The following is a 72,089-nucleotide window of genomic DNA, read 5'->3' on the forward strand; positions in this document are numbered from 1 at the left end:
TAATGCGGTTAATCTTTGAATGAGATATTGGTAATTTATGTACGTCGATTTAGCTACTACTTGTCTGTTATAGGGAAATAATAGTAGATGGGAAAAATGATTTTCTAACGAAGGGCCATCTTATGACCCTCTATAAATTAGACGGGCTTGTTATAGATTCGGTGAGCATTATTGAACACCTTCCTTATAATGTGGTGGTTGATCCTTGACTTATGATAGCCGATTTTCTGTGTAGGTCATTGATGTTTATGGTGAGCACCGTAATCGAATGGATGAAAGAGGAGCACATGATAAGGGTCAGTGCATTACCCTTCGGTGCCGCCTTGTGGTAGGTGAAAGCCACCATTGATTGCCTTCTAACCAGTTTTATAATTATCCATTCCATGGTTATTATATTTACTACCTTGTAAATGCAGGCAAAGCTAAATCACACCAACTCGCCAACCATGCCTTCTCTAGCACCATACCTCAGGGACTTAAACCGCATTCCCATTAATGACATCAAACGAATACTTCTTCCGATATGCACCGGAGTCCATTGGGTTCTTCTTATGGTAGATATGGAATGCAATGCATTCGTAATGTTCGACTCGTTGGGCGTAGAAGGCACCCAACCTGTGGAGAGTGCTGTAAGTATTCCCTATGATTAATCATATATTCCTTCCCATTTTAGTTGGAAAAAACCATACTAACATTATATATAATCAATGTCGCCACAAGTTAAATTTTTTAAGATATACTTAACAACCCGCGAAAAAAGTCCCGAAGAGTGGCCAATTATGATTGCAACAAACCAACCATTGCAGAACAACAAGTGAGTGTAATTAAAAGGATTCTCTCTATGATCTCCCCTACTAAAAATTAATCATGCGTACCACATCTATGCGTGCAGATTTGATTTTGGGGTATTTGTGATGAAGTACATGGAGTGCCTACTGAGGGACTGTGACTTTTCCTTCACGGCCGACGACATGCTCCATATAAGATGCACCCTATGCAATCAATTTTGGTTGTGGTTTATAGAAAATGTAGGGTATAGGATGATGAATCAAGGGTATCTGTATGTATTCTGTTAGGGCAGGGATTTTCCCGCCCCCTATTGTAATTTAGAGAAACGAATCATTAAACATTGTTAATGTACATGCCTATTTCTACAAAATCGTCATTCATTATACATTGTCATTCCTAGTCAATATTTTGATATTACATGAAGGGAGTTCATTAACCGGTATCAAATCATTAGCGAACACCCATGTATACCATAAAAGTAACTCTACTCCATCTTCTTTACCCAGCATGTCAAGAGTTAATATAATAAAAACAATAAAAAGCACAACAATAACTCTACCCGTCTTCTTAACCCTTATTTTAACGCCAACGTAAATAATTCAAAATTGAGCGTTTTGTTTGCTGGCCAACTTTATCAACTAATACGCCAGCGTTTTTAATTTCTAACGTTGGCATTCCATTAGAAACGTCGGCGTTTTCCAACTGATAATTATTTTGTAATATTGTAAACAGTCATTTCTGATGTAATTTACCCAGACATTTTCTGTAATACTAACACTCATGGAATAATTTACCCAGACATTTTCTATCATACAAACACTCATTTCTGATGTAACAAAAATTCATATATTATACTAAAAGTTAAAACAAACAATCGGTACAATACAGCTACGCCACCATTACAACATAGGTACGCAAATGGTACAACACCTATTTGCCACCGATACAATAAAGATACGCCACCGGTATAATACAGATACGCCACCAGTACAATACAGATACAACAAGGAACCTGCAAACAGAATGATGCAAGTACCATGACCAACATACGGGGATGATTGATATCATGCCAGGAGGACCAACATACGAGGACTCTATCTTGGTCCTGATGGTGTTAGAAGGGTATTGGGGTCTTTTTCGCACCCAATTTTGAAGAATCGCCCGTGTTTCATTCTTGTTTTAAAAAGTACCCGAAATCCGTAATTTCTCGGAACTTTGCCCCCATTCCGTACTTTTCTCTTTGGAAAAGGAAAGGATTGGCAATTAAGGTTGCCAAAACCGGCAAACCGAAAATATAGGAATACTAATCGAGATAAAGAGGGAGTGCGACTTGAGGAATGACTTTTAATGCATTGGAAATCCCAAAAATAAGGGAATACTGACTTAAAATCCGGAATTTAGGAATGATGTTTTTAACAAAATTCCACAAAAGAAATTAAATGACACGTAGATTTAAGGGAAGAAAGAGAGGGATGCCACATTAGCGGTGAACAATAAACCTCGGTTCCTCTTTATTATATACAAGAGTGACAACCCGTGCGATGTACGGGCGACAAAAAAGTAGGCTTTAAAATTATTTTAAATAAAAAAAAAGAGTGATAGTTATAATAAAGTAAAAATTAAAAAATGGACAAAAAAAATCAAACTATCAAGATAGGCATTTCGAATAAAAAGTATTTCATTCCGTTTCAAGTTGACAGCTAATCACTGTATTTAAGAAAACCACATTCATATTCTTTGATGAGAATGGTAAATTCATATTTTGTGTAAAGCCAAAATTTATCAATAAATGAATATAGGTATTAGCTATATAATCATAGATTTTACAATGAAACAAAGTGTCAATTAGTGTATCTTCCTACTCAATCTGCATAGAGTAATGACAGGACGCATTGCAATGGAAACTATTACTTGATCTATACGCCAAAAACTATTGAAGCGTTGGTTTTTGTGGACCATAATCTTATGGATGTGGAGTATTTTCATGATGGTCCACTGGATCAACGGTCTTGATTATACATCCCTTGGCTAAATAAAAAATACCTAAGAAAAATGAAAAATTAAAGTGAGGCTTTGTCGGTTGAACATGGGTCACTGACTTCGCCATTTCCAACTTGATCTTGCAACCATTAAATAAATAGTGGCGATGGGCAATTAACCCCAAATGAATTTTATCACAACTGATCCAAGACCATGATATGGCAAAAATTATAAGTAAATATGCCTGCAATGTACATCAACGATATTATATTTCCATTACTAAGGTGATAGATTAGCTGGTAGGTACACAGTCCAGAGGTAGGAGCCTTCATTTAAATACAACGAGAGATCATAAGCTTGTTTCCAAAACAGGTGGGAATGATGCGTCTAGAGGTAAACCGAAACTGTAATTTGGGTGCAACATCGCCTAATTAGTTTGGCTACTTCACATGTATTACAATCTAACCAGGCTCAGGGCATTCCCATTAAAAAGAAAATAAAATCAAACGGATGGCAATCGCATGGCACCAATGTGACACAAAACCCACCTGCTGCCTCCTCCTTCCTCTCCACTCTCCCATTTCCATCAAACAAAACCAACAACTAAAAAATAGAAATCCATATTGAACCAAATCGAAAGGAATTTTACTGCAAAGAATGGCAACAGAAGAAAATATAAAGAATTTTGTTGATAGAGAGGCATACATGTGAATCTTTTAGATGGCGCAAAAATAACCGAGATAGAGGGGTTCGAAGAGGGAGAGAGAACTGTAAAAGTCCTACCCCAACCAAGTTCCTGTGTGAGGATCTATCGGAAAAGGAGTGATCTGGCTCATCTGGTGAGGAGAGAGAGAGAGAAAGGCTTTCTATAAACAGGCATTTTCACTTTTGGCGAAATTTAGGCATGGCTTTCTATAACAGGCGTTTTCACGTTTGGAAAAATTTAGGCATGTCATATGTTTATGCCAATAAATATGCCGTTAAAAAAAGAAACTACTGAATTTTTTACCGAGTGTTTAGGTTGGAGAAGGATTAAGGGGGAGAGATTTGGGCAGAGTTTTAAGGAGTCTTTTTTCAATTTTTTTCTAAACTGTTTAATAGCCACGTGGGATTGAGGCCTGATGAGGGACTGTCCACAAAATGTCCTAGGCGATGGACCCTAGCAAAATCCCTCATTATCTATATGGGATTCCAACCACAAACCACAATTGGATAGTTTCAAAAGGAAAGTGATATATCCACCCAGCCCCATCCCTCCTTTTAACTTGCGACAGCCCCCCTCTACTGTAAAGTAAAGGAAAGGGGTGAATGTATCATTCCGCTTTTAAAAATAAGTGTTTTTTTAATGGCTTCAAAATGACTGCTTTTGAAAATAGTTTTTAAAAATAAAAGGTTATTTGGAAAGTGAGTGTTTTCAAGGTGGTGTAGAAAGTAGGGGTGCAACTCGGGTCGGGTTGGGAGGCCAACCCAACCCGACCCAACCCGGATTTGTTTTTCCCCAACCCGAACCCGAACCCAACCCGATTTCCTAAGTCGGGTTGGATTGGGTTGGGTTGACCTGCTAAGCAAATGCTTGTTACCTAGAAAAGCAAAGCAACCTATCATCGTTCCACTCTACTGGCACCATACATCATTCATTTTCAAAGTCTATATTTGTTTTGTCTCTTCTTTTTTTTACATAATACAATGATCAAATCTGAATATGCAATACAAAATGAATTAGTGAATCAATTATAGATTGCGGTTTCCAACCCAGCAACATTCGAAAAATCCCCCAAACGGCAAAACTCATAAAAAACGTGAAATATCAATACAAATTACTATATTAGTCGGGTTACGGGTCGGGTCAGGTTGCCCGATACCCCAACCCAACCAAACCCAATTTTCGGTCGGGTTGACAATTCCCAACCCGGACCCGAATCCAACCCAGAAAAGTTCAACTCAACCCGCCCAAAAAATCGGGTTGAACCCGTCGGGTTCGGGTTGACCCGACCCAAGTTGCACCCCTAGTAGAAAGGGGCGTATATATGAGGCATGATGTGAAATCTGGACCATAGATTATGTTAAACCTCATGAGGCGATCCGCATGGTCCCGGTCCCATCCCAAATGCTCGTCCCCTGTCTATGATAAAAAGAATACAAAATCAACAACTTAGGGTGTGTTCAGCAAGGCTTCTCATTCTCTCCCTTAAAATTGGGGCAGATTAATGAGAATCTATGGAAGCAACTCCGACTCGCTCCACTGAATCCCATCCTTTACTCACATAGAAAACTTAAACAGTGGGAAATGGGCTTGGCGGGTCATGTTTGCTGAACTAGCTTTTCGGCATTTATTTATTTTTGCTTTTCACATTCTCTGCAGAGAAACCCTTTTAATGACGGTTGCCTAGCACACCCTTAACTTGTTTTGGCTGAACCCTCAACAAGGCTTGATAGATCAAGGGCCTTGGATAATAGATCAAGGAACCCTCAACAGGGCTTGATAGATCACGGACCTTGGATGATAGATCAAGGAACCCTCAACAAGGCTTGATAGATCAAGGAACTTGGATAATCGATCAAGGCATTCTCCGCATTCACCTCGACTTTTGATTGTTGTTTGGATCAACGGACCTGATCACACGGAAGGAAATGCTAAAAAGAAAGTCATTTTTATGTTTCATTTCTAGTCATCAAAGTTCCATGTTTCATTTCTGAACCAAACAGGAAATATAAGTTCATGTGCAGGCTCATAAGCAAATCTTCCCAAACTAATAGAAAGGTATAATTTTACAAAAAACAGACAGAGTGTTTAATAGAAAGGATCACCATCACCATCACCATCACCACCTCCCCCACGATCAGCATTACCATCACCATCCCAACACCAAACATATACAAAAACCAAAAAGGTTCTACGACAGTAAGATGAGGAAGTGTAATACAATGGATCAAAAAAACTAATTAAGTGCAAGCGAAGCCAAATGAAATGCAAAAGTATTGACAAAAATTAGTATACTTGTCAATAAAAATATCATCAACCACCAATAAATTCATGCCTTGTATATCATTTACTTACTAGGTGGGATGGCCAAGCGATTGGTGCTCCTACCGCATCTCCCATACATGTGAAGAATTCAGACAGTCTTACAAGATGCTCGTTCAGAACCACTGCGACCGAGATTTGGACCTCGGTAAAAAACTCCCCTAATGGCTCGTCATCAACTACATGTCATGGATCGACGCTCATACGAACACCACGTGCAACTCTGACACCCCCCCCCCCCCCCCCCCCCCCCCGCGTCGAATGCTCATTAATGTAACCTTAGGAAAAGCCAAATAATCAGAAATAAAATCATATATTATTTAATTCGGACGAATTTTGCCATATGATATAGATTAAAAGTCACTAAATTTATTCCGGTCTTACTAGAATCTCATCTCCCTGGCTGCTAGTGGGGGGTACATGCTGCTGTGGAGGAGTAAGATCGCTAGATGCCTAAGTAAAAAAACAACATAGTAGATATGTGAAGGAACGACTGAACAAGTAGATCTATTAAATGCAAAATAAATTATATACATACATTGCTACTTTGAACGCCCTGAAAATGAGAAAGCAGCGTCGTTATCTGTCGCTCCATTTCGGACTGCCTCACACTCATACGCGCCACCTCATCGTTCAGTTGTCCATTGGCCCGCTCAAGTGATGCAGCCTTCTCCTGCCACATCCCACCACCTGATGAAGAGCCAAACAACCTAGATGGGGTAGGTCTAGGTCCCAGCATGCGCACCCTGCCCCGTTTCTCTGCCCCAAAGACCCGCCCTAAGTCATCATCTGGGGCAACTGAGGACCTAGACTCAGGATGCTGAGTCTGGATGTCCTCTATCTGTGCCTGCAATAAAGAGAAGGTGAAATAGTCAAATTTTATATAAATTGTAATATCAAGAGTAATATAGTAGATTAACTACGAATGTTAGGAAACTTACTATAATGGCTTTGCAGGTATCATCATAAGGCGTTTTGTCTTTCTTTCGGTGGGGACGTATGAAGATATCTCCACGGCTTTGAGGCTTACCATTCTTGACGGTCTGTCATCATAGAAAAATATCATTGTTTGTCAGTATCGAAGAGTTGACAAGTAAATCAATTGAAGTCATTATTGAAATTACCTCCTCTTTCCAATACACTGCGTTGCTTTTTGTCCCACCGGTGTGTTTTATCATTTGTAAGGCGCGGTTCGCTTTGTTTTGAATGCAAAGGTCCTAAATCATGACATCCAAAAAATATTCAATTTCATTCTTTTGTACTTAGAAGAACCCAAAATTTATTTAACATTAAATCGTACCTTCGATGCTCGTGTACTCCAGTGGTCACACAGAAATCGGTAGTGCGACTCAGTAATTCTATCTAGTGGCGGCGGAAGATCCTCGTCAAAATAGCTTGTCTTCAGGGTACACCTCCATTCCCGCCACTTCCTTCCGATGTTTGCAATAACCCAACCCATATGGCTATCACCAAAAGCCCATTTTTCCTACATTACATGTAAAAAAAGACCGGAATATACTATAATTGGCAATTTGATGATGAAGAAACAAAGACAAATGTTTGCATTTCAGTATACCATAACAATATTCCATGCGTCATCTTTATTTTGCTTTGGCATCTTCCTCCAGTCAAGATAAGTAAGCGGCAACTTATCGCCCATTCTCGCTACAGTCCCGAGGAAATTCGCCAATTTGCAAGCTTTTGGACAGTCAGGCTGCCCAAGCTCATTAAATTCCACAATTTTTTTCTCTTTAGAACCCCACGTATCTTTGCAATGTGTGGCCCCTCGAGTCCTCTTCGATGAGGAGGGGACGAAATGGGAAGACGAATGGAGATCCTGTGAAGGTGGGATAAGCTCATGTGCATCTGAATGTGGGCTCATCTCCTGCGTCTCTGAATGTGTGAGCGGCTCTTGCCACTCTGAAAGTGGGAGTGTCTCATCTGCCATGTAAGATGTGAGCGTCCCAACTGCCATGCAAGGTGCGTGAGGCTCTATCCTCTGGGCGGAGGAGTGTATATGTCTCCTCATAGAGGGTGGCTGTGAGTCATGGGAGGTGGGGATATTCTTCCACTTTGCCATGACTGAATGATAAAGATATGACCTGTAATATAAAAAAGGGAGATCTACATCAGTGATTAATAAAACATATGCACTTAGCTGCATGTTTAAAAAGTGGTAAAAGTTCAACCCAAATTCCCAAAAATCGACCCAATCTGCACCCCTAGGTAGAACAATTGATTTGGTGTTCCAACAAAATTATTATGTTGTTTTGTTATAATTTGGGCCGTATGAACTATTACAAGAATTGTAATTAAATGACAACCAACTAAGTTGAGGTTGTAGGTTCAATCCCATCTTGCTAACAAAAAAGAAACACACAAAAATCATCAGCTTAAAGGCATCTTAAAGGGCATTTTTCATCATGCCTCATCAAAAGAGTCTAACCCTTCTACCAAAATAAAACCAAGTTCAAAGCATGCCGTAAGATGATTATTTCCCTTGGTGGTTTTCGCAAAAGAAGTCTTCAACTCAGCTTTATTTGATCTATTTACAATGTAGTTTTCATCAATTTCAAATATATATAAACATTCAAAAATTGGATCTCATTCTCCCACCGAACAGTTCAGAAACACCACATTCCCCCTAACTGAGCTTACTATTCTAGAGAATTCAGAACTTAAAATAAAAAATTAAACTTTGAAAACTCCAAATCAAAGTAGTAGAACCCTAGAGAAAGACAGAGTTCAGAAGCAGAACATAATGAAAAAAAAGGGAGCATTTCATCATAATAAATTGAAATTTTCAAGTCAATCTCGCATAAAGCCCTAAAAACCTAGAAAACTCACCACCGCAAAATGGAAACCTTCAGTTCTTGTCAAGGATCCCATCAAATGTTGAACTGCCGCGGAAACTATGAATGAAGATAGTCCTTTTCTCTTAACGAAGAAGAAAGAGAGAAATCAATAGCATGGAAAAAAAATAGAAAAAAGGATGGGAAATATCAAACCCAATAAAGATAAAATGAGTGCATGGGAAAAATATTCAGTTGCTAGTTATGAATTAAGGCCATGTTTGGATTGCGGGGATTTTATGGAAAAAATTGGAAAGGAAAATATTTCTAAAATTTCTTACTTACGAAAAAGATAACTTGAACCAACCCTAATCAATTTTACTTAGAGGAACATTAAATTTAAGATAATATTTCTCTAAATTAACCATAATCATATCATTTCCCCCTAAATTGGAAAGATGATAGAGACTTGAGTTGTGATAGAATTGCAAATGGTTTACTTTTAGGCCCTATTTGGATTGCAAGAAAAACATCTCCGAAGAAAAAATAAAATAAAATATTCAATTAAAATGCAATAAACTTTCCAGATTTTTTCTGCTGAATTATTGTGAATCATTCAAAACAGAAAGGAAAAGCAAATAACAGAGACAACTTCAAAATCTATAAGGTCATGTTTTGCACGTTGACTGAATTCCTTCTCTTCAGAGACTCAAAAAGAGGGGAAAATCCCAAAACATATCTTCCTATCATAGCTTGAATTTCTTCTTCCATGACAATGATAAAAAACAGCAAGAAAAAAAAAGAGATTTCAAAAAAATAATATAAAACATAGAAGAAGAAAAACACAAAGGAGGAAAACCCTAGGCAATCTAAGAGGACGAAAATGGCGTTGATCTGTTCAGAGAGGAAACACGAGAATGAAATTGAAAGATTAAAGGGGGAAAAAGAGCTGAATGGAGTTAAGAAAAACCCTAAATGGCACAGAGAAAGGAAGAGATGCATTTACCTGAGCGAAAATCTGGACGAAACAAAACCAAACCCTAACCCAAACTCAAAGCCAGACCCAAATCCCCACCGAACAAAGCTGAAGAGAAATCTCAAAACCCAAAAACCCAAACCAAAGTAAATCAAAGAAAAAAGAGAGAGGAGAGAGAGAGGGAAAGAGGCGGGAAGCAGAAAAGGGTAGCGGGAAGTGGATGTTTTTCACGTTTCAAGTCTTTTGACCCATATATGTATCACCCACGGTCCCAAAATAATGTTGCTGGTTATTTTAATCTGCCATGCTCATGACCGTGGGTGAATCCCATCCACTTATTACCAACGTCTAACTTAACAAACGTCGGTGTATGTATAATATTAGTGGCACTCTTCTTGAACGCAGCTAGTTGAATGTCGGTGAAGGATGTTTTTCTTGTAGTGTTGATAGATCAAGGGCCTTGGATAATAGATCAAGGAACCCTCAACAGGGCTTGATAGATGACGGACCTTGGATGATAGATCAAGGAACCCTCAACAAGACTTGATAGATCAAGGAACTTGGATAATCGATCAAGGCATTCTCCGCATTCACCTCGACTTATGATTGTTGTTTGGATCAACGGACCTGATCTCACGGAAGGAAATGCTAAAAAGAAAGTCATTTTTATGCTTCTTCATAGAAGACATTTATTGGAGCCCACTTCTACCTAGTCTTTATGATTAGATTCATTGATGTAATGGACCGAAACCGAAATTTTCGGCAGAAATCCCGAAATTCAGGGAGAAATCCACGAAACCAAATAAAATAATATTTTATTTCATAGAAAATTTCGGCCCTGTGATTTCGGCTGAAATTTCAGGAAAGTATTAATAATTAAAAAAATCTAGATTTGTGGGTGAAATTCCTTAAATTTCTCGGGGGAAACGAAATTACGATCAAAATTTCAAAATTTTGAACGAAATTTCGGATTTCGGTCAAAATTTAAAACCTTGTTGGTAACCATAAGTCCGAATAAATTTCAGTGACAACAACTTGACCAGTCCTAGGCTCTTGATTCATCAAGCCTCATTTAGGGTTTCACCAAGATGGTTGATCTTGTACAACATCATGAGGCGATCCATATGGCCCTGGTCCCATGGCAATAATAGACATTTCATGTGTAAGACAAAGACCAAAAGAAATCAATGGTTTGATTTTCCTGTCAGAACCCTAATTGAAGGGTTAGGATCATCCTATGGAGATGATTTTTGATGCACGGCCTATCTAGATCTTGATTTCTAGATATATTTAACGATCTTTTTCTTCTTTCCATCCTTGACATATCATGAATCAAATAAGAAAGCAAAATTATATGTATCCAAACGTGCCCTAAGCTAAGTGAGGCATGACTTATCTGGGGTGTTTCAGATATTGATTTCTATAAAGATTTAACAATGCTTTTTTTATTGGATCGTCCTTCAGATCGTGAATCACAGAAGAATGCAAAACTACATGTACCCATTATAAAATTAGTCATGATTTTGATTCCTCATGTGCTTCTTTAAATCTGTGGCAAAAGATGTACCACTTTAGCTTTTATGGTGGGAGGCTTTTTAAACACGTATAATCTACTATGTAACTTTAATTCATTACTTGGGAAAGAGTTGAATGGTTTAGATCATCCAAATATGTAGTCCCGAACATGTACCTCTGCCCTTCATATTTTTCCTTAGAAAATTACGCTCGAACATCTCAATGTTCCTCCAAATATGCTAGAAGAACTTGCTTTCAAATGTAACTAGTTGCAGCCCCGTGCGATGAAACCAACGAGTAGATGGTAAATTTAGATAGAAAAAACAGTATGTTGAGATTATACCAATTTAGTAGAGACTCAAGTTTTGCTGGTCAGGATTGTTCACTGGTGGGCCATAGGCCAAAGGCATGTTGAGAGAATGATCTTGAGGGCTTATTTGACAACTACAAAAAATTAAAAAAATTAAAAAAATTATATATATATATATATAAAGAGATCATCCCAACCCTACGATTTGTGGAGGTAAAATGGACGTGTATAAACCTTCACAAATTAGTCCATTTTTTGCCTCCATAGTTTGAATGGTTAGGGTGATCCTATGGATCTGATTTTTTGTGGACACCCTATCTATGTGAGGAGCATTCAAATGAATGGTTTGGATCACCCAAACAATGTGAGCCCCCACTGTATTTTAAGGTAGTGTGTAGGTAACTTACCTACACAAGTGTGTAGGAAATGTTCTATATATATATATATAGTCTCCATTCACGAGGTGGTTGGTCTGACATGCGACGGACCAGCAGGGAAATGCCTTTTGCAATTGACGCTAGCAATTCCCATATAATGATGACAACGGGAATCCCATATTAAATTAAGAATTAAAGAAGTACTATCCTTATTTTCCGCTGGCTGAGTTGGCCGGCAAATTTGACTAATCGTTGTGATTGGAGTCGCATTATATTAAGAATTAGAGAAGAGCTATCCTAGGCTTCCACATGTTGAGTCGGCCGGCAAATTTGAGTAATCCTCATATGCTTTGATTGGAATCCCCATTATATTAATGGTGGGTCGGCCGGCAAATTTGAGTAATTCGCATATGCTGTGATTGGAATCCCCATTATATTAATGGCGAGTCGACCGGCAAATTTGGAATCCCCATTATATTAATGGTGAGTCGGCCGGCAAATTTGAGTAATCCGCATATGCTGTGATTGGAATCCCCATTATATTAATGGTGAGTCTGCAGGCAAATTTGAGTAGCCCGCATAAGCTGTGATTGGATTCCCCATTATATTAATGATGAGTCGGCCCTCAAATTTGTGTAAACCTAACCTTGGTTCCAGAAGGTGTGTGTTGGCCAACAATTAAGCTTTGGTTTATCAAATTAAAGGTTTCTGTACAGTCTTTTTGAAAGACTTATGGCTGTCGTTCATCTGAACGGTTCTGATCAGACGAGGTGATAGTGGAGCCCATTAAATTTCAGGAATGGGCATAAAACTAAAAGTCACTTTTTAATGTACACAGATGAATTTCTTTGATCAAAGAAATAGTTGGGCCTTACTCTGATTTTTTTTTCGCATGTATTTCCAAGAAAATGCATATAAAAATCTTCTCTCACAAAGTGCACGTTTGGCTGTCAGGAATTTGCCTTCATGATAATGGGCATCTTCTAGTGGAGATTACAATGAAATCCCTAAGAATAAGAAAACTAAATCCTGGAATTTGTTTTCATTACCAGAAGCTGGTTCCGAAGGCCATCTAATTCTCAAAAAAAAGAAAAGTGTGAATGGAATCTTTAAAATTTGACTAGTACGCCTATGGTGCGAATGGAATATCTTGTGGGTAACTTGGGGGAAAACATATCCTTACTCTCCACATGGTGAGTCCACCTAACATATTTGACTAGCCAATGTATTGTGTGAATGGAATCTCGTTCCAAACCTGGGGAACGAGATGTTAGGACAAAAGTACCAACAGTAGCCCACTTTTGGATACCTACCCAAAAAAAAATATACTTCTAAAATCAACCCGAAAATACATCTAAAAAAAACACATCTAAAATCTACCAAAAAAAAAAAAATACATCTAAAACTCGAGGATGAGTCTTCTTGAATAAGCAAAGTTTGGTGAACTTCAAGATCGTGCGAATGGTCCGTTTCGAGTTCAATCACCCGAAGATTATGGCGTTTCAACTACTTTCAGTGTTTTTTTTATCTTATTCCATATCATGGAAGTGACCAGGTCAACTCAAGGACCACTTGACGTTCAACCGGGGGAGAATGATGCAAGTGCAATTCTCGCTACAAGCTTCTGGACCATTTTCAACCATGATTTTAGGCTATTAAATGATAGAATTATGGAAAATGGTAAACTACAAAATTTTAGGTCTTTTTGAGATCTTTCTAACAAGTACTCAAGGTCAAAATGTGGAGCAATGGTTAGAAAGTAATGCCAGTTTTAGTAAAATGTGTTTTATCAGCCTTGACTAGTCAATGTTTTGAGTTCCTAGGCTATTTATTATATTTGTAAGTCCCTAAACTAGTTAGTGAGCAAGCTTGAACGTCATCTCTCATGTATTTCTCTATTTAAAGAGTAGCAAATATCTGTAATGAAAGTTTTAGTTGAAGAAGAAAAACTTTTTAAGCATTTTGCAAGAATTCTACTTATTGTTTCTCATTTTGCAAGCATTTTTCAAATAACTTTTTACTTATAAAGACTATTTTCATAGGCACTGGTTTTGTAGCCATTAAAAAAATACTTATACTTATTTTGAAAAGTGGAATGATACATTCACCCCTTTCTTTTACACTAGTGGGGGCTGTGCCAATTAAAACGGAGGGATGTGGGTGGGGGAATCCCATATATATATAATGACAATTGGAATCCCATATTATAATGACAACTTGGGTCGGGCTCAATCCAAACCCGACGGGTTGATTTTGGCTCGAGTTGGGTTGGCATTTCCTCGGGTTGGGTTGGGTTAGGTTAGGGTTAAGAAAAGCCAACCCGATTTAACTTAATTTGGGTTGGGTCAGGGTTGAGGCCTTAGCAAACCGACCCGACCCGAACCCAACCTCCGTCCTCTAATTTTATTTTGATTTCCTTTTGGTTATTGTATTTTTTGTTTGACCCAAGGTGAATCTGAACCAATCTGACCGGATTTCGGGTTGGAGGTGTGGTTAGGGGTGAGAGATTTAGAGGTGGAATGGGTTAGGATTAACCATTCTCAACCCCAGGCCCGGGTTGGAACCCAACCCGGCCAAGTTGGACCCCGAGTTACTTTTTAGGCAGTGAGTCCACCGATAAAGTCATGCTTATTTACTTCGTTGCAAGAAGTAAGAACATGGTAAGAGGGTAAAACCCATCTTATCTTCCCACGATATACATTGGCCGACAAATGGAATCTCTATAGTAAAATAGGGATAAGGAAAATCTATCCTTATTTTACACATGTTTTTTTAAAGTACATGTCCATTTCACACTTAATACATTGGCCAGAAGATTTTTGGGATATAGTCTAATCAACTGCAAGGATCTCAACAGATGAATGAATCAGATCATACAAATAGGTGGGCCCCACTATACTTTTTTTTTTGGCCTATAAGAAAATAGGCCCCAGGGTAAGTGAGAGCTACGAGACATCATAGATGAAGGGCCGAGATCATCCCATTGATTTGACTAGACTTACGGTCTTGTGAAGAAGATTTTTGGGATATTGTCTAATTTATTGCAAGATAAACAGATGAATATTTTAAATCATACAAATAGGTGGCCCCACTATAATTTTTTTCCAGTGTGTGAAAATACCGAGAAATTATATGGTGGCTGCTGGTGAAGTCCCATGCAGGTGGTAGGACGTAGCTGTTGGATCAAATATCAAGCATGGTACCGCCCGCACGTTACTTCACGTAAAATGGGTTTGGGGAAGTAGAAAAGTTTTTTGATTCGAACAGTAGCCTCTAAGTCTCTAACGCAGTAGGTGAGAGCGTGAGGACTTTGTTTCTCAAAAATTAAAATCTTGTTCGATCCCAAAAAAAATACATGTAGTGAATAGATAAGTAGTTCAAAAGAGGAGATGGTGTTCAAATTACTGTGTGAATGGAATCTCGTTCCTGATAATCTATCCTTATTATCTATATCATTTTTTGAGCTACCTGAGCCACCCCATCTATGATGAATTCCCCTATTTTTCAAATGGACGGTTTGGATCATTCTATGGTGTGGGTTGTAAAGTCCATTTTGAAATGTGGTGCGGGTTGTACAATTCATTTTGAAAATAGCGGGTGAATTCATCATATGAGGGGGCGAATTTGTCCCTGCCCCAGATATATTGGAGGGTTAAAATCATCTTGTGAAGAAGATTTTTGGGATATTGTCTAATTTATTGCAAGGATAAATAGATGAATATTTTAAATCATACAAATTGGTGGCCCCACTATAATTTTTTTACCGTGTGTGAAAATACCGAGAAATTATATGGTGGCTGCTGGTGAAGTCCCATGCAGGTGGTAGGACGTAGCTGTTGGATCAAATATCCGATTGTCGTTTTCCAGACTCAACTTCCACCGACAAATCTGACTAACCCGCGTGGGCTTCATTACTTTTGATTACACTTGATACTTCTTCTTCTCTCTCACTGTAGACAAACATCTGGTTTGTTCTTGGGATTTTCTTGTTTTCTAGAGGAGAAAGTATGGCAGTAAGTTGGCTAGCTGAAAAAATTGTATCCCATCTTCTTGATGCAGTGCTTGGCAATTTGACGCAAGAAATGAAATCAATATGGGGTGTTGGTGTTGAGGATGAGCTGAAAAAGTTAGAGAGGAAAGTGAAAGTAATTCAAGACGTGATTGAAGATGCTGAGGAAAAGCAATTTCACTCTAAGGCTGTTGGAAGTTGGCTTCGTGAACTCAAGAATATTGCTTACGACGCTGATGACATATTGGACGATGTTGCTACGGAAGCTCTACAATTATCTGCGTTGAGGGACCAAGGTCAAACAAGCAAGAGACAGAAGGTAGGGGTTTTCCACTACATCTCCCCTATTTTCCAGAACAAACGTGACATAGCACGTGAGATAAGGGAGATTAGTGGAAGGTTAGATGTGATTGCAAAGGAAAGACATGACCTCAATCTCGAAATAAGAAGAGATGGAGGGAGGCGTCTCCAAATCGAGCAGGAGCGACGGGAAACTAGCTCTTTGGTAGACGAATCTGATGTGATTGGTAGACAAGTCGACAAAGACAAAATCATACAATTGTTGGTATCAGATGATGATGATGATGATAAATTGTACTCTGTTATTCCCATAGTTGGCATGGGTGGGCTTGGGAAGACTACTCTTGCTCAATTCGTCTACAACGATCACAGGGTCAAGACGCATTTTGGGTTACGAGCGTGGGCTTGTGTATCTGAAGATTTTAATGTATTGAGAATAACAAATGCAATTATTGAATCTGCAAGCGGAAGCACCTGTGGTCTCTCAAACCTGGATGCAGCTCAACGTCATCTCCAAGAGAAGCTCAACGCTGAGAGATATTTAGTTGTTCTCGATGACGTTTGGGGTGAAAATCAAATTCATAATTGGGACCGTCTACGAGCTCCCTTTGGAGTTGGAGTGAAAGGAAGTAAAATTATCATGACTACACGAGATGAAAGGGTTGCAAGGACGATGGCCACAATTCCTTCCCACGATTTGCAGGGTTTACCAGATGATGATTGTTGGGAATTGTTTACTCGGCGTGTATTTGCGGGACGGATTTCAAATGCCCATCCGGAACTGGAGGAAATTGGTAGGCAAATCGTGAAAAAGTGCAATGGTCTTCCTTTAGCAGTAAAGACATTGGGGGGCATCTTGTCTTCTAAAAGGAATGTGAGTGAGTGGAAAAGCATCTTGACAAGCGAAATATGGAAGGATGATAAAAGTGATATATTACCCGCTTTAAGATTGAGCTATCGTTACCTGCCAACCGATCAAAAGCAGTGTTTTGCCTACTCTGCCGCATTTCCTAAAGATCACGAGTTTGAGAAGGATGTGTTGGTCCGACAGTGGATGGCTGCAGGCTTCATTCAACCTAAAGGAAGCACACTCCTAGAAGATATTGGTGGGGAGATATTTGATGATTTATTACTAAAGTCTTTCTTTCAATTTTCTCATCATGACAATTGGGAGACTTCATTATACGTGATGCATGATCTCATGCATGATCTAGCAGAATCTATCTCAGGTGATGAATGTTTTAGATTGGAAGATGGTACGTCACAAACCATCCCTGAAATGGCGCATCATTTATCTTGGATTGATGTCAAAGAGGGTTCGATGTCTTTGGAGGCCTTGAAGAAATTTAAGAGACTGCGCACTTTACGACTGAAGGCTCCATCTTCCATTAACAACCAGATTCTCAATGATGCATTGATGGAGTTGAGATGCCTGCGTGTATTGGATTTGAGTTGGTCTAAATTCGACAAGTTGCCGGATTCGATTGTCCATTTGAAACATCTACGCTACCTTGACCTCACTGACACGGAGATAGATGGGCTGCCGGAATCGATGAGTAATCTCTGTAATTTGCAAACACTAGGTCTGAGTCTTTGCAACAATCTTAAAGGGTTACCCGATTCGATTGGCCATTTGAAACATCTACGCTGCCTTCACCTCTCTCACACGAAGATAGATAGGCTGCCTGAATCAGTAACCAGTCTTTGTAATTTGCAAACGCTAGGCCTGGAATTTTGCTCGAGTCTTAAAGGGCTACCCAAAGGTATCACGAATCTAGTTAATCTACAACATATTATTCTAGATTCGGGCTGCTGGGACTGGATTTCTGTGCCAGGAATTGGAAAATTAACTTCGCTCCAAACATTGGAGGAATTCGAGGTGTGCAAAGAGAGTGGTTGTCAGATAGGAGAATTGAAGAACATGAGGAACATTAAAGGAAGACTTAAGATTTCGGGTCTCGAGGACGTGCAAAACATAGAGGAGGCTAAAGAAGCCAATTTGAAAGATAAGAAATCCCTTAATGAGTTGAGTTTGAATTGGGACAGTTCAGAAGATGGAAGAGTCAATTATGATGGGGTATTGGAATGCCTCCAACCCCATGCCAACCTCAAAGAATTACATATAAAATCCTATGGCGGTGTCAGTTTTCCAAGTTGGATGTCACATCTCTCCAATCTGACTTGCATTACCATTGAGGATTGTAGAAATTGCGAACATCTCTTTCCTCTTGATTGCCAGCTACCTTCTCTTTGTAATCTCTACTTACATAACTGCCCCAAGCTGCAGGTGTTGCCCGCTAACCTTCCTGCCGTCACAGAGTTTCATATAAATGGTTGCGGAGAATTGAGTGCCCTTCCGATGCTCCCATCTATTTGTGACTTAGGTCTCCATAGTTGTGGCGTGAAGAGGCTATTAAGCTTGAAAACGCCTTGCCTTACCTCTCTTCAGAGGTTAAGCATAGGAGGGTGTGATCAGTTGGAGTGTTGTCTCGAGGAGGTCTCTTTGCAAGATCTGACCTCTCTCCAACATTTGCAAATCTTTGACTGCCCACTACTAAAGTCCTTGGGATATGGAGAGGGGCTTCCCACCACGCTCAAATTTCTACAAATTGACTATTGTCCTAATCTCAAGTCCATGCCTACTCGGCTGGAAAACCTCACCTCCCTTCTAGAGTTATCAATTGTTACTCAACTCCCACTTTTCTCGCAAGAGTCAGCACTGCCCACGACAATTGTAGTCCTCAAAATATTTTCATGTGACAATCTCATGTCCTTGCCCAAGGGGATGCAAAGCCTCACCTCTCTCAAAAAATTGGTAATCCATAAATGTCCTCAACTCAATTCCTTGTTTTCAGATGATGAAAATAATGACTATGGGCTTCCCACCGAGCTCAATACTCTAGAAATCCACACTTGTCCTAATCTCAAGTCCTTGCCTAAGGAGATGCAAAACCTCGCCTCTCTCAAAACATTGATAATCCATGAATGTCCTCAACTCCATTCTTTGTTTCTAGATGATGAAAATAATGACCATCGGCTGCCCACCACGCTCATCACTCTAAACATCTCCGCTTTTCCTAATCTCAAGTCCTTGCCCAAGGGGATGCAAAGCCTCCTCCCCTGCCTCAAAGAATTGATAATAACAGATTGTCCTCAATTCAATTCCTTGTTTCCTGATGATGAATATAATGGGCATGGGCTACCCACCACGCTCAATAAGCTGGAAATCTCTACTTGTCCTAATCTCAAGTCCTTACCCAATCGGATGCAAAACCTCACATCCCTCATCTCTTTAACTATTTTTGACTGTCCTGAAATATCATCCTTGCCAGAAGGTGGCCTCCCCACCACACTTAAAAATTTGTATATTTGGGAATGTCCTAAATTGATGGAACGATGTCAAAAGAACAGCGGCCAAGATTGGCCCAAGATACAACACATCCCCGAAATTAACTGCGGATAATCGTCATCTAGACAAAGGTGCGACCTCTTTCCCTGTTTAAACATTTTCTGCCATTGCATTATTATTAATTAAATCTTCATGATTTTAAGAAAAATTGCCGTGATGTAGAAACATGAATGGAGGAATCTAAGAAAAGGGATGGGGTTTCGATTTTTGGATTAAAGGAGCGTATGAAGATTAAAGGATGGATTGTTCGATTACTCTCACTTCCTCTACCTCACCATCCACAACCACGACAGGTAAACAAAAATAATAATTTGTTTTTTTTCATTAACACAAAATTGGACCATGTCTGTCTACTTTTTTTTTTTGTAATATTCCGAAGATTTTCTATTTAACTCTGGAATCATTAAAAAAGATTTCTCTATTTTTAAGTAAGTTCCAGAAAAATAAGAACTAAGATTCTAGCCAGTACCGTGTTGGATTGTATATGCTCTCTGTTTTAGAACTAATGTTTTCCAAAAGAGAGGAATGCTAAAATGAAGAGCGCCCTTACAAAAATAAAGGAAAAGGACGCTCCCATTGGATCCACTTTTGGTTGTCCTAGTCAAAACAAGGCTTAAAGATGTCTATCTATTACTATGAGTGGCCTTACCCAAAAAGGGCGTGGGGGTGATGAAAATATCCTATCTTTAGATTAGAGTTTCAATTAAGATGAGATACTAACTGACGTAACATGTCAAGAAATGGAAGGAAACAGAGTAGCATGAATAGCAAGCTTTGACAGTCAATAGTGACCTTTGATTTATTTCCTTATTTTTTGGCAGAAGAGTAGGAGTATTTTTCCTTATTTTCTTAGTTACTATGTCAGTAGGATTTGTTTTCCTATTTGAATGATTTCTTACTTTATTAGTTTCTTAAAGTCAATAGGATGATTTTCCTTATCTGGTTAGTTGCTTTATGTCAATAGAGCTAATATGTAATGTGAGAACGTGACAGGCATTCATTTCATTATTGCAATTTTCCATTTGCTCCTCTACGCTAGTTGGTATCAGAGCCTTGATTGACCTGGACTGATGGCAACTCGAGACCGAGAGAACAACCACAAACGATGTTAATCGTGGAGAAATCCTTATGAAGGCTGAGTTTCTTGAGTTCCTACGTGAAAATCAATGAGTGTTGCAACGTTTAGAGGCAGCAATCGGTAGACTCAAGGTGGAGCCCAATCGGGATCGCAACAATTACACACCTTGTGCCGATGAAGGGGCTCGTGAGCAGTCTGTCTAGAGCACTTTCCTGGTCACGTTTCTGCTATGGATAGACCTATGGCCTATGAGGAGGAATCCAACGAGGATGGTGAATATGATGAATGTGTTTTTGTGAGACCGGACAGCGTTAGAGGTTATCGTGCGTGGAGATCGGGATTCTTGGGATTTTTGTATGATGATTGACCTTCCCACTTCCAACGGTCATCTTCATATTGAATATTTCCTAGATTGGTTGGCAGAGGTCGAGTGATTTTTTTTATTATATGGGGATTCCCGATGAGAAGAGGGTTAAGCTTGCAGCCTACAAGCTTTAGCGTGGAGCATCGGCATGGTGAGACCAGTTACAACTTTCCCGAACAGGACAAAGAAAGGCACCCGTGCGAATGTGGACGAATGCGACAAAATAAGGCTGCCTAGTGCACGAGGCTCCCACCATTGTGGGGTCTGGGGAGGGCTAGATGTACGTGACCACCAGGTCACATGGGCATGAAAACTTGTCTCTAAATAATGAGAAGGTAACAAGACCCAAAATTTACAGCCTTTTCTTCCTATACATTTCTCTTTCCCAGCATTGTGGGACTAGAAGTTTCAATGCTTTTAATACCAAATCTTTCTTTACTTAATATTGTTATCCTTTGAAAGTAAAATAACACTAATAACTAAGTCATTCGTCTTAGATGTTGAAAATCAAACCTAAGCAGTTCAAAAACCTGGACTTGAATTCATATAAATAGGTGTTTAGCATTATTTTGGGACAATTTTGCATCTACATTTTTAACCAAGAACATTACACAAATTAATTATCTAAAAATGAAATGAGGGAATTTTTCACAAAATAGATATTTTTATCTTTTTATTTTGACCCAACAGCTCCCATTGGTAGAAACAATGGGAACCAACTACTAACTACATAGGCCATTGACCACGGTTGTAAAATATCACTATTTTAATTTCGGTATTTTAAACTATCTTGATGTATCAGAGCTTTAAATATCACAATCTATTGTCCTCGATACTATATTGTCCTATGTATCATGATATTTTAAATATCACCCGTATATGTAGGTAAATTTGACATTCGCCCCTTTTATTCCTGGACCACCTCTTTTGGCATAAAAAGAGTAGTTATAAATAATTGAGGGTGGCTCGGAGAGGAAAGGGGGAGAATATGTAGGGCCTCATATTATTAGAGCCTCCATGAAATGAAGTGTGGTTCAATAGTTGGACACGTGCGGGTCCCAATGCTTCCACCAATTATGGTTGCAAATTCTCCCCCTTGGGTTTGGTTAGTCACAACAGGCCCAATTTCTCAATGGGTCAAAAATGTGGCGCTACAAGAATCAGGCCTACACTTAAAGCCCACACTCGAGCTAGACAGTCGGCCTCTCTTTCAGACCTACCACCAACATCTTTTCATCCCCTCTCGATATAATAAGTAAGACACTCATGATTCTCGAGTTTTTATAGGAGCAGAAGAGTTCAAATTTTCATGAAAAGGAAAGGTTCATCAGGCCCAGTCAATTAATTAAAGAGGTCATTATACCTAGATCGTTAATTAATATCATCACTGTTGTCTCCAAATTATTTTGATAAATAGAATTATGCAACAATGTGTTTCCTAAGACAAATAGCTAATAAGGATGAGAATGTTTAGGCTATACAAATGGCAAAGGTAATCCCACAGCTAGCCACATGTGTGTGTGTGTGTGTGTGTGAGAAAGAGAGAGAGAGAGAGAGAGAGAGAGAGAGAGAGAGAGAGAGAGAGAGAGAGAGAGAGAGCACCCTTCTCTGTTTCCCCCCACCTAATCAACAATGCCAAATGGGGTTAGAAAGTAGTGAAGATGTTGGCATGCCACCTTTTCTAACCCCCCAATATAACAGAGACCACCACGCTCTATACATGACTTTTACTTTACTCCTATGCAATGGTAAAAATTACCCCACAAAACTTCTTTAATTTCTCATCATTCTGTTGCACCCCCACATGTATTTTTATTTTTTTTTTGAAAAATACCACTCACATGTTATTAATCACTCAGTCTCTTTATATTTCAAAATAGAAGCTCTACCCTCACATTGCCTGAATTTTCTACTCACAGTGATATGCTTTTCACACAAGTTATTAATGAAACCATCGAAAGTGAAACTTCCTCTCTCTATCATGGATGTCATAGTTTGCGCCTTCGCCTTTGCCGGTCTCCTCTACGCAGAAGATATTTGCGCACTCACTCGCACCTCCATTCTCAAGCTTACACCTTGTTCTAAACAAGATATGATAAGTGAGGTTACAATAGGTAATTATACTTGGCCACTTCTGCTACTCGACAAATATTTTGCAAGTTTGACATGAACTATTTGAATGTTGTGTAGAGGAGAAAGTGGATTCCTCTGTAGAAGAGGACTTTGTTGTAGAAAAGATGGAGTTCAATGTAGATAAGTGCAATGTTGTAAAGGCGAAGTGGGTGTTCAACAGTTCAACAAGCCTCTATATTCATAGCAGAATTGTCCGTATTTGGATTGACAAGTATCATGTGTAAAGAATGCAAGGCTAGACAATGATTATCAGCTTTGGGAATGGCAGCCGAACGAATGCAACTTTCCGAGGTTAGCTAACTCTTGTATAAAATAACTTTCATTCTATTAGTAGTAATGTTTGTATAAGTTTAAATGATTAAATAACACCAACTCTAACACCTTAAACTTTTGGAGTGATTGGTTGTTTCACTTGGTAGCAGAGCTATTGCCTCGCACCAGGTCCGGGATTCAAAACCCAACAACTCCTTGATGTTAAAATCCACCGAACCCAAAAAAAGAGGGGTCACACGTTGTGGACCCCGATCTGAGAATGATGGCGAGGGAACGAGCCCCCAACACCCTCCTCTAGATCTCCACAATGTGAAGGAGAGCTCTGCCAAGGAACTCTCGAAACTGTTGCCACCCTCACAGCATAGCATGAGTGGCGATACAAAAAGAGAGAGATACATCCTGATCAGGAGCCAGGGCTCGAAACCGAGATGTACCTAAAAATAAACTCAGAGTCGCCATCCATGGACAAGCCATGGAACCAAAATAAATGCTCTGTTTGCAATGGATAACCAGAGATACAAAAGGTTCGTGCCTGGTGACGAATGGAGAAGGTCCGAAGAGCACCCCCAATTCGCCCGAGTGCGAACACTTGGTCTCTTATGCCATTTATTATTAACCTTGAAGAGTTTTGGGCGAAAATCATGTGAAATGGGAACACGCATCTCCGAGAAAACGTCTATCTAATCATGCATGTCTCGGAGATGAAAATAATAAGCACATACAAAACAAAATAAAAGAGGTGTGTCGCCTAATCTCAGCTAGGTTATGAGTGACATGCCTAACTGGTGTCTAAGTTCTGGTGGACAAACACATGCATGCTATAGCTACAGGTATAGGGTCTGCACAAGAAAGTAAGAAAACACAACAAAATATACAATATAACAACACAACAAATCCTAAGACTCTAAACGATTTAGCCCGAGTCCTCGGATGGTCTGATGTTCATCCAAAGAAGCCTACGTATCCCCGCCTCCACGAGAATCAAGGCAACGTAGTTCTTCGCGCCTATTCTAAGCTAGGATGCCTAAGACACCTAGACCTCTATCCTAGACTCGATCTAAAAGACCGGACTAGTTATTAAAGTTTCTTGTACGATTATTTAAATTCCAGTGAATGGTGGATTTTAGGACACCCTATATGCCCTAACTAAATGCAGATTAGCCCTAAGCTAATGCAGGTGGTTCCTACAACCTATGTGTAACTAGGCGGTGCGTCCTAAGGAAAACAATGGGATCACTAACGCATCTTAGACCTAGTCATCAGTCGGCGATGTGAATCGCCAACTGACTGGACGGAGGCGCTCCTAGCTAGGACAAACTCCTAACTCTGACACAAACACACAACAAGCACACAACAAAAGACAAACTCCTAACTCTAAAACAACACAAACAAGCACACAACAAGTAAAAGACAAACTCCTAACTCTAAAACTCTCTATCTAGGACAAACTCCTAACTCTAGAGGAAGATCTTTTTGAAAACAAGGTTTTGAAGAAAAAAGGTTAAAGCATTTATTTACAAAGTTTGGCTGGAGTTGGGATGAAGATCCCAAGCTGCACTACGTACCTCGTGGAAGAGGATCAAGCCAACGTAGTTCGAAAATCGAACTCTCTACCTATCAAACACTTACAGCAAATCAATTATTTTTTTATGCTTTAAGTTTCTAGTGTTTTTGAGATTTTTAATGATTTCAATGTTTATGGATTTTAAAATTTCTGATGTTTTCACCCTTTTGGCCAAAGACCGAAGGGAATATACACAACAACACCCTAGGGACGAACCCTAGGGTTAACAGGGGAAACTATGCTCTAATAATACTATTATAAGAGCAAATGCGTCAAAGACTCTCTAATAGCAGTAACTGACGAATAAATGAGTCAAAGACTCTCTAATAAAAGCAACTGAAGGATAAAAGAGCTAAAGACTTCCAAAAAGAGCAACCGAAAGATACAAGAGTCAAAGACTCTTCAAACAGAGTAACTGAGAGATACAAGAGTCAAAGGCTCTTCAAACAGAGTAACTGAGAGATACAAGAGTCAAAGACTCTTCAAAAGGAGCAACTGAGAGATACAAGAGTCAAAGGCTCTTCAAACAGAGTAACTGAGAGATACAAGAGTCAAAGACTCTTCAAAAGGAGCAACTGAGAGATACAAGAGTCAAAGACTCTTCAGAAAGAGCAACTGAGAGATACTAGAGTCAAAGACTCTTCAAAAGATAGCAAATGAGGGATACAAGAGTCAAAGACTCTTCAAAAGAGATGGAAACACGAGTCAAAGACTCCACTGACAACAATACAAATCAAAGACTCCACTGATAACATCACACAAACAAATGAGTCAAAGACTCTCTAAAAGAGAAGGAACACGAGTCAAAGACTCCACTATTACCAACTAAAAGATAAATGAGTCAAAGACTCTCTAATAACACCATCTAAAAGATGAATGAGTCAAAGACTCTCTAATCAAGGGCTGACTCCTATGCGAATGGACTATCAAATAAGGAGAAGCTTACAAGCAAAAGGAAACAAGAGACCTTGTGCATATTTGGCAAAGGTAAAACACCCAGCCTGGCCGGACAGCTACCTAGCCCTAAGGTGCAGCAAATGTGCAACCCAATACCCATATAGGATAGGAGTATGAAGCCAAGCCGAGTAGGGTGTTCTCCCAAAAACCAAACGACACACAAAGAGGAGGTTAGCAAGAGAATGAGACCGGGCGGGTCTCCTAAACACACACAAAGATGGGCTCTAAGCAACCTTATCATTGCCCTCAAGGGGGAAGCAAGGCTAAGACAACTAATTGACCAAATTGGTCTCTAATTAACAGAGGAACAAATTGAGGTGCAACCTCAGAGAGGATTCTACAAATGAGGATTGCCTAACGAGACAGAGTATGTCTCCTAGCACAGGTTATAGTATCTAAAGAAATCTAACAGAAATCTAAAAGACCGTGCTAGTCTAATCAAAGAGAGAGGAAAATACTACCAGATAATCGCAAATTCCAATCAATTATTATAAAAACAAATCAAATATCAGCAAAATATGATCTACAACTAAAGAGTGCACAATCTGTAGCAATCATAAAATGATAAACAACATTAATTAGTCCAGACCAGCCGCTGGATAGCCTAATAAAGCAAGAAATAACATTAAACACTTCTATGCCCAACCACAAGTACCACTGCCCCGATATGGGGGTGAAATCAGATGATGCTAAAGTAATCATCTGATATCACAAATACACAGGATAATATTCCTACAAACCGCCTTGAAATCAGACGATATTCGTGTCAAGGACATCGAATAGTGCAAATCATCTGATTTCCTTCTTCAATTAAACAATTTATTTAAAATAAAATTAATTAGCCCAGACCAGCCGCTGGGTAGCCTAATGAAATAAAAACAATAAGCTTTCAAGATAGTCTCACCTGAGCAGTCCATTCATCTTCAGAACCTTGAAAATGACAAATGTCTGGATGAAGACGGAGGATAGCTATGGTCCAAATGTTCTCACCACTCACATAATACCAAAGCCCAAATGAAACGATCAAGCTAGACCAGTACAAGTATGCATAAAAAATTATTTTCAAATCACAGATACTAGAGAAAGCTTCAGTTGTTTTGGTAAACACCCCAAATAATTGGGTTCATACATGCCACGCATCCTAACACCTACGAGAAATGATATTACAAACACTCCAAGTAAATTAAGTCCACACATGTCATGAACAAGGAGACCCTTCAACCATGCAAATACACATAAATGAATTGGATCTAAAAGGGTATGACATACAATTGCCCTGTGCATGGAGGCCGCGGGTATTTCACATGTATATGGAATCACAATCTGGTTGTGAATTGCAAGAACATCTTAATTGTAACCATCACAAACCAGATAAGAGAAATCAAGCTAAAATGGTGCAGATAACAGAGAGTAGGTGCGATATTATCAAAACAAGGTGAAACAAGCAGATTTAGTGTCTTTATCAAAACAGGGTAGTGCTGTTATCACAATGCAAGATGTGCTGTAAACATGAGAAATCGAAATTTGAAGGTTTGACGCGAATCCAAATCACAGTGCTAAACGGGCTACAAAAGTGAAGAATTCAAATCAAAGTATCTGATCTGGATCTAAATCAAAATGCAAAATGGGCTACCAATGTAGAGATCTAACTCAACAGATATGATCAAGATACAAATCAACATGCCAAAATGGGCCACAAATGTAAGAAATTGATGATTTTGATCCAGATCAAAGTGCATAAATGAGCTATCAATATAGAAAAATTTAAAGAAAATGAGAGTTGGGCATACCTTGTTTTTCACCTCTTCCTTCTTTCTCTCTCTCTCTCTCAGATCCTCTGCAAATTAGAAAATCCCCGATCTCCTTTTCTCCTCTCTCTGCTAATATCTCCTCCTCTGTTTTATGGTTGAAGTTGGAGGAGCAGCGGCGGTGGCGGTGGTGAATCAATGGTGGAGACGGAGGAGGAGGGTGGAGGTGGTTTTCAATGGAGGTGGTGGCCGTGATGGATGGCGGGGATGATGGTGGTCGGAGGCGGTTGGGTACGGCTCTGATGGAGGTGGTTGAGGCTGTGAAGGTGGTTGGGTGATGATCGGAGAAGGGTTTGCTAGGTTCCGACAGAAAATGAGGCCGGAGAAGAAGATGGTGGTGGCCGGCCGGAGTTGCAGAGATGGGTTTCGGCTGGGGGGAAAGATCAAGAAGAAGAAGAAGAAGAAGAAGAAGAAGCCGGAGATGGGGATGGTGATCGGAGGGGTTCGCCGGAGAAGATGGCTTGGTCGGAGAAGGTTGACGGTGGTGGTGGTTTGATCGGAGAATGGGTTTAAATGGAAGAGGGTTTGACCAAAAATCTGGGTTTGCAGTGGGTTTGGGTGGAGTTGGGTTTTGGATAAAAAACAACAGGGGATATGTGGCCGGAGCTCCGGTGGTGGCTGTGGTGGAGAGGTGCGGAGCTCGTCGGAGAAGACAGCCGAAATCCCTCTCTCTCTTTTTTCTCTGTTATTCTCCCCCTCTCTGTCATTCTCTCTCGGCTGTGTGGTACTGAAGGTGGAGGAGAATGAGATGGGTTTGGGTTTTGGTTTGCAGAGGCGGTGGAGGTGGTGGCTGTGAAGTGGAGGGTACGATTGGAGAAGATGGTGGCGGTGGTGAGGAAGATGACCGGAGATGGGGCCGGAGTAAATCCCCTCTCTCTCTGCAAATTTCTCCTCTCTCTTTTCCGGTTGATGCAGGAGGAGGGGTGGGATGATGAGATGGGTTTCAAAAGCTTGTAGAAGGTTGGGGAGATAGAATGGAGGAGATGATTTGTGGCTGATGGGGGTGTTGATGGGGGTGACAATGGTGGGTGGAGCTCCGGCCGAAGATGGTGGCTCGGGTGGGGGTTGATGATGGTTGGAGGTCGATGGTGGAGATGATGGTTGGCCGGCGGCGAGGGGGAGTGGCCGGAGCTAGGGGTGCGGTGTGGCTATGGAAGATGGGGGTTGCGGTGGCCGGTCCTCCTGCTCCTTCCTCTCTCTGTAATCCAGAAAATGGGTCTCCTCCCTAAAACCCTAATTCGTTTGGGTTTATAAAGAAAAAGGGAGCGATATTCGACCCCCTTTTTTTTCCTGGACAGCCCCCCATATGGTGAATTTGTGACCATTTTTCTATACTAGCAAAGGGGGCTAAACAGAAAACATGGGGGGGGAATATTTTTCTTCTCTCTCTCTATCTAAACCCTTTGATTTGATCAAAGGCCATAAAAGATTGCTTGTGAAGGAAGCAACATAAAATTGCCAAGAGTGCCCTCTTTTACATGAAAATGACGTATCTCACCCCTCCCTCTTCTGAACTTGCACCACGACACTGCCCTGGCTCGTTCGCCAGGCAAACGTACTCGGATCTTGACGAAATTTCACAGGGACCTTGATGGGACCCTAAGCTACCCCAGGGTTTAATTTGAGATCTCAACTCACTGATTTGACGAGGCCTTGCCCAAACGACACGAACTTGGGTCTGGTCAAAATGGGGTGTCTACAGATGCCCCTCTTTGGCAGAGCGTGCTTGTCACGCGAATGGCAAAGCTGAACAGACGACACATTTTGACTGACCCGAAAGCAAAGCAAATTTTTGGATTTTTGGTTCTGAGAACGACATTCACAGGGGAAGGATTCTACCAACCAAAGGGAGATAGCCTCTCACCGACTCTTAACTCGGCAACTAAGACATCTCAAAGAGATAGTCTTTCTCTAATGCTCACGACTCGACTATCTAAACTAGTTAACAAATATGAACGAACGATTGTAAAAACACAAACACACACACTTTTTTTTTTTTTTTATCAGTCTAAGCCAAAGTAAACATAACAATTGCTCAAAGAGCACCAACCAAACAAACAAACAAATCATTCCAATCACTCAAAGAGTTTTCATTTTTTTTAGAAACCACAATGTAACTTGTCTAAGACAAGCATAAATCCAAACACTCAAAGAGTTTACCTTCTTTTTTTTTTTTTTTTACCACCGAGTTTTTATCCTGGAATCGACAGCCAGAAAACACCTGACAAAACAAAGTTAGAGGTCGAAGGAAGAAACAAAGTCTATAACAATACAAAGCTAGGAACAAGGAGATACATCGAGTTTTTATCCTGGAGTCGATAGCCAGAAAACACCTGACATAACAAAGTTAGAGGTCGAAGGAAGAAACAATGGCTATAACATAGCAAAGCTAGGAGCCAAGGAGATACATCGAGTTTTTATCCTGGAATCGAGAGCCAGAAAACACCTGACATAACAAAGTTAGAGGTCGAGGGAAGAAACAATGGCTATAACATAGCAAAGCTAGGAGCCAAGGAGATACATCGAGTTTTTATCCTGGAATCGAGAGCCAGAAAACACCTGACATAACAAAGTTAGAGGTCGAGGGAAGAAACAATGGCTATAACATAGCAAAGCTAGGAGCCAAGGATATACATCGAGTTTTTATCCTGGAATCGAGAGCCAGAAAACCTGACATAACAAAGTTAGAGGTCAAAGGAAGAAACAATGGCTATAACATAGCAAAGCTAGGAGCCAAGGAGATACATCGAGTTTTTATCCTGGAATCGAGAGCCAGAAAACCTGACATAACAAAGTTAGAGGTCGAAGGAAGAAACAATGGCTATAACATAGCAAAGCTAGGAGCCAAGGAGATACATCGAGTTTTTATCCTGGAATCGAGAGCCAGAAAATACCTGACATAACAAAGTTAGAGGTCGAGGGAAGAAACAATGGCTATAACATAGCAAAGCTAGGAGCCAAGGAGATACATCGAGTTTTTATCCTGGAATCGAGAGCCAGAAAATACCTGACATAACAAAGTTAGAGGTCGAGGGAAGAAACAATGGCTATAACATAGCAAAGCTAGGAGCCAAGGAGATACATCGAGTTTTTATCCTGGAATCGAGAGCCAGAAAACACCTGACATAACAAAGTTAGAGGTCGAGGGAAGAAACAATGGCTATAACATAGCAAAGCTAGGAGCCAAGGAGATACATCGAGTTTTTATCCTGGAGTCGACAGCCAGATAACACCTGACATAACAAAGTTAGAGGTCGAGGGAAGAAACAATGGCTATAACATAGCAAAGCTAGGAGCCAAGGAGATACATCGAGTTTTTATCCTGGAATCGAGAGCCAGAAAACACCTGACATAACAAAGTTAGAGGTCGAGGGAAGAAACAATGGCTATAACATAGCAAAGCTAGGAGCCAAGGAGATACATCGAGTTTTTATCCTGGAGTCGACAGCCAGAAAACACCTGACATAACAAAGTTAGAGGTCGAGGGAAGAAACAATGGCTATAACATAGCAAAGCTAGGAGCCAAGGAGATACATCGAGTTTTTATCCTGGAATCGAGAGCCAGAAAACACCTGACATAACAAAGTTAGAGGTCGAGGGAAGAAACAATGGCTATAACATAGCAAAGCTAAGAGCCAAGGAGATATATCGAAAAACTTTCAAAAGGAATGAAGAATTTATCATTTATGATCAAATTCACTAATGGGCCAGTCATCTCTTACCGAGAATAACTAAGAGCGCATGATCTTTGCTGAAAGCAAAACTCAAGTAGATTGATGAGATTTTTAGGTGCTGACTCTCTTTAACAGGTGAAAAGCATTCTGATGAGGTTTGAAGGATGCAGGAGTAGATTCTATACTCCGCTGGGAATTGAAGTTTCTGAAACTGACTCCTGAAGGTACAATTTGATCAAGGAATTCAACTCAAAGAGTATGCTCAAGCTTCTCTGGTTTCTATTGGCTAAGAATAGATATCTCAGTTATCATTGTGTAATATCTTTTATGACGCAAGTCATAAAAGATGCCCCTAGTATGATGTGCTTCCATGACAAGGTCTTAAAAAAGCAGAACCGAGGTAAGTAGGAAAAATTTGAGTTTGCATGGGTTCTTTCTTTGGTATAGTGGTAAAACCAACTTCACAAAGGCTAGATCTAAGATTCTTCCTTTTTGCTGAATATTACTTGAGGCTTGATGTCTCTGGTAGGTTTGGACCAAATGTTTCTTGCCCTTTCCTTGATTCTTAAACCAGGATCTACTCTAGATTTTTCTTTACATTTCGGAAGGTGTACACCCATTCTTTTCAGTGCCAAACACTTTGGATTCTAAAAGAAAACAACGATAAACAAGGAACAGACTCCTGAGGACTCTTTCAAAGAAGACTTACAATATTCAAGGGACTTGACTAAATTTTGATTCACTCTTAAATCAAATGTATCATTTTTTTTAAATGGTAAGGTCAGCCACTCTTAGAGTAGTCTCAAAAAGCATGCCAAGAGGCTCTAGTTTCCTCCATCGGGATCTTCGTCATGGTTATTACCCCCTTTGGGTTGCTCGGTTTTAATGCCCCTAGTTTAAAAAGGTGTCAAAGTAAGTCTCGCTGACACTATTCGGATTCCAAGATCCTACCCTATGCAGTGAAGTCGCCTGGGTTTCTCCGTCTTCTTGAGTCTCCTCTTCAAAAGAAGTCACAACTTTTAATCTTCAAGTTTTCAGTCTAAAAGACTACTTGTCCTAACTTTTGCTTGCACTCGAACTTAAGAATTCTACGTAACTGAGGAACTCCTTCTGCTTCTATTCAACTCAACTTTTCATGGTATTTATTTGCCTCTGACTAGATTGTCTCTTCAAGTTTTCAATCCAGCATACCACTACCCTTACTTTCTGATAAGTCAATCCCTTTGCTTGTTGGCTTAGCAAGAAAAACAACTTTCACCTTTCTCTAGGCCGCCCTTTCGGGTTTTCAACCTAGCGGGTCTTCAAACTCGCATTCTTTTCTTTCTGTTTTTTTTTTCATTCGCCTCGAACCTTTACTTGTTTCACCAGAAGGACTTTCTAGGTGGGTTCGGGTTCAAAAGGGTTGAATACCTAAGGTTCTAAGGATTTGGACCGAATCTGGTCTAGCCAGACTACCTACGTACCCCAAAAATGGAGGATCAGGTCCGCGTAGTTCACTTAAGGATTTTTTCAAAGAATGGTTTAGCATTTAGCTTCAAAATTTTGAAAAGGGATGTTATCCCAAGGTTTGACCGAACCTGAATAAATCAAGTTGCCTACGTACCCCTGAAGATATGGGGATCAGGTCCGACGTAGTTCGGGTGCATAAATGCCCCGGGTTTATAATGTGTTTGAAAAGAAATTGTTTAATTTTGCTTTTGGCCCAAAGGGTTTACAAATGGATTTTAGAACACTAGGATTTTGGCTATAAAAGCTCAAACGTCCAAGGATGACCTCCTGGTGTATTTGATGTGCATGCTCTTTTGTTTAAGGTTCAAAACCTTTGAAAAAATTTTCGAAGAGTCTGGCGGTTTTCTGGCAAAACTTCAACCACTGTGCTCCACTCCCATCTCGAAGATCTTGAATTTATGCTCAAGATACTACAGCTCTTTGTCTGAAAATCTTCTCTCAATATTTCATCAGCTCCACAGGATGTCTGACGTTCAACTCTTTAGAATTTTACTCTTCAACTAAATGTTTAAATCCAATGGAGTCTTGCTCTGCTCAACGACAGGGTATTCTCCTGGTTTATCCTTATAGGATCAAGCAAGACTACCTCAAACCCTTCTAAACAGGTTTATCAATTCTTTGCACTCCTCAGGAGATAAATTTTTTTTTTGCCACTCCATCTTTCCCGAGTTTCGGATTTCGATACCACTATCAATGGCTTCGATTTCTTCTTTAAGTGGCTATGCTCGACGTTCTTCCTCTCGTTTGACCATCTTTCAGATCTCGAGGTGAATTTCGTCTGCATTCTCATCCGAGAAGGGGGTCTTTAGTTGTTTAAACATTAGATCTAAGAGTGAATCATAGAGTATCAAAGATACGAAATCAACCATTTCATTGAATTGAAAACTGTAAGTACATTGATGATTTTTGACACGCCTCGATGGGCTCTTCTTCAGTCATGATAGAAAACAAAACACTGACTCTTTATAAGAAAGACTGACAGATACGACTTCTTTTTTCTTTTTCTTTTTTTTTTCTTTTTTTTTGACATTGACACTACAAGACTCACCAACTTTCAACCTAGGAGTTGGCATAGACTCAACAAAAAAAAACACTCTAAAAACTGTACGCATCTTCATGGACAAGAAACTGGCACTGAAAGTTTATGGGTAACCCGCCTTCCTTCATGATGACAGCTACTGAGTTCGATCCCGGAGTAGGAATCTCGAAAAGGGCAACCCTACAAAGTCCGGATGACCTGGCTTGCATTGATCTTCATCTTCCAGCATCGGCGAAGTCTTCTTAGTTCTGCCTGACTCTTTCTGATTCTCAATCATCGGCTCTTTTCCTTTCAAAATCCTCTTATCACTCAGCGCTGAGGTATGAGCAAGAACAGCGGATTCTGCCTGCCACTGAATGAGCTCATCATTTTCAAATCTCAAAACATATGGAGTATGCTTAGGTTCACTTGGCCCTGGAGTAATGGAAGCAGGAATGACTGGCTTCGCGAAGGACTGGATAAACTCATCTTCATCAATTCTCAGAATATATGGATCACCTTTCGGCGCAGGTTTATGATCACATTTCTGAGCAGGTTTCGATGCAGGCTTTGGCATGGGTTTCTGAATGAAACTGAGTTCATGGATAACATGAGGGTCATTGTCTATTACATTCTGGATCTTATGCTTCAACACCTCACAATAATTGGTATCATGATCAAAACACTGGTGATATAAACAATATCTCTTACTACTATGCTTCTCTGAGTTTTTCAAAGGGCTTAAACGGGAAGGTAAAATGAATTTTCTGATTCTGACCAACTCCCTTACAGCAGCTTCATATGTACAGGGTAATTTTGTGAATTCTCTTTTGTGCTTCCTAGTTGATTCCTCTTTCAGAATAAGGGGTTTGTTTAGCAGCTGATGAGAAGTTCCAATGTAATTCATGTCCTTCAAAGCATTGAGGTATTTCTTTCCTTCTGAAAAACCAATTCCTGTTTCAAACATCTTACTCCGTTTCTGCTTGAGTGATTCTTGCCTGCCATTAAAGAACTCATTTATATTTCCCGAGGAAAAATGATCAAGGAACCTCTCAACTACATCTTTCAGGCTGTTAATCTCCCTTGGGTTCAAACTGCCGTACCATTTCCTGGCCATCCCAGTTAAAGATAGTGGGAATAGCAATGCCATCTGGTCTGGAAATAATCCTTGACCTTCTAAAAGAGTAATGAATAATATCTAATGTCTCTTTGGACATCCTATCCCATCATATTCGTCGAACTCTGGAATCTCAAATTCAGGAGGGAGGGTGACATCTGGGAAAAATATGGAGTCGTGAAGGTCAAGCTCCTTTTCGTTCTGAACTCTTGTATCCTCATTATTAAGGTCTAACAGCCCGAGTTCTTCTAACAATGATTTTCCTTTATCCACCTGGGTCATATTTCTGCCACACTTCTTTTCGGCACGCAATGCATCATCAACATCTACTGATAACTTCACAAGCTGACTTGAACTTGTAATCATTGAAGAGTCCGGGATAATCAGATTCTCAGAAACTTGTAACTTCTCTTTTGCTTGAATTTTAAAATGGGTCATGTCTTCTTTCATCCCTGTTACCTCCGTGCAGAGGGTTTTCAACATGTCTCTTATCTTCATTAACACTTCCTCAGATTCAGTCATTTAGTAAAGACCGAGCGAAACAGGTGAAGACTATATCTGGTAGAATAAGCGAAGCAAAAGGCTACCTGAATCAAAAGAGTTTGGAAATGGTTAGTCTTATGGATAGACAGTCATTTGCTGAACCCAGACTTTTGAATTGGAAGTGCACACACTAGATCAATGGTCCCGGGATAAAAAAATTCTAGACAAATAGAGATAGAGTAATCTTGAGCACATCAATGGGCATGTTAATTTGGAAAGAATCCTCAATCTACTCCTTAAGGTGTTCTTTGGGTATAACTGATCTATTTTTATGCGAAAGAGTCAGGAACGATAAATATCCCTAATCAAAATAAGTTTCGATCTCAGCAATGATCATGTACTCAAAGAATACCGGTAAGATCAAACTTTTTCATCAATGATTTCGATATGATCCAAGGGTAAAAGATATATGATAGGTAAACATGGATCAATGAAAAATCAATGGCTCAGATAATAAACCATGGCCATAAGAATGACAAAAGTAGGGTCAAGGACCAGATCTAAAATCTGAATGATGGATATCAACAACTGTACGATCAATATGATCAGAAATGATAGACCATGGTCATAAGGACAGCAATCGAGCTATCGGCCAGATCTCAAGACAAAACAGGTTGACAAATAAGGATCTAATCCTACTGAATGATGTATACATGCGAATCAAGACAAGGTAGACTGACTCCAAAGGATAGCAATCATGCTTAACATGTTTTTGGATAAAATCCAGCAGCATGACGGCTATACAAGGAGGTCAAGGTCCAAACTAATAAAACTGACTCTAAAGAGTAGCAGTCATGCTCAAAATGTGTTGCGAAAAATTCGACAGCATAACGGCTAAACAAGAAAGCCCATGTAAGGTAAACTCATGGTTTAACTAACTCTAAGAAATAGCGGTTATGCTCAAAATATTCTGTGAAAAATTCGGCAGCATAACGACGCTAGACAAGAAAGTAAGGTAAGGTAAACTCATGGCTTTCCTAACTCTAAGAGATAGCGGTTATGCTCAAAAATATTCTAGATAAAATCCGGCAGCATAACGACTATACAAAGGATTCCCACAGCTCAACCAAAGGATATGAATAATAATTACCAAAGAAAGGTGATCAACTGATGGACTAACCAAAGGTGAGAATATACAATAATAGGTCAAACCCTATAATCAAGAGATCAAGGACTAAACCTGGCCAAGGTAATGGCTGTAAAAATTCACAGACTAGATCTAGATTTGAATAAGGAATGGATATAACCAACTGAAAGGAATAAGGAACTCTGACTAAGAGGAGAACCCTAACATACATAAATAGTATATATAGGTATATATACATACACACAAATCCTAACCAGGGGCACCAGCCCTAATTCTAATCTAGCGGAGTCAAGGAAGCCTCGACTCAAGACAGACTGATGAGTGTACTAGGACCGTGTCGTAGCCATATAAAATGAACTACCCTAGTCTACAAATGGGGCAAAGCTCCTAACTCTAGGCTCCACATGTGTAAGCAACACATGTTCGACCCTATATGAATGCAATATACACACGGGTACTTCCTAGTGGGGCTTCACTAAGTCAGTAAGTATATACATAGTATATAAAACAAAGTAGGGCTCCGGACTCAATCTACCGGGTACTATGCGTATGAAACATACCTAATATGTATAACACAAGTACGCCTAGTGTTATACATAGTATGCTTCATTGCTCATCGGCTGCTGTAAACACAAGTACACCTAGTGTTTACGACTGCAGCGCTGGCGCATAGCTTGGAAATAGATTCAACAGTACCATCAGGGTGAAGACATCCCAGTCGGGTACGCATTGAATCTATCCCGTGGAGCCAAGAAGGAAAAACAAGAAAAATAATGAAAGAAATAACAAATATGATAATGCATGATGTGTAGTGTGTGAATCCCTCGTTTTTAATTACGCACCTGTCTGGTGCCCCTGGATTCTAACGATAGAGTTCCCATTTAAAATGATTTTAGCTCAAATTTCTCCAAAGTTAATAAAAATGGCATTTTTAAAGAGTTAGGCAATGTTTCAAGAACTCCCCAGCAGAGTCGCCAGCCTGTGGACCCCGATCTGAGAATGATGGCGAGGGAACGAGCCCCCAACACCCTCCTCTAGATCTCCACAATGTGAAGGAGAGCTCTGCCAAGGAACTCTCGAAACTGTTGCCACCCTCACAGCATAGCATGAGTGGCGATACAAAAAGAGAGAGATACATCCTGATCAGGAGCCAGGGCTCGAAACCGAGATGTACCTAAAAATAAACTCAGAGTCGCCATCCATGGACAAGCCATGGAACCAAAATAAATGCTCTGTTTGCAATGGATAACCAGAGATACAAAAGGTTCGTGCCTGGTGACGAATGGAGAAGGTCCGAAGAGCACCCCCAATTCGCCCGAGTGCGAACACTTGGTCTCTTATGCCATTTATTATTAACCTTGAAGAGTTTTGGGCGAAAATCATGTGAAATGGGAACACGCATCTCCGAGAAAACGTCTATCTAATCATGCATGTCTCGGAGATGAAAATAATAAGCACATACAAAACAAAATAAAAGAGGTGTGTCGCCTAATCTCAGCTAGGTTATGAGTGACATGCCTAACTGGTGTCTAAGTTCTGGTGGACAAACACATGCATGCTACAGCTACAGGTATAGGGTCTGCACAAGAAAGTAAGAAAACACAACAAAATATACAATATAACAACACAACAAATCCTAAGACTCTAAACGATTTAGCCCGAGTCCTCGGATGGTCTGATGTTCATCCAAAGAAGCCTACGTATCCCCGCCTCCACGAGAATCAAGGCAACGTAGTTCTTCGCGCCTATTCTAAGCTAGGATGCCTAAGACACCTAGACCTCTATCCTAGACTCGATCTAAAAGACCGGACTAGTTATTAAAGTTTCTTGTACGATTATTTAAATTCCAGTGAATGGTGGATTTTAGGACACCCTATATGCCCTAACTAAATGCAGATTAGCCCTAAGCTAATGCAGGTGGTTCCTATGTGTAACTAGGCGGTGCGTCCTAAGGAAAACAATGGGATCACTAACGCATCTTAGACCTAGTCATCAGTCGGCGATGTGAATCGCCAACTGACTGGACGGAGGCGCTCCTAGCTAGGACAAACTCCTAACTCTGATACAAACACACAACAAGCACACAACAAAAGACAAACTCCTAACTCTAAAACAACACAAACAAGCACACAACAAGTAAAAGACAAACTCCTAACTCTAAAACTCTCTATCTAGGACAAACTCCTAACTCTAGAGGAAGATCTTTTTGAAAACAAGGTTTTGAAGAAAAAAGGTTAAAGCATTTATTTACAAAGTTTGGTTGGAGTTGGGATGAAGATCCCAAGCTGCACTACGTATCTCGTGGAAGAGGATCAAGCCAACGTAGTTCGAAAATCGAACTCTCTACCTATCAAACACTTACAGCAAATCAATTATTTTTTTATGCTTTAAGTTTCTAGTGTTTTTGAGATTTTTAATGATTTCAATGTTTATGGATTTTAAAATTTCTGATGTTTTCACCCTTTTGGCCAAAGACCGGAGGGAATATACACAACAACACCCTAGGGACGAACCCTAGGGTTAACAGGGGAAACTATGCTCTAATAATACTATTATAAGAGCAAATGCGTCAAAGACTCTCTAATAGCAGTAACTGACGAATAAATGAGTCAAAGACTCTCTAATAAAAGCAACTGAAGGATAAAAGAGCTAAAGACTTCCAAAAAGAGCAACCGAAAGATACAAGAGTCAAAGACTCTTCAAACAGAGTAACTGAGAGATACAAGAGTCAAAGGCTCTTCAAACAGAGTAACTGAGAGATACAAGAGTCAAAGACTCTTCAAAAGGAGCAACTGAGAGATACAAGAGTCAAAGGCTCTTCAAACAGAGTAACTGAGAGATACAAGAGTCAAAGACTCTTCAAAAGGAGCAACTGAGAGATACAAGAGTCAAAGACTCTTCAGAAAGAGCAACTGAGAGATACTAGAGTCAAAGACTCTTCAAAAGATAGCAAATGAGGGATACAAGAGTCAAAGACTCTTCAAAAGAGATGGAAACACGAGTCAAAGACTCCACTGACAACAATACAAATCAAAGACTCCACTGATAACATCACACAAACAAATGAGTCAAAGACTCTCTAAAAGAGAAGGAACACGAGTCAAAGACTCCACTATTACCAACTAAAAGATAAATGAGTCAAAGACTCTCTAATAACACCATCTAAAAGATGAATGAGTCAAAGACTCTCTAATCAAGGGCTGACTCCTATGCGAATGGACTATCAAATAAGGAGAAGCTTACAAGCAAAAGGAAACAAGAGACCTTGTGCATATTTGGCAAAGGTAAAACACCCAGCCTGGCCGGACAGCTACCTAGCCCTAAGGTGCAGCAAATGTGCAACCCAATACCCATATAGGATAGGGGTATGAAGCCAAGCCGAGTAGGGTGTTCTCCCAAAAACCAAACGACACACAAAGAGGAGGTTAGCAAGAGAATGAGACCGGGCGGGTCTCCTAAACACACACAAAGATGGGCTCTAAGCAACCTTATCATTGCCCTCAAGGGGGAAGCAAGGCTAAGACAACTAATTGACCAAATTGGTCTCTAATTAACAGAGGAACAAATTGAGGTGCAACCTCAGAGAGGATTCTACAAATGAGGATTGCCTAACGAGACAGAGTATGTCTCCTAGCACAGGTTATAGTATCTAAAGAAATCTAACAGAAATCTAAAAGACCGTGCTAGTCTAATCAAAGAGAGAGGAAAATACTACCAGATAATCGCAAATTCCAATCAATTATTATAAAAACAAATCAAATATCAGCAAAATATGATCTACAACTAAAGAGTGCACAATCTGTAGCAATCATAAAATGATAAACAACATTAATTAGTCCAGACCAGCCGCTGGATAGCCTAATAAAGCAAGAAATAACGTTAAACACTTCTATGCCCAACCACAAGTACCACTGCCCCGATATGGGGGTGAAATCAGATGATGCTAAAGTAATCATCTGATATCACAAATACACAGGATAATATTCCTACAAACCGCCTTGAAATCAGACGATATTCGTGTCAAGGACATCGAATAGTGCAAATCATCTGATTTCCTTCTTCAATTAAACAATTTATTTAAAATAAAATTAATTAGCCCAGACCAGCCGCTGGGTAGCCTAATGAAATAAAAACAATAAGCTTTCAAGATAGTCTCACCTGAGCAGTCCATTCATCTTCAGAACCTTGAAAATGACAAATGTCTGGATGAAGACGGAGGATAGCTATGGTCCAAATGTTCTCACCACTCACATAATACCAAAGCCCAAATGAAACGATCAAGCTAGACCAGTACAAGTATGCATAAAAAATTATTTTCAAATCACAGATACTAGAGAAAGCTTCAGTTGTTTTGGTAAACACCCCAAATAATTGGGTTCATACATGCCACGCATCCTAACACCTACGAGAAATGATATTACAAACACTCCAAGTAAATTAAGTCCACACATGTCATGAACAAGGAGACCCTTCAACCATGCAAATACACATAAATGAATTGGATCTAAAAGGGTATGACATACAATTGCCCTGTGCATGGAGGCCGCGGGTATTTCACATGTATATGGAATCACAATCTGGTTGTGAATTGCAAGAACATCTTAATTGTAACCATCACAAACCAGATAAGAGAAATCAAGCTAAAATGGTGCAGATAACAGAGAGTAGGTGCGATATTATCAAAACAAGGTGAAACAAGCAGATTTAGTGTCTTTATCAAAACAGGGTAGTGCTGTTATCACAATGCAAGATGTGCTGTAAACATGAGAAATCGAAATTTGAAGGTTTGACGCGAATCCAAATCACAGTGCTAAACGGGCTACAAAAGTGAAGAATTCAAATCAAAGTATCTGATCTGGATCTAAATCAAAATGCAAAATGGGCTACCAATGTAGAGATCTAACTCAACAGATATGATCAAGATACAAATCAACATGCCAAAATGGGCCACAAATGTAAGAAATTGATGATTTTGATCCAGATCAAAGTGCATAAATGAGCTATCAATATAGAAAAATTTAAAGAAAATGAGAGTTGGGCATACCTTGTTTTTCACCTCTTCCTTCTTTCTCTCTCTCTCTCTCTCAGATCCTCTGCAAATTAGAAAATCCCCGATCTCCTTTTCTCCTCTCTCTGCTAATATCTCCTCCTCTGTTTTATGGTTGAAGTTGGAGGAGCAGCGGCGGTGGCGGTGGTGAATCAATGGTGGAGACGGAGGAGGAGGGTGGAGGTGGTTTTCAATGGAGGTGGTGGCCGTGATGGATGGCGGGGATGATGGTGGTCGGAGGCGGTTGGGTGCGGCTCTGATGGAGGTGGTTGAGGCTGTGAAGGTGGTTGGGTGATGATCGGAGAAGGGTTTGCTAGGTTCCGACAGAAAATGAGGCCGGAGAAGAAGATGGTGGTGGCCGGCCGGAGTTGCAGAGATGGGTTTCGGCTGGGGGGAAAGATCAAGAAGAAGAAGAAGAAGAAGAAGAAGAAGCCGGAGATGGGGATGGTGATCGGAGGGGTTCGCCGGAGAAGATGGCTTGGTCGGAGAAGGTTGACGGTGGTGGTGGTTTGATCGGAGAATGGGTTTAAATGGAAGAGGGTTTGACCGAAAATCTGGGTTTGCAGTGGGTTTGGGTGGAGTTGGGTTTTGGATAAAAAACAACAGGGGATATGTGGCCGGAGCTCCGGTGGTGGCTGTGGTGGAGAGGTGCGGAGCTCGTCGGAGAAGACAGCCGAAATCCCTCTCTCTCTTTTTTCTCTGTTATTCTCCCCCTCTCTGTCATTCTCTCTCGGCTGTGTGGTACTGAAGGTGGAGGAGAATGAGATGGGTTTGGGTTTTGGTTTGCAGAGGCGGTGGAGGTGGTGGCTGTGAAGTGGAGGGTACGATTGGAGAAGATGGTGGCGGTGGTGAGGAAGATGACCGGAGATGGGGCCGGAGTAAATCCCCTCTCTCTCTGCAAATTTCTCCTCTCTCTTTTCCGGTTGATGCAGGAGGAGGGGTGGGATGATGAGATGGGTTTCAAAAGCTTGTAGAAGGTTGGGGAGATAGAATGGAGGAGATGATTTGTGGCTGATGGGGGTGTTGATGGGGGTGACAATGGTGGGTGGAGCTCCGGCCGAAGATGGTGGCTCGGGTGGGGGTTGATGATGGTTGGAGGTCGATGGTGGAGATGATGGTTGGCCGGCGGCGAGGGGGAGTGGCCGGAGCTAGGGGTGCGGTGTGGCTATGGAAGATGGGGGTTGCGGTGGCCGGTCCTCCTGCTCCTTCCTCTCTCTGTAATCCAGAAAATGGGTCTCCTCCCTAAAACCCTAATTCGTTTGGGTTTATAAAGAAAAAGGGAGCGATATTCGACCCCCTTTTTTTTCCTGGATAGCCCCCCATATGGTGAATTTGTGACCATTTTTCTATACTAGCAAAGGGGGCTAAACAGAAAACATGGGGGGGGAATATTTTTCTTCTCTCTCTCTATCTAAACCCTTTGATTTGATCAAAGGCCATAAAAGATTGCTTGTGAAGGAAGCAACATAAAATTGCCAAGAGTGCCCTCTTTTACATGAAAATGACGTATCTCACCCCTCCCTCTTCTGAACTTGCACCACGACACTGCCCTGGCTCGTTCGCCAGGCAAACGTGCTCGGATCTTGACGAAATTTCACAGGGACCTTGATGGGACCCTAAGCTACCCCAGGGTTTAATTTGAGATCTCAACTCACTGATTTGACGAGGCCTTGCCCAAACGACACGAACTTGGGTCTGGTCAAAATGGGGTGTCTACACACGTGAGGGGGAGTGTTAAAGTATAAATGATCAAACAACACCAGCTGTAATAGCTTTAACCTATTGGAGTAATTGGTTGCTTCACGGTTCCCAAGTTTGGAAGTAATACAAAACTATAGATTAATGTCAATTTATCGAAGAACCCAACATTTTTAATTGCATGATAGTTCAACATTCATATATACATCATGTATATATCACTTAGTTCCAGACAAGGCATATACCAACTTGTAAACAAATCTCACTCCCCATTAAAGCGTAATTTTTATGTTATAATTGAAAACCCATAAGTATTGACTTCATCTTCCAGGTTTGATGCGAAAGTCGCCCTAGAAAGACTGAGAGGAAAGAGGCTAATGTGTGTAAGTGATTCACTACAAAGAGGGCAATGGCAATCATTTGTCTGTATGGTACAAGCTCATATACCAGTAGACCAAAATCCTACAAAGAGGGCAATGACAATCATTTGTCTGTATGGTACAAGCTCATATACCAGCAGACCAGAATTCCATGAGACGCGGTCAATCTTTATCTGTATTCAAAGCCAAGGTACTAACACCCCAATACTCCATACATTAAGGGCCTCTTTGGATAAAATTTATTTGCATCTAATCTTATATGCAAATGGTTTTGAAGTTAAATATGATTATTTGCAAATAATGGTTATCATAGTTTTAGAAATGATATGGTTAATGGCTGCAAAAGAGGCCGTACTGTGCAAATTCTATTAAATTCAAAGTTTTATTCACAAATAATCAATCTTAGTTGAATCCAAAGAGGCCCAAAATCTCAGATTTCTCTGAATATTAAGCTAATAATGGTTTTATACAATGCACCCACAGGAGTACAATGCTTCAATTAAATTCTACCGGACACCTTATCGAATCCAATTCCGATCTTCATATAATAGGAGACCCAAACATGAAAATACTGAAAGTAGATTCTATCTCCAAGCATGCAAAGAACTGGATAGGGATGGATATCCTTGTGTTTAATACTTATGTATGGTGGATGAGTGGCCTAAAGATAAAGTCGTTGTAAGTTCTTCTAACTCCTACAATTGAGTATAGTTTTTTAAATTTTTTGATGATGCAGCCAAATAGAGTAAGCAATTTAGATGATGCTAATAAATTGCAGCACATCATGACTTTTTTCCATAACTGATTAGTTCTTCAGACTTCTGAGATCATAATGCTTAAACATTCTGAACTAAGTGATCTGTTTTATGTTATAATTATCATTTTTTTTATCAAAATTGATCTCATTATACCCATTGGAAGATCGATTGAGCGCAGGTTTTTCAAATGGAGAAGAAGAGTTTGAGGAGCTTGAAGCACCGACTGCTTATAGGATGGGTTTGAACATATGGGCCAATTGGGTTGATTCTACAGTGACTCCTAATGAGACCAGAGCGTTCTTCTCTAGGACCAAGGTATTTGGAATTGAATATTAAACTTTGATGGAAGTGGTAGATTAAATATGGATATTTCTCATCCTTGAACAAGGACTTTCCTAAAGTAAACCCGAATTTTTATTGACTCTAGTGAGCCGAGGGAGTTTATGATTAACGCAGCTGGGCCAAAAACCGAATCAACCTGGGCTAATCAATGATTGAGTCAAAGTTTTTAAATAGTGGTTCCAGTGTTTTGAACCCTCGTGAAGTTCTTTGTTATTCGTGATGGGAAAATCGTTGCCACTATAACTTAGTTATTATGTATTTGGACATCTTGGCTTTACTTTCCATTTTGGACCGAGGGGTATATCTAACTCCCAAAATGCTGTCAAGTGTTACATGCATGCTTCCCTAATCCTTGATGTCTATCAAATGGCTATATGGGTCTTATCTTTTTTATGTCCATTTAAGTTGAAGGGTGTTTCTACTTTCTACATTGATCGTATGGTGTTCTCATTGTTGAAAATTTGGTTGTCACTGTTGAAAAAAATGTAGGAAATCAACTATGTAAAATATCCGCAGTGAACAAGGTCTGATGTTTCTTTTTTATCTAAATCCCCTAGTCTGACTTGTCATATTGCTCATTATACAATTTGAGATTGTTTCATGTATATTTTGACATTGGAATATCATTTGTTCTTACCAGTTACCCACAGCTTGAAAATGCATTGAACCAACCAAACATCTTATCATCATTACCAAGGTTCTTGCGGACGCTGTTTTTCTTTCTTGCCAAATTTAACTTCCCCCTCAATACTGATATATTGGAGTTTGGAAATGTGAATATTATATTAGGTCAACATTGGTGGTGTTGGGGCTTGCCCAAGAGTATCATACTGGAAGTCATGCACACATCTCAAACTCAGACTGTGGAGACAATTAACTCTCGTGAAATATGATTTTGGGCTGGGTGGTAAGATGGCAGCCAACACCATATTCATGTTGATCGTATTAACAAATTACCTTCAAGACAAAATCCTGCCTACATTTGATGGAATTAGATCCCATACCTGGACCCACTTAGCAAGGTCAAGGCGGTGAGTTTAACTAAGAAAAAAAATGCCACTCTTTCAATGGCAAGACATTGAAGGGAAGAAATTGGGCTTCATGAAGCCATCAGTTGTTGATTGTTGATTTGTGTTCTCTACATTGCTGGGGCTATAGAAGTATTCTCACAGGATCCAGTGTATTTTCCAATTTGAACACACTTCCTAAAGGATGTGTACAATGCAACAAATTTGGTTCCCAAGTCAAATGCAAGTTTTGATGAACTTTATATTTGTTTTAGTGAACCAGAAAGCATCACAACATAGTCAAGTTTCTATGTAAAAATATAGTAGTATATTATAGAGGGTTAAGAGTATGAGGGTTCAATGAGAGATCTTTATGCCTCCTAATTTATTATGTAATAGTTAACAATTTTGTGAGGTTTAAAAAAGGCAAAGTATAGGCTCATGAAAGTGGATTTGAACTTTATTTTGTTTCTAAGAAGATAAAATTTCTATCATTTAGCTTCAACATCTAAAACGTAGGCTTTGTCGTGGAGTTTTTTTGTTGGACTGTTTACTTCCCTCCAAGTGGTATTCTGTATGCACTCTTTATCTTTTCTGTAATTTATGATTACCTCATGTTTTGTACTGGGTTATTTTTTATTAACATGTCCTATCCTATTATATAAAATGTGTGATTGTTTGGATTAGCTCCATCACTCAACCTGGATTGATTGATTTACTGTGGGAACCTTTTCCAAGGCTCCACTTTGTATGAGGGCCCAAGTTAGGCTCAGATTCTGTCAAAGTTAATCCCATATGCTGGAAGAAGAGTTTCATGTAGAGGGTGATGTGAAATGAAGAAATTGAAATACTTTCTATAGGTAATTTTAGGCAAGTTTCCTTTGCAATTGATGAATTAGGCAATTTTTGATGAGTTTCCTTAGCATCCCTTTTCCAGCAGTTGATGAATTAGGCGGAAACAACCCACCAAGAAAACTATAACTACTACCATAGTTGGTACTAAAATAACACAGCGGATCAAATGTGGAATTGCATCCGAAGCGTACGATCCGATAATTGCCGTAGAATCCACTAGAGGAAGAAGAAGAACCCTAGAATCCACTAGGAAAGGGAAGAAGAAGAAGAAGAGAGAGATAGTGACAAACATCTTTGATAGTTTTCCATTATTCATTTAAAACTATGGCTTACAATGTCTTATATAAAAGAAATGCAATTTCCAACTTAGTAAACTTTTCTTAAAAGAAAGCACTAAAATTAGAACACCTATAATTAGAAGTGAAATCCTACTACACTTAGGAAACAAATCCTAATAAATAAAGAAACTCATTACTAGCTTTACAAAAAGGTAAAAACCAAATAAATAGTAATCTATTGTCCTACGTCCTAAAAAGACTAACATTCCTCATGGTAGAGTAGAAGAGATACAAGGATGAGCTCCACCTCATTTTTCCATCACCAAGGAGAAGAATAAAAAAACCATGAATGCCATATTTTTCATGAAAAATGACTAGGTAGAAGTCATTTTCGCGGTGAATGGTAACAAGCAATTTTTGGGTCTCACGCATGGACATGTATGTGAAATCAAAGATCATTGATCATGCACAGAATCATGAGGCGACCCACATGGTCGTGGTCCCATCCCAAATGACATCTCATGCCCAAGAGAAAGAACTACAAAAATCAATGGATTATCATTTCTTGGTCGTAACATAAATGAGGCTTATGGATCAAGGGTGTTGGATTATCCAATCAAGGTGTTCTCAATAACATTTGGCGGAGCATGGTTTGTAGCATTTTCCATTCAGAAGCAGGTCCAAACTGTTTATCTACCAACTTCAATTTTGTGTTCTACCAAAGCTTGTCATAGGACTTCACATAATATGAAAACTGTTGGATATTTTAAGCATTTAAAGGCTTTAAAGGATAATATGACTTTTGAATGAAATTTCAAAAATTTTATATGGTGTAACTGATTTCTTTATACACCTTTTATTCTATCTTTAATATTTTATATGTTTTGGGCCATGTCTCTTCAACACTTTTATGATTATTTAATATTTTATTTGCAACTCCTTTTTGCAATAAAGGGAGAAACGTTTGGGTATGAGAGAGACATTGAGGGTTGAAGGCTTGTTGCTATATACACTTCTTTAGTGTGTCCTACAAAAGGCTATCTTCTTCCTCTTGTTTTTCCTCACTAAAAAACAGTCCCTTGATCTTGCTCTCCGTTTTGAGTTTTCTTCTTTTATACTTGTATTTTTACAAGTTTCAAGCTTTAAGCATTTGTAAGATTTCTTTCGGGCAAATTGTTCAGCATATATCGTGTTCGCAAGGTCCAAGCCGGTGCGTGCACACCGTCAAAGACAAGTATAGTGGTGTTGTATCCTGAAGATAGGTCGCAAGAGAACCCGATTGCATACCAAACGTGGTGGGGGCGATAATCTATCTTAAGGGTAGCGTTATTCCGTAACGTGCCTCTACCACTAAATTCTTCTCAATTCCTCACATATATGCTTTGATCTTTGGTTACGGATTTGCGGTTTACATTCGGGATCATCAAAGGTAACCCTTTCTTTATTTCATTTCAATTAAATATATCACTAGTTTTGTTGAACTAATCTATTTGACCCCTAGATTATTTCCAACAAAAACTTGTCTCTGAATAATGAGAAGGAAGCAAGACCCATAATTTATAGTCTCTTCTTCCTGTACATTTTTCTTTCCCAAGCATTGTGGTACTAGAAGTTTCAATGCTTGTCATACCAAATCTTTCTTTACTTATTATTGTTATCCTTTGAAAGTAAAATAACGCTAATAACTAAGCCATTCGTCTTAGATGTTGAAAATCAAACCTACGAAGTTCAAAAGCGGGGCCTTCAATTCATATAGGCTACGTTTGGATACCTCACGCTTTTGTATTTGTATTTGGATTTGAGTTTTGGATACAAAATTCATCAATCATCCTCATGCTCATGTTGTGTGTGTGTGTGTGTGTGTGTGTGTGTGTGTGTGTGAGAGAGAGAGAGAGAGAGAAGTCTCCCTGCTGCTGCGAGACTGTTATAGCTGATTTGGAAATCTAAGGATCTGATCGAGTTCCAAATCTCAACTGCAAATGTGAGAAATCCAAATCTAAATCTTGTGGGTATCCAAACTTGGCCACAAGGGATTTGCTAGGGACCATCGCATAAGGCATTTCGCGCAACGGCTGTTACATGAGAGAGCAGCCACATAGGCTCAGATTTTGTCTTATTCATTTAAATCATCTGAGGTGGCTGCACTCTAGTGCAACAGCCATTCCACGAAATGCCTTATGCGACGATCGACGGATGAATGTGGTAATGAGTATAGTTGATAAAATGAAGGTTCTTGTCTCCTCCATTAACATAACACAACTCTCAGAGCACCGGATAGACGGACATACATCGGTTTACACAGAATCACAAGGGAAGTAATTGACAGAGGAGCCAAAATCAGACCCACAACACTACACCGACTGCATACATTGGTGTTTGTCTGGAGTGCCCGATACATGGAATCAACTATTTTATTCATATTTGTAAGCACTATGAAAATAGGAAACCATTCATGCATTAGATAATTAATTTCAAATATACATAAAGAGTTCTTCCAACCGCAGCAGTATTACATACTGGTCTACAAACAACTATACTTTCTTCAAACATGACAAGTTTTATTAACAACTTAAAACATAATTTTATGGAAGATACTAGGTTGTAATTGTGAGGGATGGGGGATTCAGTTCAACCATCCTTGGCTTCTTGTTAACAATCTTAGAAGAGACATTCCCAAGTCGAATTGATGAAGATATCGGATCATATGCGGAGACATGGACTCCCAAGGCAGCTCTACCTGAAGGGTCAGGGTTGTTGGACCACTCTGCATCCCATTCAAGAGCCTTGGATGTGCTGCAAGCAACACTTCCACCCCCTGGGACTGTTAAGCTGGCCGAGTTCTGTATTGAAAGAAAAGTGAATTCAATTTTTTATATTTCCACCATAACATATTTCTATATAATCAAACCTAGTTTCAGCTAATTACCTGTGGGAAGAACCTTTCAAAGATCATTCTGTAGTAGTATGCTTCCTTGGTGATAGGTGTATTGTGTGGGAAGATGTGTTTTGCATTGAGCATCATTTTATCTGTCACCTGGAAAAGATAAAACAGAGTTAAAAGAAGAGTGAACAAAGTATTCAGAGAGAGAGAGAGAGAGAGAGAGAGAGTTTACATGTTGAGTTGCATGGGCTTTGAGTCCATCAATCCAACTGTAGCCCACACCATCACTAAACTGCTCTTTCTGCCTATAGAGAATATGCTGCAGAACAGAAAAAAAGGTATACTTGTTAGTTATATTCATAAAGTCACACATGCATCAATAAATAATGTAGGGATCGCATCTTAAGTGCCAATGCTTGTGGAATAGACCTTTTTCTACAGATTATCATACATAATTAGCATTTACGTGTATATGTGTAACATGATTTTGACCTTTGGCAGATAAGGATTTTCTTCATCATCAAAAGCCTTTCTCAACACCCACTTCTCAATCCGTCCAAGATCTGATTTTATCTGACACAAATCACAGACACAAAAATGCATTTAAGAAGCTTTTAGAAGGTATGATTACATATATAAAAACAGTAAATTTGTATTTAAGAAGCTTTTAGGTGTAATGACTATAGATATAAAAAGGAACAGTACTTTTTGCTAGTTTTATAGGAAATTTGATAGTTATATAATAATGCATGTTCCATACGTACCATCTTCCATTCAGGATCAATATCCATTGCAACATTTATGAATTGTTTATCAAAAAATGGTACACGAGCTTCCAATCCCCATGCAGAAGTTGCTTTGTTAGCTCTCAAGCAGTCATATTGGTGAAGGGCCTTTATCTGTGAGACAACAGTATTAACAATCTATTAACCACAATTATAAAATTATATGATTGCAATCTCTGACATAATTGCAAAATCCAGGTAACATCAAAGACTGCATCAAAGGACCTTTCTCGTGTAAGGAATTCCACAATAAATTTGTAGAGAATGCTGGAACAAACAATTGGATAAAAATGTAAAGGTTTCAATAAAAAATCAACAAGGAGGCCAAAATAAGAGTAATCTCAATAAAGAAATCAACAAGGAGGCCAAAATCAGAGATTACTTTGCAAATTTTGGGATTTAATTTGACCATGAGAATGCTAACCAATATTTACACTACCATTAGCTAAGATATAGAATTGTAAACACAAGCCCAAGCTCAGGACGGAAATGGGAATTCTAAGTTGAGCCATTTATAACAAAAATCTATTACTAATGTAACATAGTCACGTGAAAGCACAGAGTTGAACCAGATACGCACCTTGCGACACGTCTCATGATGGAATTCTTCCTTGTTAGGAGCCTTGTGAAAATACAAGTACCCTCCAAATATTTCATCAGAACCTTCACCAGAGAGAACCATCTTTACTCCTAAGGCCTTGATCTTGCGAGACATAAGAAACATGGGTGTGCTTGCCCTGATTGTGGTTACATCATATGTTTCGATATGGTAGATAACATCTTCAATGGCATCAATACCATCCTGCCATTTTACCGAAACCACAAAACCTTATTTCTTAACTTCAAGGAAAAAGAAATGTACATGAAATCCATTTTATACAACTTGAAGACAAATCTAGTTCAGGTACCTGAACAGTAAAGTGAAATTCATGGTGAACGGTCCCAAGATAATCTGCAACCTCCTTCCCGGCCTTCAAATCGGGTGAACCCTGAGTAATAAACAGAGGAAATTGGATTTGTAGTAAATCCCTAGTTGAAATTAGGGGAAAGGTATAATAGGCATGTTATACTAACCTCAAGTCCAACACAAAAGGAATGAAGTTGTGCTCCCCACTGCTTGGCAGCCTTGGTCCCAGCCAAATGACGTGCTGTAACAGCGGCAACCAATGATGAATCAAGCCCCCCAGAGAGCAACACACCAAAGGGTACATCAGTCATCAGCCTCTTAATCACAGCCTATGAAATGTACAAGAAAAATTGATTTCTTTAGTGACATGAGTCATGGAAACTGACGAATGCACTAAGCAAACACCATCGCACATAGATGGAAGAAAAAATAAAGGAAGCATATAAGATATATATATATATATATATATATATATATATATATATGTATATATATATATGTATATATATATATATATATGTATATATATATATATATATGTACGAAGGACACCATGAATTTCTATTATGCAGGCTTCTATATTTAGGCTTCTATTATCATAACAAGATTAATATACGCAATGTTTTTACTATGGCACTCTAGGAATCTCTAAATATGTGAAGCTAATTACTTTTTTTATGCAATATTGGAATTTGATTTCGAGGTTTCTCAGTGGAAAATCTTTCAAAACATATTGCAATTTGAGTTGCTCACATCTTCAAACGCCTTTCTCAAAACCAGTGGATCGTATGGAGTTGAAGGAATGGCCTCTGAATACCAAGGGTGGTTATACCATCTCTGAAAGCCACCTGCGTTCATTTCAAAGAAACAGTTAAAAAAACAGAGCTCAATAAACAATCAAAAAGCTCCTCAGGGATAACTCTGTCACCTTCTTTACTGGAATATATGTGACCAGGAGGAAAGCTTTCAAAATGTTCGCAATCATCATTCAGTCCCTTCATTTCAGATGAAATCCAAACAGAACCTGTAAAGAAATGAAGAATAGAAAGAGGAAACAAAATTATGTTCCTAGCTCTTTTGTTAACAGTCACAAGTCACAACTCATAGCAGGTTAGGAGAGAAATAACTTTGTCAAAATTGGAATTTTGATTCAGAAACAGAAAACACTCCACATAGATCAGAGACAGAGCAATGAAATAACACAGAGATGCTTAATTACCATCAAGTCCCCAGCCAATGTAGAGGGATGTGATCCCTATCGCATCTCGGGCGATGATGAAACTGTTGTCACGTGTGTCCAACAGCACGAATGAGAACATTCCATCCAACATGTCCACAAAATCTTCTCCATATTCTTCATACTATTAGAGTAAGAACATAATTACAAGTTACTTACAATAAAAGACCTAGAAATCAAAGAAGAAAGTGAAAATTCCAAAGCCCAAATGAAAACAAAAAAGTCTACTGTTGTGTTTGAAACATTGAATTAATTCATCTAATCATTCATCAACTGGGCTTGTACATTTGAATTCAAAAAAATTAAACTTTGAAGTAGTGGGGTGGGGATAAGTCAAGATAACTAAAGTCCTAAAAATTCACCAACTTCGGAATCAGAAACACTCACCAGATGGGCAATAACATCGCAGTCGCTACCGGTTCAGAATTCATGATTAGATAAGCATTTCCTAAGCTCTTCATGGTTGTAAATCTCTCCATTCACCTATTTTAAACATCATCATCCTTTAGTCAATTATCGAGCAATCAAAAATACATAAAAGAAGAAGAAAATTGTGATTATGTTGAGAGAAGAACTCTAAAAAGTAAAAACAAAAAAGAACAAATTGAAGCATTTTTTCCATGAGGAAACAATAACATGTCCCAATTGTCAGCATTAACAAGCAAAAAGAATTAATTTCCAAATACCGTCACAACAATGACTTTGTCCTCATTAAAGAGAGGTTGATCTCCAGAAGCAGGATCGATGATCGCTAGCCGTTGATGGGCTAAAAAGAAGCCCCCATGTTGGTAGATCCCACTCCAATCTGGCCCTCTGTGCTTCAATCTGCCACAACAAACCATCTACATCAACTCATGTGATTTCCATACAAAAACATAAGATCAAATTCATAGTCTTATGTTATTATATTATTTACTCCATCCCCACATCATAGATTACAGTTTCTTTAGCATAAACACAATTCACTTGCCAAATAATTTGTTAGAGATTTTCGAAATAAAGTGTATTCTATTTCCCAAACCGTCAGTTTTTTCATCAACATAATTATTATTAAAACAGAAAGAAAGAAAAAGTAGATAAAAATTAAATAAATAAGATCAAATTCATAGTCTTATGTGGGCTGTTGTTTATAGAAGGATTTTTTATCACATCATCAGAAAGTCAGGCTTATTTTTTTCGGAGATAACTATCCTAGGTGGTCTTGCGTGATGGGATAGTGCAGATATGTAACATGACAAGCATGAGAAGGGCATGGTGAAGAAAATAAAGGAGCCATCTAGACTAGAAAAAGCAAATTATATGTATAAAATGGTATTTCCAACCCCTTTGCTCAGGATTTTCACCCTATTTCTGGTTTATCTTTTCATGAAATAAGATTATTTTCAAGAAAATATTTGGAAAGCACAAACAAAAGGGAAGAAAACACAGCCATTTTTTTTGGGAATAAACAAGTGGGTGTGAAAATGCTGGAAAAGGGGGTGAACATACCATTTCAATATATACAAGCCATGCCCCAAAATTTTTTACATGCATCATACAACAATATATTCAATTAGTCAACAATTTGTCTACTGAATGTTGATAGCATTTCTGGAATTGTAACAATCTTCAACAAATTAGAGAAGTATAGAAGAAAGGGAAATGATATCAGCCTAAACATGTTTTGGTATTCTCACTAACTCATCTTGTCTTTTGCATTTAAAGAGCAGTCAAAGGTAATAGTTGCCCAAAAAGCTCTCACAGGCCAATTAAAATAGAAAAGCCAAGCTGGCTTTGTGCCATTATTAAAACATGTTGTGCTAGCACCTCTGTTTGGTTGCAGGGTTTTTTTTTTTCCTGGGATTTTTGTGGGAGAAAAAAATCCAAGGAGACTGGTGGGAAAAAAAAAAGTCCTAGAAGTATCCCAGTAAAAAAAAAAAACCCATATTTGGTTGACGAGGTTGTTTGGTTGCTTGAACTGTTGGGAAGAAAAAAATTCTTCTCAAGCTTATTTTTGGTTCCTGGGATTATTTTGGTTCCTGGGAGTATTTTTTTTCCTTCCTCAGGTTTCGTGCGAAGTTATTTTGGTTCTTGGGATTATTTTGGGCCCACCAACCAAACGTGGGTGTTCCTGAGGAAATCCCACAAAAGTCTCAAGAATTAAAAAAAAAAAAAAAAACCGGCAACCAAACAGATATAGTACTGTCACTATACAAAGAGGGAAATGATCTTGACACGAGTTGCACGACCATGTTTTGATATTTGCACTAACCTAAGTGGACCCACTTGTCTCTTAGTATTTATAGAGCTATCAAAAGGTTATTACAGAATTTACAGTTCCCAAAAAATTCTCCACGCCAATTAAAAAAGAAAAGACTGGCTAGAACCGTGCATATAACAAAAGGCTGTGCTGATATCATTTCCCTAAAAAATTTCCAACTAATCAACATAAACGAAGAACACCCAACATAGGGAATGAAAAGTCACAGGTTCAACCCTGACCCACCAAACAAACTAACCCCCAGGGAACAAAAGTGGGGTGAAAAGACGTGGAAAACACAATGAAACAAAAGTGAAAGCTCAAGATTTTACAAAAGAACATTCATTACTAAAGAACAAAAACAAGCATTTCTCAAGCTTTTAGAGAAGATAATTCATTACTGGTAGATTAAAAAAACAAGTAGAAGAAGAGAGATTGCCTGCGAGAAAGCTCGAGAACTCGGACGCGTTTCAACCGAGAATCGGCCGAGCAACCTAGAAGTGCTAGTATTCCACACATGACTCCTCTAAATCTCTCTCAAAAAACACAGAATAACAACAGAACGAGTATAAGGTGATAATGAAGAAAATGGTGGAAAAAAATCAGAGTTTTTGTAGTAAGAAGAGAGAAACACTTGGGTTGGTGAAACACTAGACACATATCAGAGGCTCTACCACAAGTCCACTATTTATGGAGAGAGTTGTAGAGAGAGAAAATTTTAGAGAGAGAAGTGATTTGAAGCGGCCCCGTTGCATCGCGTGCAGAGACGAGTGCGAGGAATCGACACCGAACGAGCTATTTGCAAGAAATAGGACCGACAGAGGCTAACCTTATTGTGCCACGTGTCTACCCGTACTTTTCATTTTCCTAATATTTTGGCGACGTTTATCCATTTCTGTACCAGAAGCTGACTCAGCAACGACCATCGTAGCCAATGAAGAAAGAGGAGTGCTCGTTTTTCAACCGTACACGTATCGATGATAAGGCACATTCAGGATATTCGTCATGCCAGTCAATGCGAAAAATCTCTATTATCCATTAATTTGATCCTGATTGTTAAGCAAAAAACCTTGTTCACACCATACTGATGTTTCTTTAGATTATTATTATAATTAATTGTCTCTGCTACCCGTTATGTTGTTGAATTCATATTGTCTTATTGTGTTCCCCTTCTTGTTTATTGATCATTTTGTTCCATATGATATGTGGTTGGTTTACTTTTGGCACTCTTAACAAGTATTTGCACTAGGGTCAATCAGGGCCGGCCCGGACCTGCCCAATCAGGGCCAATTAGGGCAAACCAGGGCCACGCTGAGCCTTGTAGGGTGGGCAATGGGTTGAAGTTTTTCGGCCCTGACTCAGGGTCAGGGCGGGTCAGGGCCGAGATAATGGCATCCATAGTTGGGCTAGGGTTTTGAAAAACCCGACCCAACCCGACCCTGTTGCAACCCTAGTTTTAAATATCCGTATCTGAGGGATTTATCAGGTTGAAATACAAGTACACCGATATGGGAGGATTCCAATATGGGATTTTCTAGGCAATTTCCCGGAAAGTCATTTTGAGCCTGACTCTTTCACAATTTTGAATCACACGGGCCCACCGGAAATCACAAGTTTATCCCATTGCATCTACCACTAGTGATGAAAAAGTTCTACTTTTGAGATGATTCCAAGCCATTGATTATTTGTACGCATCAATCAATGGGATCGCTACACGGGTCCATTGTGTCATCTTGTGATGGCCCATCCGATCAACGGTTCCAATCGATCAAAACATATGCCCAGGCAAGAGGTTCGTTTGAAAAGATTCTTTGCTCATCTGATCAACCAGAAAGAGAAAGATAGTAGTCATTATACATGGGCCCCACCGTGATCTATCTGGACCATTTGCTTAGAGGACTCATCTCTGAGACAAGATGTGCTGTTGTGGGCCCCTGGAATAAACCCCGTAGGAATATTTCTTCACAATTATAAAAGGAAACACAGAGAGAATGACTTATTATTCTATGGCTCCTTTCTCCATTGCCAAAACTTGTACGCCATGACCATTGAAAATATGTGAACCCCGGAGACATCTCTTTCTAATGCCCGAATGCTGTCTCAGTCATGGCTTTCTTGAAAGCCTCTATTTTGATGCAACTTTGGTTGGAGTTACTTTATGGTTTATTTTGAAAAAGAAGTCTCCTACTTTGCCTTATTTGCAAAAACAGTCTTCTATTCAAATGGAGTCATCACATTTGAGTGAATTTTGCAGCTCCAACCTTCCCATCAATTTGTCACCAAACTACCCATGCTAATTTTTTTTTAATGGAATTTGCTAGGGACCATCGCCGCAGACAGGCTGTTGCATGAAAGAGCAGCCACCTTAGATGAACAAATGAATAAGACAGAATCTGAGCCCGTGTGGCTGCTCTCACATGCAACAGCCGGTCCGTGAAATGCTTTCTGAGATGGTACCTATCAAATTCCTTTTTTAATTATAAAATGTTATCCTTGTATTTGAGAAGACAAAAAACTCCTCGATCAAATAAAAGAGAAATTATATGATTCCCGACCGTCAAAATAAAGGGCGGAGAGAGACAAACCCTCTCTCCCTTGATTTTTAATCCTAGGGAAAGCACCATTTTTTACTTTTCCTTGGCTCAAAAACTAAGGCAGCAGGTTTTGTCTTCCGCCCTTTACATTTTAACGGTCGGGCATCATATAATTTCTCCAAATAAAAACCTTCATTTAATTTGGGAAATGATAAAAGTATCCTTTCTTAAATCTACGCCTTTTCACTGATTTTGGGACCCATCATATCAAAACATGGGGTAAAATTTGGCCCCACTCCACGCAACCTATGCGTGGAGTTGGTGGGACCCACTCTATCAAAACATAGTGTAAAATGGTGAGACCCATCCGGCCATCCTACCCATGAATTTGGGTGAAGATGGTGGGCCTGCTCATGGGCGTAAAATGGTGAGTCCTACTACTTGCAAAAAGATTGGAACTATAAAAGCAAGTGGAAAAGGTCGAGGAATACTTATTAACCACTATCCACTGATTTAACTTCGGGTTTGCTAAGGTCCATCCCAAAGGCATTTCATGGGAACATCTGTTGCATGAGTGAGCAGCCACCTCATGAATATTGACAAAATCTATTGGAAAGTGACCCTATGTGGCTGCTCTCTCAAGCAACAGATGTTCCTGCCAAACACCTTTTGCGATGGACAATAGCAAATGCCACTAACTTTTTAGTCTACATTTATACACCACGTTTAAATACTGTTTTTTTTCAAATTTCAAACATTATTTTCAAAAGTATTTTAGAACCAGGCTAGAAAGACAGATGGAAAGACCGGGCAAGGGACCGAATAAATGGGTTCTCCTCATCATGGTTGGTCCTCATCGATACCGAAATTTCGACTTAAATCCAACGAAATAAAATAAAACACCTATTTTATCTCCTACAAAATTTTGGCCGAAATTTCGGGGAAATATTAAGGGCCGTTTCGATACGTGGATTTTAGAATCCGGAATTTCTTCATTGTAGCTAAGAGACGAGAAGAAGCGGACCAGCCGTCATTTTTTACTCGTTTTTTGACTTCTCGCCCTTCTTTCTGTCCGCAAGAGAGTAGCAGATCCTCTCATATTTCCAGGTTTTATAAATCTTAGGATGCAGGAGAGATTTTTAAAACCTGAACTTAAAATCCAAGAAATGGTGCCAGGACAGCATACCAGCAGCTTGATCATGACCCTCTTTTTTACACTGTTTTCAAACTAAAAACCTGGATTCTAAAATCCGCGTCTCCAAACGGCCCCTAAATGATTATCTAAAATCGAGTTTTTTGGGTGAAATCCCTTAAATTTCAGGGTAAACGAAATTTCCAACAAAATTTCTAAATTTCGGCCGAAATAAATGACCATTTCGTGTATATGCGATTTCGGTTTCATTCTCGACACCCTAAATTTTGGATTTCGGTTGAAATTTAAAACCATGCTCCCCATAACATCACAAGTGATGTAATCCATCCCTTAGTTTAGGAAAATCAACAAAAAGTAGATTATGTTTTGCCTACATAGCACATGCAATCTCATTGTTGGGCTCTCATCGGTCTTATTCTCGGTCACAATATCATTTTCGATATTTTTATTTTGAAAATCTCCAACAATAACAACTAATAAAAATCGCCGACAATAACAAGAGATATTGAGAAGCAATTGGCTTTTGTAAAGTTTGTAGACCAAAAAAATCTCTAGCATTAAACAATTTCAATCTTGAAATTTAGGAGATTTTTGTACTTTAAAAAAAAAAAAAAAAAAGTGTTGCTGCCATCCAACTGAGAATATTTTTTGGGCACGGCCAATCTACCGTGGGAACCAAACAAATGGCGATCATTGAAAAATGGTCTCCACCAGTACTTTTTTCTGACCTTTATTATAGAAAGAAATTTGCTAGGGACCATCCCACAAGGCATTACACTGATGGGTTGTTGTATGGAGAGCAGCCACAAAGGCATTGATTATGTCTTATTCATTTTTTCATCTGAGGCAGCTGCTTTCACATGCAAAAGGCCATCCGTGAAATGCCTTGTGCGATGGTCCCTAGCAAATCCCTTATAAAAATTATGTTGGGAAAATTACATTTACACCCCCCTCTAGTTTGTGACACATTCAACTCTAACCTTGACTTTCAAACGTGACAAGTATACCCTTGAGGTTTCAATCTGTATAAGTTAGACCCCCTCCGTCAACAGTCCGTCAGCGGAAAGACTGAAAGTAACCATGGTTAATATTTTGAGGACAGAAATACCCTCATTTGCAGAGGGATTAGGGTTACGTCATTTCCCACCGTCGCCGCCGCACCTCCGGCCACCACCGCCGTCACCTCCACCATAGACAATGAAACCCTACCCCATGGCTACATCGAACCCATATTTCAAGAAAAAAAATTGTTAAAAACAAAAAACAAGCCCTAAAATATTAGGGTTTCTGTGCAAATCATGATAATGATGTGAATGAAGACAAATAAAACTCCTAAATTGAGGGTTTATGTTGATAAATAAACAAGTTTTTGAATATAATTTTCAGTTTTCAAGTATAAAAACCCTAATTTCCAGTTGGGGAAGACGAAGGCATTTTGGTCATTTCCGCCTTGCCGTCTACTCCGTCACGTTAAAAATACCTCAGGTGGTGTACTTGTCACGTTTTGAAAGTCAGAGTTAGAGTTGAATGTTTTAGAAACTTGTCACGTTTTGAAAGTCAGAGGAGTTGAATGTTTTAGAAACTAGAGGGGGTGTATCTGTATTTTTTCCAATTATGTTTAGAAGTAATGAGAGCTCATTACCCAAGAAATCTCTAAAGATCTGCACCCAACTTTAAAACACTACACAGCCTCTCCGTTCTCAATTTAAAAGTGATTTCTTAACAAAAATTCTAACATCCCCAGTGTAATGCCTTTCATAAAAAATAAAAAACATCTTCAGTGTAATCTCTAGCTAAATTTCTAACATCCTAGGTGTAATCGCTATCAATGTTTGCAAGATATTAACTTCTACTCTTGGAAATGGCACAATAAAAGAATAGAATGTAGTCCAATTGAGAATTGTTTAAATGATGTAGAAAATGAGTTGTGGTTGTTCCACTCCATAGTTAGCAAAAACTATTTGGCAATAAAAAAACAACGAAGACAGGAAAATTCAGGTTTAATTAGGGGTGCAACTCGGGTCGGGTTGAACCCGATTTTTTGCCGGGTCGGGTTGGGTTTTCCGAAATCCGGGTTGGGTTCGGGTTGGGGTGTCGGGAACCCGACTCGACCCGAAGCCCGACTTGTATGTTTAAAATAATAAAATATACTTAAAATGAAAGTTGAAAATTTGCCTTTTTGATTTTCCCTCTCAAAAATTTTAATTTTCTATTTTACTTCTAACATTACCTAAAATAGTAGAAGTCAAAAAACTAACACAGGAATGATATTATCCCTCTGACGCGTATAATATTAAAATCCCCCCTTTCACGTTACTTGTTTGTTAAGTTTTCAAGGCACATGGAAAGACGGAAAGTTAAAAACGTTAAAAGGCTTAAAGCCTAAAGGGGGGTCAACCCGACCCGACCCGACCCAACCCGATTTGAAAATCGAGTCGGGTCGGGTCCCCTTGGGTTGGGGTCGGATCAGGTTAGGTTCGGGTTGAGCAAATGGCTCCTCGGGTTGGGTTCAGGTTGGCCTGAACCTGACCGGAGTTGCACCCCTAGGTTTAATATGGTATTGAATAAACAAGGGAAATGTTATCAGCACTACCGTATTTTGATGAGGACACTCCTCACTTTATTAAAAGTACGGTATGGCCCTCACCATAAGATGATCCAAACCGTCCATTAGATGGGCCATAGCCTAAATAGGTTGTGCCCTGAAAATTATTTCCATAGGTTAATCCCAACCCTCTGATCTATATAGGGTTAGGATCAACCCTCTAACATTCAGATCGGAGGGTTTGGATCTACCTAAGGAAATGATTTTTGGGGCACAACCTATTTAGGCTTTGGCCCATCTAATGGGCGGTTTGGATCATCCTGTGGTGCAGGCCATACTATACTTTTAAAAAGTGAGGAGTGCCCTCATCAAAATGCAGTGGTGCCGATAACATTTCCCATAAAAAATCATAATAGAAATGGTCAAATAAACAAAAAACACGAAAAAATGCATTTAATTTTTTCTGAAATGATGAGATTTTATTAAAGAAAAATGCACTTAATATAAAATATAACGGGCAAAGTTAATTGGAAAGGTTGCCAAAAATGCATTTAATACCTTTAGAATGTGTTGTAAACATTTACCTTAAAAAAAACAGTTTTTTGCCGTAAAGATTTTAAAGAAGTATTAAACCTTCCAATTATCTCGCAAATACTACCCTTTATCCGCCCTAGGATTCAAGTAATGTCCTTTGATTTTACCTATTTTCTCATACTCGTTATAAATAGCCTTGTCACGTAATAAGAAACACTACAAGAAAAGGGACATTCACCGACGGTCATGACTGTCGGTGTATATAGTAATGAATGTCGGTGTAACTTACACCGACACTTTTAAGTAAACATCACTGATGCTACCGTGCCTAAATGTATATACCGATGTTTATTGAAAAACGTCAGTGATTCCATTTATACCGGCGTTTATGAACGTCGTTATAAATAAAAATCAAACGTTGTTGTTTAGGTAATCGCCGACGCTTTAAGAAACCATTGGTGTATATAATATTAAACCGACGGTCACGACCGTCATTAAATCCTAAGTGGGCCTTTGGATACGTATATTTACCGTCGTTTTTGGAGCGTTGGTAAGTACACCGACGGTTACTGACCATTGGTGAATATGCTATTCAGCGACGTTTTTGGAGCGTCGGTGATAAGACTGACACTCACAAAACGTCGTTGAATAGGATATGGCTGCACTTTCATTGTTGAAATCACCGACGGTCCTGACCGTCGGTAAATATAGATAAAAAAAAAAAAAAAATTAAATCCCTTTATTTTGAATTTGTCCATCATATGGAGATACAACATGTAACATGTACATAGGGATCCTATTATACAACCTCACACTACAATGGCATTGAAACAAACCATCTTTACAAATTATAATTATATAACAAACTAAATTTACAAGGAAACAAAAAACTTGTGTGTGTGTAATTGAGTTATGGTTGCCAAAAGGTGCAGTTGCATAACTAGACTCTTGATGCTTGATGCAAATGAGCACCCATGAATACTTGGAACTAAATGGCGTTTTTAGATTTAAAGAGGGAAAAACAATAACAAAAACTGAGCCTTGTTTGATCATCAAGACATATCTTCGAAATAGAATTTTAGTTCTAACAGGTGGTGTTAAACATTCTTACACAAATAAAAGAATAAATCACTTGCAATTGTAGCATTATCACATCCTTGCAGCAAGTTTCCAATTGTAGCAGCTATTGCAACAAGCACAACTTCTCTCATCTTCCTGAGACAAAATGGTACAAATATATTTTGACTAGCCTGCGAAAAAAAATCCACATCACAAATCAAACAATCTGGGCCTTCATCTATTCTTCACCATCCAGAGAAATTCGAAAGAAGTGTTGACATATCAATAACCCATTAAATGGAAATTCATGAAGCTGGGCCTCCTGACCAAGCAGTCAATAACCAAAGGTTTTTTTTTTTTTTTGTTGAAATGGTAAAATCAAAAGCCAAAGTTACAGGCTTACAGATTTCATACCAGCTTATCCACCAAGAAAGAAATCAAAGAAAGTCATCAAAACACAAAAGGTAAGATACAAAATCATCATAAGCCCCAAGAACATAATATGCATTCCACTTAATAAGAATCTAGGTTTTTCCGACCTATCAAAGAATGAGACGTCGATGCAAATGAAGGTGGTGCCCCATCTAAACATGTTTCATTCATTTAACTAAATGCCATTCTAAATCCTGTCAAGAATGAGATCACATACCTTTGAAGATCTGAGCAAACCACGACAACCTTGCGTGAAGGAGAATTCAAAGATCCTAACAAGAAACAGCGATTGTAATGCTAAAGAAATAAAAAAAACAGATCAAAAGTCCACCCTCGATGAGTCTGAAATCCTTCCGAAGTTTTATTTTCCATTAAAGTTTTATTTTCCAAAGTTCACTTTAGCTAGATCAACATCCTCGGTCCATGTAATCCAAAAAAAGTCACAAGCACTAATCAGTGACATGGTGATACCTTAACTTCAAAACAATGCTCAAATAAAGAAAGCTAAACTTCATTGAAGACTGAAGGAACAACCAACATGGTTTATCAGAGGATTGACTAAAGGGTACAATATGATACAACTGTCTAATTTTTTACAAAATATCAATACATCCAAGCCAAAGGCTATGAAAAATAATTATCAGATCATTCGATCACAAACGCATCCCCTTCCAAGAAAACCCTCTGTAGTCAAAAAATATAAAATACCAATTCCCAATAAAAACCTGAATAGATATCTAAAATCATAGAAAATATGATCATCCAACAGGAGAAAAAGTATGAAGAATTGGGGTTGCCCAAAAGAAGATATGAAGACTTAAAAATTAAAACATTGTCAGGCTCTCAACATAGATATCAAAGTTACAGTTCTTTTTATCTGAAATAACTAATTGGGTTTAGTAGAGCTGCTAAAAACTGAATATCAACTAATTAAAATGACAACTACTCTATACTATATTCCTGAGATAATAATCTATAACAAAAGATATAAATATCTTTGCCTTTGCCTGAATGAAATCAACATGAGCAAAACTCTGTTGGAAGCCCTGTATAATCTTCTTGCTTGGAGGAGTTGTTCCACATGACATCTGCTTCTAAAATCCCAAGTCATAAGTGTGACTCTGCTCGATCAATAGCTCAATCTGGTGGGGGCAGAGAGAGAGAGAGAGAGAGAGAGAGAGAGAGAGAGAGGCTCTATCCTCTGGGCGGGGGGGGGGGGGGGTGAAGTTCACAATCAATAGGGAGATAACAACCTGGTAATTTAATAGTTAGAGAAGAATATCAATATATATATATATATATATATATATATATTCTGAATGTTTGAAGGCCGCTTTCATAGGCCTGTTCACAGTACTATGAGAAATCTATGATGCTATAACAAAGGAGCTTGTACTTACACATCCCAACCTCTAAAAAATGAATATGTGGGCATAGAGACACTGATTTTAAAGTTAATATTTAAGAGAAATTATATGATGAAGGGCCATATAAACAAGTATCCAGCATCCCATCCTTGATAACAGCAACTCACTTTTTTAGGAGCTGCTGTTGGATCAAATATCAAGGGTGGTACTTCCGTCGTACCACCTTTACGTGTTTATACAACCTTTCATCATATAATTCCTCACTATTTAAATAGGTTCAAAATGTTTGATATCAGTAGCTTTTAAACATTAAAACGACGACATAACTTTGAATTCTATGCCCAGCATTGCATCAACCAAGAATGAAATAGAATGTTGAACATTAATATTATTTTATTTGGAAATTCAAAGTGTTCACAGATATCAGTAGCTTACAGCTTAAGCTTTTGGAGTGACTGGTCATTTCGCACCTTCCACCTCTAGAGAGACATCCGTCTAATCATGAACGATGTTCAAGGCCAAATGAAAATCTTAAGTTTCAGGGTATTAAACTAGTATTCATTTAGAAGATCAATAATACACTGGCATGACACTTATCATCAATATTACACTGGCATGTCACTTCTAATGGTAGAACAATTGAATCTAGTAGCTAAGAATCAAGAATCAAATGAAACAAGTCAGCAAAGAACTGAAGATAAGACAAATTATTACATGGCATTTCTACAAATTCATTTATCAACAAGTGTCAATTTTCATATGCAGATAATTAAATTCAGCATCAATAACTAGCCAATCAAGACTCGCACATATAAATAAAGTAACAAAACGTCAATAACAAAACTCACTTGTGTAACAAACTACAACGAAAACATGCTAGAATAAAATAAAATAAAAAACTTCACATGACATTCAAAAAATTCAACTCATACGGGCTGTTCGAATACAAGAATTTTTATAATCTAAGATTGTAAAATCTTGCATTGTACAGGCTAAAACCTGAATTTTATAAGATATAATCCAGATTTTATAAGCTAAAATCTGGATTGTTCATTTCAGGATTATAAAATAAGGGTTTTAGCTTACAAAGTCCAAGTTTTAGCTTCTAAAATATAGGATTTTACAATCGAAAATTATAAAAATCCATGTATACAATCTTTAAAGATTTTAAACACTATCCAAAATAAAAGAACAGAATAAAAGAGGATGAAAAGCACATGTCAGGAAAAAGAGAAACCAACTCAAAAGGCGATAGAATATATCCTAGCTCTTCAAAGAACAGAACCCTAATCTTCAAAAAAAAAAACATTGGAAACAAAAAGATTCTTCAAGCTAGTAGATTTCTGAAGAAGAAAAATCATTTCATATATAGGAAGGAAAAAGTTAAATATATATGAGAAAAAACACATATCTTTCGCATGGAATTTCAAAACTAGAAGCAAGAGGGATTGCACATTATGTAAAAAATCAAACCCTAACCCCATTCCAGTTGAGAGATGGGTCATCTCTCAACCAATCTGCTGAGATTGTTTACAAAACCCCCAAAATAAGATGAAAACCCCCAAAAAACCCTTACATTCTTATGAAAAACCATGAATAAATAGGTATTTTAGCTAGGTTAGAAAGGAACGAGCAAAAAGGAAATAAAAAAGAATTTTAGGGCTGAAAATCAACTACCTCTTGGTATCTTTGTGAGGTGAGAGAGATCAGACCTTTCTCTTCTTCTCCAATCTACAAAACCCTAAACAAATTTATCCTTATCTTCTTCAGGCCCTCTTTCCCACTCTTTGCAAAACCCTAAAGCGAGATCGAAAAAACAGTTATTACAACCAAACAAAAAGCAAACGACATAGGGAGAAGAGGTGGAGGCAAAAGGGGAAACACAGAGAAGAGGTGGAGGAGAAAGAAAATGAAATCACCTACCTTCGTTGAAAGGAGAGTCGATTAACCTGCGAGAGAGGTGGAAGGAAAAAAGAGAGGGAAATAGGGGTTTGCGCGCGAAGAAGGAAAATGGGCCAAATCGACGAAAGATGTGGAGTTAAACAGGGGTTCTCACGCGGGAAAGAAAATAGGGATCGTGGGTTTTTACCAAAATTTTAGATCACGTATTCGCCGGCGGTTTCACTTATTACCGCCGCTGAATACTAACTTTTGCCGACGGTCATGGCCGTTGGGAATATTGTGGCCACGATTAAAAAAAAAGAGTAGGAGGTTATCACAATTCCCGGCATTTTTTCCGGGACCACCGGTGATATTTGGTCTTTACCGACGGTTATTACGACCGCCGGGAAATATCCGCCAGTAATACCCATTTTTCTTGTAGTGAAAAGGTCACTCCAACGCATAAATGGTTAGTAACTATGGTTGATACCGAGTGCACACTCCATCATCAGCCCTTTCACTTTTTTTTGTGAAGGGCTAAGAATAAAATTCATGTTTTATAGTGAGACTAATCTCATCCCTTCATGAAAAAGATAAGGGATGATTTCAGGCTATGCACTTAGTGGCCGTGGAGATGAAACAAACTCATTTGTTTTAGCTTGATTTGGTATCGATAAAATTGCTTGAATTATTAGAGTTTATACGGTGCCCACACGTACATGTGATTAATCAAGGGCCGCCCCTTAGAATTGCTTGAATTTTTTTGTCCAGTTTCATCATGTTAGGAGATCGGCGAATGGGGAGGCAGGTCGTTTGGCTAGGTAGGGTGGCTGTAGAGATTTTTTACTTTCTTCCTCCTTCAGAGGGGGCTATCTAGCAACTTGTTTGTGCCCTTGTTTTTTATTTTTTTTCATTTTCTCCTTGTACTCTTTTCTTCTTCGACCATCTTGGTCGAGCATTTTTCATATTTTATATAAATCTCCATCAATTCAGGAAAGAAAGCTTGGTGAGAATATTGCACTAAGCAATTCTAATATTTTTGTGGAATCATGTAAACTATGTGTGAGTAGGTAAACATGGAGACATTATATAGTGTGTGGGTGTAAAATTCAGCATTTTTCAAAATGTACATTGGGGACTACTTCGTGGGATGATCCAAACCGCTCAGTTGTTCAGCCACGACGTGAATAGGTTGCGTTAGTGATGCAGCCCACACCCATGAGGTTGACAAGTTTGAAGCCCAGATGAACCATCCTAAGCAAGTGAGAAGGTCAGCCCGCATCCAAGCCCAACACAAGGGCTATGTCCAACTTGAATCCATTAAGCATAAAGACCACCATGGACACGCTGATCGAGCTGGAGTTCCGCATTAATGAGTCTGACCATTTTTTGGAGTCCGTTTTTGGACCTCTAGATGGACGAATCAGAGAAAATGCTTAACTAGGAAGTTGTAGGTCTTTGAATTATCTTTCCAACAGATATTTATGGTCTTAATTTGGCTCAATGGTTGAAGAGTTATGGCTATTTTGGTAGACTGTGTTTGCTAGCTTTGACTAGTTAATGTGTTTAGAGTTCCTAAACTATTAATGAGGTATGTGAGTCCCTAAACTAGTTAGTGGACTAGTTTGAACGAATTTTCTCATGTATTTCTCTATTTAAAGAGTATCAAACATATGTAATGGAGTTAGTTGAATATTTGAATGAAAATTTGCTTAGTGCATTTTTCCTTGAACCTTGAAGAGTTCTTCCTTGAAACCTAGAAGAGTTTCACTCCTTCCTTGAAGAATATGAGCTTTCCCCTATTATTTGCATCCTTGAAGAGTTGCAACCATCAATCTAGAAGAATTGATGTTACCTATCTTCCTTGGCAACGCTAGAAGAGTAGCCATTGAAATTATCTTTCTCTATTTTGCCCCGCTCTATTTCCAGAAACCTGTCCATTCACATTCATCCACTTCCATCACCATTTCAAGCCCTTTCCAGTATTTGTCTGAACAAACTTTTATCAGTAAAGTTGTAGATATTTGAGTCCTTAAAATTTTAGCTTTTGAATCAAGTCATTCCGACCTATATCGAGGGAGATACGCTCATTTTACCGAACTTGCGCAAATCTGTTTTTCTTGAATCCGAATTCTTGAGCACTTGAGTGTGTGTCTGTCACTCTCCCGATCCTTAGTCCAAGAAGCCTTGGAGAGGCTTGCATCATTTTGGTATCAGAGCTTTGGAGGAGAGGACAATGCCTCCAAGACAAGCCCGACGTCGAGGTGGTAGAACAATCCCCTTGGATGAAGTACACACACTTGCTAAAAACTTGCAGCAGCATATGCAACAACAAATCAATGATTTGACTCGAGAAGTTGAACGTCTTCGTGCTGAAGCAAACAATCCTCCACCCCATTCCAGATCCGGAAGAACCAATGGTGATTCTTCTTCTTCAGAAAGTGTTCAATCTTTGCGACAAGGTAGGTGCCCTCAACCCCACATACAAGGTGTTCGAGAACCGGATTGGGAAAAGGAAATCAAGAGATACATTCCAGAATTTCTAGGAACTAATTCCCCTGATGAAATCATTGATTGGTTAACACTTGTGAATGAAGTTTTTGATCATAGAAATGTCTCGTAAGAGCGTCGTGTTGGCATCATTGCCATACGATTCCGAGGCAAGGCCATAGCTTGGTGGAGACGTGAGAAGCAAACCCGCCACTCCGCCGGTAAGGATCCTATCACTCGATGGAGAAAGATGGAGAACAAGATCCGCAAGTACTTCCTTCCCAAAGGTTATAAGAGGGATTTGTACCAACGGTACCAAAATTTGAGGCAAGGTACGCAATCGGTGGAACAATACACCAATGAATTCAATGAGTTGGTAATTCGCAACAATATTCAAGATCCGGAGGAGATGCTCATGAACAAGTATTTGGGAGGCCTTCAACTTCATATCCAAGATACCCTTGATGTTCTTGACATCTGGGATTTGGGAGATGCACACCAAAGAGCTCTCAAGGTGGAGCATTCGCGCTCTCGAAAGCAACAAGCCACATCCTTCACAAATTGAGCAGTTCAAGGTTCGGTTGGCACCACCAAAGCCGGAAACACAAGTGCACACACCAATAGCATCAACAAAGCCTCTGCCCCGCCCAAGGGTTCTAATCAACCCCCTCCTACAGGTCAAAGCTCTACAACCGGTATGCGTTGTTATTCATGTGGTGAGATAGGACATCGTGCTAGCAATTGTCGGAAGCGACAAGCGGGTAAAGCATTACTTGTGAAAAATGAATCTGATGATCCGGGTGAGGAAGAAACTGATATTGACCCAAAGGATGATGAGAGTAACTTGGAGGATGAGCAAGCGCTTAATGCCGATACCGGTGAGTGCCTTATGATGCAGAAAATTTTTCTAACTCCAAAACAAGAAGCTGGAAATCGTTGGTTGCGCAACAACATTTTCCACTTGGCATGCACCGTTTCTGAAAAGGTATGTCGATTAATCCTTGATTCCGGATGTTGTGAAAATGTAATTTCTGAGACGGCGGCAAGCAAGCTGAAATTGGAGTTGAAAGAACATCCAACCCCTTACAAGATGTCTTGGTTAAAGCGAGGTATGGAGGTAACCGTTTCCAAACGTTGTCTTATCAATCTTTCTATTGCTTCCATCTACTTTGACAAGATATGGTGTGATGTTATACCTATGGATTGTAGTCATATCATCCTTGGCCGTCCATGGCAATTTGATAAGAAAACAATCCATGACGGGTATCGCAACACTTACTCTTTTGACTATGGAGGAAAGAAGATTACTTTAGCACCTAGTAAAGAACCAATTCAAACTCCTTTAGTTGAAAACTCCCCATCCTCTAATTTTCTTGTGATGAAAGATGTAAAGAGTGCTATGGAAGGGGTTAGTGTTATATACATCTTACTTAACAAGTCCGATATTGGAGATGTGGTTGCACCAATCATTCCGAACCAAGTCAAGCCTCTTTTGGAAGAATTTAAAGATATATTTCCATTAGACCTTCCCTCTGACCTTCCCCCCATGAGAGACATTCAGCACCAAATTGACTTGCTGCCTGGTGCATCTTTACCCAACCTAGCTCACTATCGAATGAGTCCAGTGGAGCATGAAGAACTACAACGGCAAATCATGGAACTATTGAATAAAGGTTTCATACGGGAGAGCCTCAGCCCATGTGCCGTTCCAGCCCTTTTGGTGTAGAAGAAAAATGGCACTTGGAGAATGTGTGTTGATAGTAGAGCCATCAACAAAATCACCATCAAATACCGCTTTCCGATCCCTTGTCTTGATGATCTCTTGGACCAACTTTCCAGTGCCACCATCTTCTCAAAGTTAGACTTAAAGAGTGGATATCATCAAATCCGAATCAAGCCCGGAGATGAATGGAAGACGGCGTTCAAGACCAAAGATGGACTATTTGAGTGGCTAGTCATGCCATTTGGATTGTCTAATGCACCTTCCACCTTCATGAGGTTCATGACACAGGTTCTAAAGCCATATCTTGGATGTTTTGTGGTTGTTTATTTTGATGATATTTTGATTTTTAGTAAGACTACTAATGAGCACTTGCAGCACCTTCAAGATGTGTTACGCTTGCTAAGGCAAGCACGCTTATTTGCAGCCCCTGAAAAGTGTTACTTCATGGTGCCACAAATCCTATTCCTTGGATTTAACATTTCAAGAGAAGGGATTTCAGTTGATGATGCCAAGATCAAGGTGATCCAAGAATGGCCAACCCCAATAAACGTGCATGAAGTTCGAAGTTTCCATGGCCTAGCTTCCTTCTACCGATGATTCATTGCACACTTCAGTTCTATTGCTGCCCCACTCACTTCTTGTATGAAGAAAGGTGTTTTTGAGTGGACCATTGAAGCCCAAAGAAGCTTTGAACAACTCAAGGAAAAGTTATGTACAACCCCGGTCCTTGCGCTTCCCAACTTCGATCTCATTTTTGAGTTTCATTGTGATGCATCCGGAACCGGCATAGGAGGAGTTCTAAGTCAAGGAGGATGTCCCATTGCATTCTTCAGTGAGAAGTTGAATGGTGCCAAACTCAAATATAGTACCTATGATTTGGAGTTTTATGCCTTGTTTCGCACACTTGAGCATTGGAGGCAATACCTAATCCATAGAGAATTTATTTTGTACACTGACCATGAAGCATTGAAGTACATTTCAGGTCAACAAAAGCTAAATTCTCGGCGTGTAAAATGGGCAGAATATCTTCAAGATTTCACCTTCAACATTAAGCACAAGGCGGGTGTACAAAATCAGGTTGCCGATGCTCTCAGCCGAAAGAAAAGCTTACTCAATACCATGCGCACTACTGTGCTCAGCTTTGACTCATTCCAATAGCTATAAATGGAGGATGAATACTTCTCCAAACTCATATCATATGCTTAAGATGAGAAGCTTGCTGATTTCACCTTATGTGATGATTTTCTCTTCAAAGGAAATCGCTTATGTGTACCGGATTGCGCTCTTCGGCAAAAGGTGATTGGTGAGATACATAATGAAGGTCATTTCGGTCGTGACAAAACTCTCCAG

General features: G+C 39.2%; 3 protein-coding genes across 6 annotated transcripts; 2 read left to right on the forward strand and 1 right to left on the reverse strand.

Annotated features, from left to right (window-relative positions):
- Positions 1–15,752: 15,752 nt before the first annotated feature.
- Positions 15,753–28,172, forward strand: LOC143879097 (putative disease resistance protein RGA3). The gene is made up of 4 exons (XM_077381287.1): positions 15,753–19,436; positions 23,480–23,639; positions 23,756–23,824; positions 27,960–28,172. Exons 1-4 carry the CDS (start codon positions 15,772–15,774, stop codon positions 28,170–28,172), a joined length of 4,107 nt encoding a protein of 1,368 aa, XP_077237402.1. The 5' UTR covers positions 15,753–15,771.
- LOC143880385 (protein trichome birefringence-like 3) lies at positions 19,644–45,401 on the forward strand. 4 transcript variants are annotated; one of them, XM_077383323.1, is made up of 4 exons: positions 19,644–19,775; positions 22,844–23,038; positions 23,115–23,348; positions 43,684–45,401. In XM_077383323.1, exons 1-3 carry the CDS (start codon positions 19,721–19,723, stop codon positions 23,279–23,281), a joined length of 417 nt encoding a protein of 138 aa, XP_077239438.1. In that variant the 5' UTR covers positions 19,644–19,720; the 3' UTR covers positions 23,282–23,348; positions 43,684–45,401. The 4 variants fall into 4 exon arrangements, with proteins under 4 accessions (XP_077239438.1, XP_077239439.1, XP_077239440.1 ...); XM_077383324.1 differs by having other exon boundaries at positions 44,654–45,401; XM_077383325.1 differs by having other exon boundaries at positions 44,669–45,401.
- A 4,006-nt stretch (positions 45,402–49,407) lies between these two features.
- Positions 49,408–55,733, reverse strand: LOC143880384 (asparagine synthetase [glutamine-hydrolyzing]-like). The gene is made up of 14 exons (XM_077383322.1): positions 55,461–55,733; positions 53,469–53,607; positions 53,170–53,265; positions 52,765–52,906; positions 52,474–52,569; positions 52,299–52,393; positions 51,713–51,874; positions 51,547–51,627; positions 51,219–51,440; positions 50,618–50,752; positions 50,346–50,426; positions 50,086–50,172; positions 49,899–50,006; positions 49,408–49,812 (listed from the first exon to the last, which is right to left on the reverse strand). The coding sequence occupies exons 4-14, from the start codon at positions 52,874–52,876 to the stop codon at positions 49,567–49,569; spliced, it is 1,425 nt and encodes a 474-aa protein (XP_077239437.1). The 5' UTR covers positions 52,877–52,906; positions 53,170–53,265; positions 53,469–53,607; positions 55,461–55,733; the 3' UTR covers positions 49,408–49,566.
- Positions 55,734–72,089: the final 16,356 nt, after the last annotated feature.

The sequence above is a fragment of the Tasmannia lanceolata genome, unplaced genomic scaffold (assembly GCF_043159265.1).
Source record: "Tasmannia lanceolata isolate RefF3 unplaced genomic scaffold, GAP_Taslan_0.1 ptg000006l, whole genome shotgun sequence".
Classification (NCBI taxonomy): Eukaryota; Viridiplantae; Streptophyta; class Magnoliopsida; order Canellales; family Winteraceae; genus Tasmannia; species Tasmannia lanceolata.

Bases quoted from the DNA above. Each gene is read 5' to 3' on its own strand.
- LOC143880385 (XM_077383323.1), top strand. From the start codon at position 19,721: ATGGATTGTTCGATTACTCTCACTTCCTCTACCTCACCATCCACAACC. The intron at 19,776-22,843 runs GTAAACAAAAAT...TTCTACTCACAG, and splicing joins ACCATCCACAACCACGACAG to TGATATGCTTTTCACACAAG. The intron at 23,039-23,114 runs GTAATTATACTT...AATGTTGTGTAG, and splicing joins GATAAGTGAGGTTACAATAG to AGGAGAAAGTGGATTCCTCT.
- LOC143879097 (XM_077381287.1), top strand. From the start codon at position 15,772: ATGGCAGTAAGTTGGCTAGCTGAAAAAATTGTATCCCATCTTCTTGAT. The intron at 19,437-23,479 runs GTATATTTGGGA...ACTTGGTAGCAG, and splicing joins CCCACCACACTTAAAAATTT to AGCTATTGCCTCGCACCAGG. The intron at 23,640-23,755 runs GTGAAGGAGAGC...GGGCTCGAAACC, and splicing joins CTCCTCTAGATCTCCACAAT to GAGATGTACCTAAAAATAAA.
- LOC143880384 (XM_077383322.1), bottom strand. From the start codon at position 52,876: ATGTTGGATGGAATGTTCTCATTCGTGCTGTTGGACACACGTGACAAC. The intron at 51,441-51,546 runs GTACCTGAACTA...GTAAAATGGCAG, and splicing joins AATTTCACTTTACTGTTCAG to GATGGTATTGATGCCATTGA. The intron at 50,753-51,218 runs GTGCGTATCTGG...GTTGTCTCACAG, and splicing joins ATCATGAGACGTGTCGCAAG to ATAAAGGCCCTTCACCAATA.